Raw genomic sequence first — 72,089 nt, 5'->3', positions numbered from 1 at the left:
AAGTCATAATTTAGAGATGGCAAGGTATTACGACCTCTAAAACAAAAATTTAGTATGTATAGTAGTATGAATAATTGATTATAACTAGGAGCCTTTGTAAAAAAGGGGGTAACAAAAACCGTAACTCGAACGCACAACACTCCGATCGATAACGTAACGAGCAAAGGATAAGCTAGCGCAAGATCATAAATATATAAAGAGTATCAAAAATGGGAATATTAAGACTCAAAATCCGGCTGCGAAGATAACCGGTCCGAACATAGCAATATATACATATAATAAAATAAGGAAAACCCCAAAGGAAACCCAAAGGGACACAAATACAGAAATCTAATCTCCAAAATTCCCTCTAGAAGGAGTCATCACGGTTTGTATTATTTAATGGAGATAAAAGTATCTATGCAAAACATATAAACCAAAACAGAGCCCCGAGAACAAATATCTTCGCTAATCTGGAAGTCTCCAGCATGCCTTAACGAGAAGCCTCGCGTCCTGCATCTGAAAACCACAAAATCCGCATGGGTGAGAACCAGAGGTCCCCAGCACGGTAACAGCTTCCACATATATAATACATAATAATAGAGGAAAGCCGAAGACAATCCTAGAACTTCCTCCAGATAATATCAAAGCTTATAGACAAACTAAACCGTAAGTGGCAACTGACTAAAGATCCTTCAGTCTAACTAATACTTCCCTTTCCACTTCCTTCAGACCTCCCAACCACCAGCAGGAGTATAATATAGCAAACACAGTTATATCAGACAGAAGATTTACAAATAGGAACAAATAAGGCATTTAGACAATTAGCAAGTAATATACAGTCAAATAGGCAATCTCAAACAATTCATGTAGTATGCTTGTGATGCATGCCTGTCCCTAGTGGCTGATGATATCATCTGTCGGTTATAGAGCCAACCCGACAAGTCCTGGTAGCTAACCATTGGACTGTCCCTCTGTCGCGCATCCCCAACTCGAGTTATACTCATCATAAACTTGATCATAATCATGATCCATATCCATCACCCTCACTGGTGAATATTTACGGGGGCGAGCTCATCCGGGCCTTTCACAGTGCCCGGCCACACTTACGACATAGGGTCAAAAGAGCTTCGAGTCTCAACCTGGAGCACGTGGTGGCTAGCCACTGCTTCCTCCCAGGGAAACCCTCATCTCCGATGGTGGAAGTGCAAACATTCACAATTCATTCAACAGCATATATGCATTTATACTTAGCCATAATCATGGCTCCGCCGTAACACGGCAATAATCTAGCCATCCGGCTCACGGTTAAATCCATAACCAGCCAATTCATTAACAATTACGGCCCTTCGGCCCATGGCACAACAAGCACTTCCACCGCCATCCTCCACATCTCACATAATCATCTTTGATCCTCAATGATCATTTATTTTTCCCCTTGCTTCACTCGCAAGTTACCACATTCACTAGCCCTTTTTCTCATGCTAGGCATATCATAATGATTGAAGACATAAGTGGTGAGATCGGAGGCTTAGAAGTATGAAATTTGGCTTTTAAAACTCAAAAATCAACTTTGGGATGAAAACAAGGCCACGCGTATGCGCACTCCACGCGCACGCGTGGATGGCCTTAAAACTCATCGATGCGCAAGCGTCATACGCACGAACGTGCGGATTGAAAATTAGAAAAATGACGCGCAAGCGTCAGCCACGCGTACGCGTGGGTGCTCTTGCGCCCCAGGCACAAATCTGGCACAACTCTGGCATAACTCTCGGGAAAATGGTTGGGCATTTGGTGTAGCACACCGACGCGCCCGCGCACACCATGCGCACGCGTGGATGGTGCTTTCTCGAAGAACGGTGCGTATGCGCCAAGTGCGCCTACACGCGGGGGGTCATTCTGCTAAAAAATTTTCTAAGTTAAAAGCTGCAGAATTTACAGATTCGACCCCCAATCTTCCGACGGACATAACTTTCTCATTTTAAATTGTTTTTCACCCGTTCTTCGAACGGCATGGACATCCCGGGTCCAATTTCATTTCTAAACAGATTTGGTATAAATCAGAGATCTGTAGTCCATGTTATGTCTCGTCAAAGTATGCCCAAAAACCGTGTTTTCATACAAAACCATAAAGTGCCATTTTCAAAACAAGCCACTTTCAACTCTTTTCAAAATCAATCAAAACATGCCAATTTCATCCCTTTTCTTTGAAATCAATCAAAATGTACCAAAATCAACATCAAGCCATCCTCAACTCACACATTGACATTTTACCAAATTTTCCAAAATCACCATCCAACCCTTTTAACACTTCTCAATCAAATGGCTAAAGGACAAACACAATATCATGTCATACATCCTCCCTCACCCCAATTTCCAATGATACCATTTCCAATCAACCATCATTATACATAATCAACATGGTATCACCCATCAACTCAACCTCAATCATCCATCAAGCATATATCACAACATGCATTTCTCATATACACACAATCAAGACATCATTATTCATAATCACATATATGATCACATCATATATCTCAACCATTCAAAAACATCAAGAATTCAATGCCTATCTTAGGGCCTCTAGCCTAAGTATTTCCTACCACATTACATATTAGATACGGGAAACTGAAACCATACCTTAGCCGATTTCCCAAGCTCAACCGGAGCACTTCCAAACCACTTGTCCACAAGCTCTCAAGGTATCAACACCTCCAAGAACAGATTTTATCACACCAAACCCTCTCCCAAGCTTTCCAAAATCACCAATCAAGCTCCAATATTCACATATACACAACCTAAGCCACAATCATCATACCCATACATAACATCTCAATACCCAAACATCATAGAACAACAAATTACACTAGGGTTGAGAATCTTACCACACCCAAGGTCCAAGGAGACAAGATTAACCTTCTCCTTCAAGAGAGTTGGGTCCTATAACATCAAAGAACCCAAAATCTCAATATTTTTGCTCATGAAACTCGAAATCAAGGCTGGAAATTCGAAGAGAAAAACATGGCTTACCTCAAGATTAATTGTATGGGTTTTGTAGAGATCTCCACGGTGAACGCGTGGCCACAAATGGTGCAGCAATCGGAGCTCTAGATCAAAAGTTATGGTGGTTTGAAGATCAACCAAGGGAGAGAACTTGAGAGAGTGTTCTTCCCTCCATGGCCTCCATTTCAGCGTGTGTGTGTAACAAATGAGGAGAGAGAGTGCTGAAAACTAGGGTTTTGATTTAGTTTAGTTGGGCCAAGGGCCCACTTTGGGTCCGGTTGGACCGGTTTGGCCCGTTCGGTCCAATCTTGGTCCGATTTCTATAAAATTAGTACCGAAATTCTCGTCCCAATCTCCTCTATCATATTAAGCCATAAAAATAACATTTTTGGCTTTTCTAGAATAAATTCTCATTTATGGATTAATTAGCCATTAATTAACCGGGTTTTACAACTTCGGAGGGTAGGTGTGGGTGCAGCATGGGGGTATGTTGGGTTTAAGGGGCACCGTTGCGGCAAGCTATGCATGCATGACACGTGGCGGGGAAGGCACAACTCGGACTGTCCGTTTTGTCACCTTCAAATCGGATCGTCCAATAACGCAACATCCCTTCGCACCGTTCGATTACTTCGCCCCTGACACCAGATGCAGGTAAAGCACGCATGTTCTCCATAACGTGGTCCTACCCCATTCTTGTCTTCATATTAAAATTAAAAAGTGTTGAATGATTAGAATCTGTTTTTGGTTTTACAGATATTATGCTGCATAGAATTTATCCATTTCGGGAATTGTGCAATGCACGTACAGTGTGTTTCGTTTTGTTTTGTTTTTGTCAGCTTTTCCTTTGGCAATTATTTTGACATTAAAAAGTGTACTGTAGAGATATTAATATATTAAGCAATAATGAGTGCGGCAGAAATAAGGGATCAAGGATTTGTCAGTGTTCTGAAAACCAAACCGGACCGGTCAATTTAACTGGGTTAATTGAGAACCGATCATCAGACCGGTTCGGTTGACCATATAAACCTGCTTGCAAAAAATCATAGAAAACCGGTTGAACCGATAAATAGGTTGAACCGAACGGTTTTTTTAAAAAGTTTTTGATTTGGCTACAAATTCTGATTTGGCATTGTTTGGATGCAAAGTGGAAAATAAGAGGAAAGAAAATAGAAGGAAAGAAAATGAGAGGAAAGAAAATGGATGGAAAAGTTACTTTTTTTGTTGTTGTTTGGATGAAGAGAAAATGAATGAAAAGAAAATATAAGAAAATTTTTCTTTTGTTTGAATGAAAAGAAAAATAAAAAAAAAAACTATACCAAAATAAAATTACATTAATACCCTTACCTATATTATATATAAATTATAATTTATTAATGTATTTAAGTTATTTTTTTAATAGAAAAAAGTCATTCAAATTTGTATTTTAAAATTTTAATATATTATTTTTGTTAATAACAACACTTTTTTAAAGTTATCCTCTTTTATTGTCTTTTAAATGTGATAAATACAAAATGTATTATTATTTTTTAAATATATACAAATAAATAATTTTATAAGAAACTATTAAAAATTACTTATACATTATATCATTAATTTCATTAATTATTTTTAAAAAAAAAGTTTAATGGCGCTATAAAACTGAAAAAAACACAAAAAATAGGTTTTCAGATTTAAAAAAAGTTTTACTTGAACCGCACATTACTTTTTTCCAATGTTCTGAAAATTGGAACGGACCGGCCGGTTGAACCGGTTCAATCGGGAACCGGCAAAGAAAACGGTCTAGTCCAGTGTGCAAAATCACAAAATAAAAAACTGTTCAAGAATCGCTGAACCGGCCGGTTATCGGCAGGTCGGACCTGACCGGAACCCGGCCGGTTTATAGAAAACGACCTCGTTTCCTTCCTTGAAAGGGAAAAAGTTGCACGCATTATCCCCCATTCCCCCTTCTCCAACTCCTTCCTTCAGGAAACCCTAGCCTCCACCAAAGAAGCAAACACTAGCCTCCACCAATAGTTGTCGCCGTCTATTGGATGAGAGACTGCTGCCGCCGTCCATCGCACTCAAGAACTTCCGTCTTCGTGCTCTCGGGCCTCTCGCCGAATCCTCCACGTCGGGTGCTCGCATCTCGCCGTTCTCCTCTGTGCTCGGCTGCTCGCGTCTCCCTCCGCCAGTGAGTGCTCGAGCTATGCGTGTTGGTTACTGCTCGTCGTCCGTGGTTGTCTCTACTCGATTCTGCCTCCCAGTCTCACTCGAGTCTCGTCTCAGTCACTGGCATCTCGTGGTTCATCTGTCTCGTCGCCGGCGGCAGAAGCAACTCGTGGGGTTGTCTCTTGCTTCATCGCCTTCCGTGGGGTGGTCGCCTGTAAGACCCAGAACCTTTGAAAAGTCTTTTTATGATCAAGTCTCAAATCATATAGTTATTTATAGCCTTAATTTCAGAAATTATTTTATTAAAGATAATTAAGGCAAGTTTTGATTTATTGAATTTGAGATAAGTTATGGTTATTATCCAATTTTACAATTATTTTCTATATTTGAATTATAAAGTTGTTAGTTATGAAATAATAAGAATTTTATAGGATTTGGATTGAATGATTAATATTTTAAATATTAGTACTGCTATTTTGGAAAATGAAGAAAATTAAATATATTACTTCTAATTATTTGGTTGGGACATTTTATGGAAAATAATTTGTAAAAATTGAGGAGCAAATAGTATTTCTATACATTAATTTTGTTGATTTAGAATTTATTTCTAATTACTATATTATCCCTATTTTTAAGTGAAATTACTAAAATGTCCCTGATCCCAATTTTCAAAAAGAGAAACCCTAACCCAGTGACCCGTACCCGACCCGGTTCCCTTCACCCCCCCCACACACACACACACAGCCACAGCAGCAGACCCTTACCCCTTTCATCCCTTTTCCCCCCAAAGCAGCAGCAGCAGCACACGATTCTCCTTTTTCCCTTTCCATGGAAGAAAGGAACGAACAGAATAGAGAGAGAGAGAGAGGCTGAGTTGCAGATTAAGAGAGGGAGGAAAGCGCGCCGGCCAGAGGAAGAAGTTGCTGCCGCCACGGTCGATCACGTCTGCTGCCTCGCCTCCGTGCCACCACGCCTCGCAGTCGAACCCATTTCCGTTGCTACCACCGTCACAGAGAAGAGGCGCCGAAGAGGGGCCGAAGTCGCGCCTTGTCACTGCCGTCCCTGGGGCTTCGAGCCGCGTCGCCGTCCTTGGTGACCCACGAACCGAGAGCTGCTGTCGCCGCAGCTTCTCCCAACTCCACTGCTGCCCGTTGAAGACGACGCCATCGCGGGTCAGAACTCAGGCGAGAGAGAGGAGGTCACGAAGGAGAGAGCCGCACCCAGTCCCTGGCCGCCGCCGCGCCAAACGAGGGAGTGGCCGCCGTTGTTGCAGAGGAGCCGCGCGGCCACCTTCGCATTCTCGCGCACAGAGAGAGGGGGATGCGCGGAGGGGGACCTTCTTCCGCCATTGTCGTGCCGTGAGCGCCGATTCGGTGGTTGCCGTCGCCGCTGCCTGGGTTCCTGTGGTCCAAGCCGCCATTGATGGAGCTCGCATCGCCGTCAGCCATGGCCGTTGCACCTCTGGCCGCCAGAAAACCCCGCCGCCGTCGCCGGTAAGGGTTTTTGAATTCGGTCTTCATTCGTTTAAGATTCTGGAAGCTTTAACGTCTCTGTATGTGGGTTCCAGGCGCCATTGCCGGAGTGCGGTCGCCGCTGCTACTTGAGGTGGCTGCCGGGCTGCCGCCGAACCGGTTCAGAGATCGCCGCTATTTTGGTTCAGCTGCTCCTTCTTCGTTCGATGAGCGTTTTCGATTTGAAAGCCCTTTAGTTACTGTTCTGTTATCATATGCTGAGGTTTGTGGCATTAATCGCTATACGATTGAGTTTCGGTTGTTATATGTTGCGATTAGAGTTGCTATGGTTATTGCGAAAGTGGCTGGGAGCTGAGGTTTTGGTTGCCGTCAGTTCGGGTTGAGGCGAAAAGGACTCTGTGACGCGTTTGGGTTATGGTTATGCGTTTTGAGTTAGGGGCTTTTGTACAAACTAGTTTTATTTAAATTAGAAATTGTTATAAATAGATATGCTGTACAAAATGTATTTTTGGTGGTTATGTGAGTCTTATGAATTGTCTGGTTTTATCTTGAATGAATATGGTTGCCTGTTTGATTGTAACAATGTATGATTTTGATAAATTAGAGATTTCTGGATTGGTTGATTTGAATGATTTTTGATAATTTGAAAGTTGAGTTTTGTTTTATTGGAAACTGATTTGGTCTTGAACCTGTTAGAAAGAGTTGATGATTGGTTTTGTTGGGACCCAGAAAGGGTGGCAAAGTCCAAGTTTTAGGGGAGATGCTGCCGAAATTTCTAGAAAATCTGAGATTTTGATTGAATTGTTATTTTGGAAAAGAATAAATTATGCTTGACTTAAATGTTTGAGAAATAAATTATGTTTGAACTTGTCTTATTAGGAAAATCTCTATATTTTTTATGTAATTATTAAGAAAGGAGTTATGCCTTAAAAATCAATTTAAATATGAAATTTTTTTATGTTTTGGAATTTGATTTACATAAACAGATTTTGGAGGGGTTTTAATGGATTTAAAATAAACCTGGTTTTCAATTAATCTATTTCACTTTACGACATTTAGGAAGAGCTTGAAGTATTTTCTGGAACTTTGATTTATCAAAATTGAAACACTTCCCGAGCCCTTGGAAACATATTTAAGAATGAAACTGAAATTGGTTTTGGCTTAAGTTTGGTTGGTCTTGAAATTGGTTCGGCATAATTGGAAACACGATTTGGTTTTGGGTTTAAACCCTATTCTATTTATTCAACTCAAGAAGTTAAAGTTTCGGAGGTTTTCAAGGAATTTAAGAAATGAGTTAGGTTATTCTCCCCTGAAGTCTCGGGACTCTGCTGAGGAATCTTACAACCAAATCTTGATTTAGAAATGAATGATTGAGTCTTTCAAAGAGATTTTGAACTTGGCATGGTTTTGAGAATTTTGGAAGTGTTGGAAAGATGTGGAAAGTGGCTCTGTTTTGAAAAGTGATTCTTGGCTAGCTGTGATTTGACTACGTTTGTTATTTAAAAGTAAATGGGCCAAGAATGATTTTGAAATAAGGTATTGAGCCTGATTGATTGTGGATATCATCAAGATTGATGAGTTATTGTTTGGTAGGCATAAGGGCCGGGTTCGTCCCGCTTATGCTGAGAGATTTGATAATTGACAAGATTGTTGATAAGTCGCTTGCACCTGGCAAGGACGGTGGTTAATCCCGCTTGTCGAGGTTGCGGCGCCCGTGTAAGGACGGTGGTTAATCCCGCTTACGTGTAGATGTGAGGTCGGAGGCAAAGTATCCCGCTCACATCCTTTTGGATCACAGGAGTGTGCAGGAACTAACATCCTGGACCGTGTGGCGGGCACGTTATCCCAGAGGGTTCCCATTTATACATGACCGAAGGGCAACATTCCCATGGGAATGTGTCGGGTTGGCAATTGAACCGACAATGTGATATCACAGCCAGTAGGACAGGCATTCATCATTTGCATCTATGTGATATTGTTTGGGTGTGCATATTGTATTTGGTTTGCCTATGTGAATACTTATGTTAACTGCTAACTGTTATACTTGTTGTAATTGCTCTTGATTGTGCTTGAACCACATTAATTGTGATTGTGTTTGAATTGATTGGTTTGTGATGAGTTGGTTGCTGATTGAGCTGTTTGGGCCGGGGGCCGTGTTGGATTGGATGGGCTTGAGGCCGTGATTGGTATATTGAGTCCTAGTTCTGTATAAAGTATCTGATCGGTTCAGTATAGACTTAATGAACCTATGCTTGGAACGGGATGATCATTTATACCGCGTAGGTGACTGCTTTCATGGTTGCGGTCTAGGAAAAACTTTTCAGACATTTTCTTTAAGAAAGGAAAAAGGTTTTGTTTTAGAATATTTGAGAAATTTAGCAAGTTTTCAAAAAGGAATTTTTTGGATTTCGAATGTGAACCTATGGTTTTTGGAAGGACTCATAAGACGAGCAATGATCACTGAACTCTAAGAATGATTTTATCTTTACGTATCTTGTTATAGCAATTTCTGTAATCCTATAGTGAGAACAAGCGAGGACGACGTTCTCACTCCCCTACAGGTTATTCCTTTTCAGGATATGGAAGACGAAGCTTCAGGAGAGTTATGTTTATTTTCTGTTTATTCGGTCCTTTTGTATTACCGTAGCTATTATTTTCCCTCGCCTTTATCTTTATTATGTTTGTAAGAGGGATAGAAAATTATGATATGTATATTTGTAAATTAGTGTGTGTATATATATATATATATATCTTAAAGTTGTATCTGATTTTGCATGTACATGTATGTTTAGGTTTTCACAAAAAAAAAAGAGTTATCGAAAGGTTATGCGGTTTTAAGTTTTAAACAGGCTCATATTTTAGTCTTAAATATTATAAGAGTCATGGTAATACTCGAGCTATCAGAGGGCCGCAGCCGGAAGCGTGACATTTTGATAGTTAGGGTGTTACATTTGTGGTATCAAAGCAGTTCTTCCTGTAGAGCCTGAGGAATGGACTGACTATGCTTCAATTGCATACTCTGAATGTTTGTCATGTAATAGGTCTTGTCAAATGACGAGAATTAGAGCTTTATGCACATGACGATCTATTGATTAATGCCGTTAGTCTTGCATTGCATAATTCTTGGTATTAAGTTTGGCCGGCTTAACACTAGTGAATTATGTATATGAGAGCACTAATGGGTTATCATAGATGATCCACAAGTTTTGAGCAAAGCGAAACCGCGGGTTTTGGGAACGTTGGAAACTATTTCTCGAGGTTATTCAGTTGTGTGTCTTGATTTCCGTTCAAGTCGACCTGTTCTTTCATATCCTAATTTGAAGTTCTTGTTTGCTAATCCTTTTGAAAAGTAGTTTGATTTTTCAACTCTATCCCTCCATTCATATGCATTGTTGTTTTGATCTTAATTGCATATGCTTGTTTGGAATCCTTGTTGCGTCTATCTTCCTTTGTTTGAGTTCTTCTTGATTCAGGTGTTCTTTGATATAGCTTTGAACTTGTCTTAATGCGCTGTGCTTTTTAACTTTGGGTTCTGAGTCCATTCTTTGAGAAATTGTTGATTCAGTTTTTCTCTTATTTGACAGTGATTACAGCCAATTTTGAGATTTTATAAAAATTGCTGTTGATTAGATACATACTTATCTATATACGAACTTTGAAGATTTCTTATACAGTTTAACAACTATTTATTTTTAATACCTCGCCTGTGCTTTTACTGGTTTATGGAACTGCATTTACCTTAAATTACAATTTGACTTTCTAGTAATTTTACTATAGTTCCAATGCACATCTTCAATTGATTATATATTTGGGATATTTTTCAAAATTTTGGAAGGAAAGGATTTTTCACTTTTATCCCGGTTGAGTTTCGTTTGATAAACTTTACTTAATTTATTTTGATTTGAGTTTGATTTAGCATACCACATGGTTTGTGCAATTGTTGTTCCTTTGAAACTGTTGGACTCATAGCTTTCTTCCTATGAACGGACTAAATTCTCTATTAAACCTTCCATCTCTATGAATGTCATACGTGATTCTGTTTTTAACTAATCTTTTACATCTTGTGAACATTACCATTGATCTTGTTTTTTCTTCTCTGGTGAACATCATTCTTATATGATTCAGTTTGATTCGTTTCAAGTTAGTCATCGTTTAATCTCTCATTATCTCTACAAAGAGTTTTTAGTCAAAGATTTATCCTTGAGAAATTACTAATGATTGAGTTGTCTTTTCCTATGACTTTTGTATTCTTTTGAATCAATTTGAAAGCTTGTTTAATGACTCATGCCTAGTGAATCTTGTTTGAACTACTTTAATTTAAGATCCTTTCTTGCAAGGCTTGACTCCTTTTAATACATCTTGAACTTCTTGAATGTTCTTCTGAGATGGTAATTTCAAGAACACTTTTGGAGTCTTGTTTTGAACCTTTAAAAAAAAAGTTTTGAATTCTCTTGTAAGAAATTCTAAACGGAATCTATTTCATGTTGCTTGATTTAGATTGAAACCATTGTTCAATTTTGACGAAGTTAATTTAAAGTTGGCATGCACTATTTTAAATGAAGTTTTGAAAAGCTTCCTTGTTTAGTGGAACCCGGTTTGTTTGTAACGCACCACTTATTTCCTTTACCAAATTGTAAGCAAATTTTTATCTCGAAATTTCTTTTCTAAAAAGAGCTCAATTTTCTCTTTTGTCCTTGCTATGAATGTTATACACGCTTGTTTGAATATGGACTTTGGAAATTTTTGCACAAGCATTTGATTTCTTCCGAGTTTTATGAATTACTTTTGGTTAAGTTATGCACCTAACTATCTTTCTAAAATATTTGAGGAAATATTTTGGCTCTTGGCTCTTAGCCAAACTTGTGTGCATTTTGTTTTTAAAACTCTGCATAATCTACTTCAACATGAAGTTGAATTAGAGCGAAGCCACGTTTATGCTTTCGTTACTCTCTTAAAGAATGTTTATTACTTGACTTTCTTTTAAATTGCGAAGTGATTTTTCCGCAAGATTTTGGCTCTTTTAACGAACAGAGTATTCGGAAGTATTTTATCATGTTCGAGTTCTGTGAGTTTTGTCTTGGGTTTGAGATATTCTTTTCTGTAAATCTCATACTTCTTCGGTTTAGCTTGATTTGGTTCCAAACTATTACCTTGCTTATCCTTTTTGTGTCTCTATCAGTTATCTCTGGTTCAGGAGTCATCCTTGAGGTTGTTAAACTGAATTTCTTTCCAATACTCTTCATCGATTATACATCCTTGTTTACTTGTAGATTCAGCAGTTCTTTCAGAACTCTTGCGGAGATTATCCTTGTTGTTTGTTGGTGCACGAATTGTGAATCACACTTTTCACAACGCGTACCACTAACCAGCAAGTGCACTGGGTCGTCCAAGTAATACCTCACGTGAGTAAGGGTCGAATCCCACGGAGATTGTTGGTTTGAAGCAATCTATGATTATCTTGTAAATCTTAGTCAGGAAGTCAATTATGTTTAGCAGTTGAATTGCAAATAAACAATAGAGCATGGATTAAAGGTTACTTGTTATGCAGTAATGGAGAATATGTTGGAGTTTTGGAGATGCTTGGTCTTCTGAATCTTTGCTTTCCTCTGTCTTCTTGTTCACGCACGCACGTCCTCCTATGGCAAGCTGTGTATTGGTGGATCACCGTTGTCAATGGCTACCATCCATCCTTCCAGTGAAAACTACGCTCACGCGCTCTGTCACAGCACGGCTAATCACCGGTTGGTTCTCGATCCAGTTGGAATAGGATTTACTATCCTTTTGCATCTGTCACTAACGCCCAGCCTTCAGGAGTTTGAAGCTCATCACAGTCATTCAATCCTTGAATCCTACTCGGAATACCACGGACAAGGTTTAGACTTTCTGGATTCTCATGAATGCTGCCATCAGTTCTAGCTTATACAACGGAGATTCTGATTAAGGAATCTAAGAGATACTCATTCAATCGGATATAGAACGGAGGTGGTTGTCAGGCACACGTTCATGATTTGAGGAAGGTGATGAGTGTCACAGATCATCACCTCCATCACAGTTAAGCGCGAATGAACATCTTAGATAGGAACAAGCGTGTTTGAATGGAAAACAGAGATACTTGCATTAATTCATCGAGACACAGCAGAGCTCCTCACCCCCAACAATGGGGTTTAGAGACTCATGCCATCAGAAAATACAAAGTTTAGATCTAAAATGTCATGAGATACAAAATAAGTCTCTAAAAGTTGTTTAAATACTAAACTAGTAGCCTAGGTTTACAAAAATTGGATAAACTATGATGGATGATGCAGAGATCCACTTCTGGGGCCCACTTGGTGTGTGCTGGGGCCCACTTGGTGTGTGTTGGGGCTGAGACTTAAGCAATTCACGTGCAGAGGCCATTTGTGGAGTTGAACGCCAGTTTTTATGCCAGTTTGGGCGTTCAACTCCAGCTTTTGATCCTTTTCTGGCGCTGGACGCCAGAATTGGGCAGAGGACTGGCGTTGAACGCCAGTTTACGTCGTCTATTCTTGTGCAAAGTATGGACTATTATATATTTCTGAAAAGCCCTGGATGTCTACTTTCCAACGCAATTGGAAGCACGCCATTTCGAGTTCTGTAGCTCCAGAAAATCCACTTTGAGTGCAGGGAGGTCAGAATCCAACAGCATCAGCAGTCCTTTTTCAGCCTGAATCAGATTTTTGCTCAGCTCCTTCAATTTCAGCCAGAAAAATACCTGAAATTACAGAAAAATACACAACTCATAGTAAAGTCCAGAAATATGAATTTTTCCTAAAAACTAATAAAAATAGACTAAAACATACTCAAAACTATATGAAATTATCCCCAAAAAGCGTATAAAATATCCGCTCATCACAACACCAAACTTAAACCGTTGCTTGTCCTCAAGCAACTAGACAAATAAAATAGAAGACTAATAGGTTGAGAAGCAATAATATCTCAGAGTTTTTGATTGAAGCTCAGATCCTAATTAGATGAGCGGGACTAGTAGCTTTTTGCTTCTGAACAGTTTTGGCATCTCACTTTATCCATTGAAGCTCAGAGTGATTGGCATCTATAGGAACTCAGAATTCAGATAGTGTTATTGATTCTCTTAGTTCAGTATGATGATTCTTGAACACAGCTTCTTTATGAGTCTTGGCCGTGGCCCTAAGCACTTTGTTTTCCAGTATTACTACCAGATACATAAATGCCACAGACACATAACTGGGTGAACCTTTTCAGATTGTGACTCAGCTTTGCTAAAGTCCCCAATTAGAGGTGTCCAGAGTTCTTAAGCACACTCTTCTTTTTGCTTTGGTCCTTGACTTTAACCGCTCAGTCTCAAGTTTTTACTTGACACCTTCACGCCACAAGCACATGGTTAGGGACAGCTTGGTTTAGCCGCTTAGACCAGGATTTTATTCCTTTAGGCCCTCCAATCCACTGATGCTCAAAGCCTTGGGATCCTTTTTATTTGCCCTTGCCTTTTGGTTTTAAGGGTTATTGGCTGTTTGCTCTTGCCTCTTGGTTTTAAGAGCTTTTGGCTTTTTCTGCTTGCTTTTTCTTTCTATATTATTTTTTTTTCTGCAAGCTTTGTTCTTTGCTGCTTTTTCTTGCTTCAAGAATCATTTTTATGATTTTTCAGATTATCAATAACATGTCTCATGTTCATCATTCTTTCAAGAGCCAACATATTTAACAGTCTTAAACAACAAATTCAAAAGACATATACACTGTTCAAGCATTCATTCAGAAGACAGAAAGCATTGCCACCACATGTTACTAATTAGAATTTTTCTTATTAAAAACTCAAAATTTTATTACCTCTTATTCAAAAGATCTACTATTTTATTCATGTTTGCTGATGATGAGAAAAATAGACTATAACTTAATTGGGGATAAAATCAAACTAGACGCTAATTACTACTAATGATCATGTAATGAAGACACAAACATAGATAAGCACTTAACATAGAGAAAACGAAAAACAGAGAAAGTAAGAACAAGGAACGAGTCCACCTTAGTGATGATGGCATTTCCTTCTTGAGGCACCAATGATGTTCTTGAGCTCTTTTATGTCTCTTCCTTGCCTTTGTGGCTTGATTCCTAGTGATTTTTGGTATTTCTATCCTCAGTTGCTTCCAATAATTATGTGGAGGGAAGTGCATCCCCTGAGGTATCTCTTGATTTGCAGCCACATGTTCTACCACTGAGCTATAGATCCTTCACATAATTGTGATGTCCACACCAAACTTAGAATGTTGCTCGCCCTCGAGCAAAAGAAGAGGGAATAGATGAAGAAGAAGATGTGGAAATAAAAAACTAGGATTATGAGGAGGGAAGGTGGGGATCCTGTGGGGTCCACAGATCTTGAAATGATCCTGTGAGGTCCACAGATCTTGAGGTGTCAAGGCATTTACATCCCTGCACCAATTTGGGATGCAAAATGCCCTTGCACACAACTCTGGGCGTTCAGCGCCAGGTTGGTGCCCATTTTGGGCATTCAACGCCCATTTACTAGCCATTTCTGGCGTTGAACGCCAGAACCATGCTTGTTCTGGGCGTTCAGCGCCAGGATGTTGCCCATTTTGGGCGTTCAGCGCCAGAACCATGCTCTGTTCTGGCGTTGAACGCCAGACAAGTGCTTCCTCTAGGGTGTGATTTTTCTTCTGCTGTTTTTGATTCCGTTTTCAATTTTTAATATTTATTTTGTGACTCCACATGATCATGAACCTAATAAAACATGAAAAACCATGAAAGTAAATAAAAATTGGGTTGCCTCCCAACAAGCGCTTCTTTAATGTCCTTAGCTGGACCTTGCTGAGCTTTTAATCTAGCTTCAGCCTTGAGCATTCTTGCTCAATGTTGCCTTCTAGATAATGCTTGATTCTCTGTCCATTGACAATGAACTTCTTATCAGAATCAATATCTTGAAGCTCCACGTAACCATATGGTGATACACTTGTAATCACGTATGGTCCCCTCCACCGGGATTTCAGTTTCCCGGGGAATAGCCTGAGTCTAGAGTTAAACAACAGAACCTTCTGTCCTGGTTCAAAGATTCTAGATGACAGCTTTCTGTCATGCCACTTTTTTTTATTTTTCTTTATATAGCTTGGCATTTTCGAAAGCTGTGAATCTGAACTCCTCTAGCTCATTTAGCTGGAGCAATCTTTTTTCTCCTGCTAATTTGGCATCAAAGTTTAGGAATCTGGTTGCCCAGTAGGCCTTATGTTCCAGTTCCACGGGCAGGTGACATGCCTTACCATACACCAGTTGGTATGGAGAGGTCCCTATAGGGGTCTTGAATGCTGTTCTGTAAGCCCACAGAGCATCATCCAAGCTCCTTGCCCAATCCTTTCTACGGGTATTTACTGTCCGTTCCAAGATTCTCTTTAATTCTCTGTTAGAGACTTCAGCCTGCCCATTGGTTTGTGGATGATATGGAGTGGCCACCTTGTGGCGAATTCCATACCGAACCATGGCAGAGTAAAGCTGTTTATTGCAGAAGTGAGTGCCCCCATCACTGATTAGTACTCTAGGGACACCAAACCTGCTAAAAATATGTTTCTGGAGGAACTTCAGCACTGTTTTAGTATCATTGGTGGGTGTGGCAATAGCCTCAACCCATTTTGATACATAGTCAACTGCCACCAGAATATAAGTGTTTGAGTATGATGATGGGAAAGGTCCCATGAAGTCAATTCCCCATACGTCAAACAACTCAATTTCCGAGATTCCTTGTTGAGGCATGGCGTAACCATGAGGTAGATTACCAGCTCTTTGGCAACTGTCACAATTACGTACAAACTCTCGGGAATCTTTATAGAGTGTGGGCCAATAGAAGCCACATTGGAGGACCTTGGTGGCTGTTCGCTCACCTCCGAAATGGCCTCCATATTGAGATCCGTGGCAATGCCACAGGATCCTCTGTGCTTCTTCTCTAGGCACACACCTACGGATAATTCCGTCTGCACATCTCTTAAAGAGATAAGGTTCATCCCACAAGTAGTACTTTGCATCAGTAATTAATTTCTTCTTTTGTATCCTGTTGTACTCCTTGGGTATGAACCTTGCAGCTTTATAGTTTGCAATATCGGCAAACCATGGTGCTTCCTGAATGGCGAATAAATGCTCATCAGGAAACGTCTCAGAGATCTCAAGAGAAGGGAGGGACGTCCCTTCCACTGGCTCTATCCGGGACAGATGATCAGCCACTTGGTTCTCTGTCCCTTTTCTGTCTCTTATTTCTATATCAAACTCTTGCAGAAGCAATACCCATCTGATGAGCCTGGGTTTTGAATCCTGCTTTGTGAGTAGATATTTAAGAGCAGCATGGTCAGTATACACAATCACTTTTGATCCTACTAAGTATGATCTGAACTTGTCAATGGCGTAAACCACTGCAAGTAGTTCTTTTTCTGTGGTTGTGTAATTTTTCTGGGCATCATTTAGAACGCGACTGGCATAATAAATGACATGCAGAAGCTTGTCATGCCTCTGTCCCAATACTGCACCAATGGCATGATCACTGGCATCACACATTAGCTCAAATGGTAATGTCCAGTCTGGTGCAGAAATGACTGGTGCTGTGACCAGCTTAGCTTTCAGCGTTTCAAACGCCTGCAGGCACTCTGTGTCAAACACAAATGGCGTGTCAGCAGCTAGCAGATTGCTTAGAGGTTTTGCGATTTTTGAAAAATCCTTTATAAACCTCCTATAGAATCCTGCATGCCCCAGAAAGCTTCTGATTGCCTTAACATTGGCAGGTGGTGGTAATTTTTCAATTACCTCTATTTTTGCTTGATCCACCTCTATTCCCTTGTTTGAGATTTTATGCCCAAGAACAATTCCTTCAGTCACCATGAAGTGACACTTTTCCCAGTTTAAAACTAGGTTGGTTTCTTGGCATCTTTTCAGAACAAGTTTCAGGTGATCAAGACAAGAGCTGAATGAGTCTCCATATACTGAGAAGTCATCCATGAAGACTTCCAGAAATTTTTCCACCATGTCAGAGAAAATAGAGAGCATGCATCTCTGGAAGGTTGCAGGCGCATTACATAGCCCAAATGGCATCCTTCTATAAGCAAACACTCCAGATGGACATGTGAATGCTGTTTTCTCTTGATCCTGGGGATCCACTGCAATCTGGTTGTAGCCTGAGTAGCCATCCAGAAAGCAGTAATAATCATGACCTGCTAGTCTTTCTAGCATCTGGTCTATGAATGGTAAAGGAAAATGATCCTTTCTGGTGGCTGTATTGAGCCTTCTGTAGTCAATACACATGCGCCACCCTGTAACTGTTCTTGTAGGAACCAGTTCATTTTTTTCATTATGAATCACTATCATGCCTCCCTTTTTTGGGACGACTTGAACAGGGCTCACCCAGGGGCTATCAGAAATGGGATAAATAATCCCAGCCTCTAGTAATTTGGTGACCTCTTTCTGCACCACTTCCTTCATGGCTGGATTTAGCCGCCTCTGTGGTTGAACCACTGGTTTGGCATTATCTTCCAATAGGATTTTGTGCATACATCTAGCTGGGCTTATGCCCTTAAGGTCACCTATGGACCACCCAAGAGCTGTCTTGTGTGTCCTTAGCACTTGAATAAGTGCTTCCTCTTCCTGTGAATTTAAAGCAGAGCTTATGATCACTGGAAAAGTGTCACCTTCTCCCAGAAATGCATATTTCAAGGATGGTGGTAGTGGCTTGAGCTCGGGTTTAGGAGGTTTTTCCTCTTTCAGAAGAAAGTTCAGAGGCTCTCTCATGTCCTCTGGATCCTCCAAATCAGGCTGAACATCTTTAAAGATGTCTTCCAACTCTGATTCGAGACTCTCAGCCATGTTGATCTCTTCTACCAAAGAGTCAATGAGATCAACTTTCATGCAGTCTGTTGATGTGTCTGGATGCTGCATGGCTTTGACAGCGTTCAACTTAAACTCATCATCATTGACTCTCAGGGTTATTTCCCCCTGTTGGACGTCAATGAGGGATCGTCCAGTTGCTAGGAAGGGTCTTCCTAGAATGAGAGTAGCACTCTTGTGCTCCTCCAATTCCAGCACAACAAAGTCAATGGGAAAGGCGAATGGCCCAACTCTGACAATCATGTCTTCAATCACGCCTGATGGGTATTTAGTGGAACCATCAGCAAGTTGGAGACATATCCGGGTTGGTTTAACTTCTTCAGTTAAGCCAAGCTTCCTGATAGTGGATGCAGGTATCAGGTTGATGCTTGCCCCAAGATCGCATAAAGCTGTCTTGGTGCAATCACCTTCTAATATGCATGGTATCAGAAAACTCCCGGGGTCTTTAAGCTTTTCAGGAAAGCTTTTCAGAATGACTGCACTGCATTCTTCAGTGAGGAGAACTCTTTCTGTTTCTCTCCACTCCTTTTTATGACTCAAGATCTCTTTCATGAACTTGGCATAAGAAGGTATTTGCTCAAGTGCCTCTGCAAATGGAATCTTTATTTCAAGAGTCCTTAGATAATCTGCAAAGCGAGCAAATTGCTTATCCTGCTCCTCTTTCCGGAGTTTTTGAGGATAAGGTATCTTGGCTTTATATTCCTCAACCTTAGTGGTTAAAGAAGCCTTTTTAGAGGGGTTGTTATCAGCACTTGTGTGTGTCTGATCCCTCACTGGCAATTGAGTGCCAGAGTCAGAAGCTGGAGTGACGTTAAATGCCAGCTCACTGTCTGTTCCTGGCGCCTGAACGCCAGAAATGTGCCCATTTTGGGCGTTCAACGCTGGATTCTGCCCCATTTGGGCGTTCAACGCCAGATTCTTGCCCATTTCTGGCGTTGAACGCCAATCCTGCCTTGTTTCTGGCGCTGAACGCCAGTTTTGGGCATGGTCTGGGCGTTCAGCGCCAGCCTTCCCCCCATTTTCTGGCGTTTTAGTGCCAGAATTATTTTTCCCTGGGCTCTTACTGTCCTCAGGTGAATCTTTGGTGGGTTGCTCATTTCTTGAATTTTTGATGCCTTGAGGTAGGGTATTTAATGTTTTCCCACTTCTTAATTGAACTGCTTGGCATTCTTCTGCTATTTGCCTTGATAGCTGCTGCTTTGTTTGCTTAAACTGTTCGTCCATATGTATATTAGCCATCCTTGTCTCCTGTAGCCTGTCCTTGAATTCAGCTAGCTGCTTTGTTAGAAAATCCAATTGCTGATTGAATTCAGCAGCTTGTTTTACAGTACTGAATTCAGCAGTTACTGTTTTAACCTCTTCATTCATGGAAGGGTTGCTGCTTAGATACAGATGCTGATTCCTGGCAACTGTATCAATGAGCTCTTGAGCCTCTTCAATTGTCTTTCTCATATGGATAGATCCACCAGCTGAGTAATCTAGAGACATCTGAGCTCCTTCTGCAAGCCCATAGTAGAAGATGTCTAACTGAACCCACTCTGAAAACATTTCAGAGGGGCATTTTCGTAGCATCTCTCTGTATCTCTCCCAGGCATCATAAAGAGATTCATTATCTCCTTGTTTAAAGCCTTGGATGTCCAGCCTTAGCTGTGTCATCCTTTTTGGAGGAAAATACTGATTCAGGAATTTTTCTGTCAGCTGTTTCCATGTTCTTATGCTGGCCTTAGGTTGGTTATTTAACCACCTCTTAGCTTGATCTTTTACAACAAATGGAAACAGTAATAGTCTGTAGACATCATGATCTATTTCCTTATCATGCACTGTGTCAGCAATTTGTAAAAATTGTGCCAGAAACTCTGTAGGTTCTTCCTGTGGAAGACCGGAATACTGACAACTTTGCTGCACCATGATAATGAGCTGAGGATTCAACTCAAAGCTACTAACTCCAATGGAAGGTATGCAGATGCTACTCCCATATGAAGCAGTAGAGGGGTTAGAATATGACCCCAGAGTCCTCCTGGACTGTTCACTTCCACTTATGTCCATGATGGATAAAGGGATATAACTTGGATTGATTTACCTTTTTATTTATTTTATTTTATTTATTTATTTATTATTTTTTTTAATTATTTCGAAAATAAAATAAATTAAAATAAAATAAATAAAAATAGGTGAAGATTTTTGAAAAAATGAGGAGAGAGAAAGTGGTTAGGAAGTTTTGAAAAAGATATGATTTGGAAAAGATTTTAAATTTTAAAAAAATCTGAAAAAATTTTTTTTTTAATTTAATTTTCAAAAATTTGTTTTGAAAGTAGAGAGAAAAGATATTTTTGAATTTAGTGAGGAAAGAGAAAAACAATAGGATAGCACAAGATTTAAAATTTTTAGATCTAGTGCTCCTTGTTTTCGAAAAATTTGGAGAGAAAACACCAAGGAACACCAAACTTAAAAATTTTAAGATCAAGACCAAACCAAAATTTTCGAAAATCAAAGGAAATCAACAGGAAAACACCAAACTTAAAGTTTGGCACAAAATTTAATAGAGAAAATATTATTTATGAAAAAGAAGGTTTTGAAAAGAATATAAAAGACTCTAACCCAATTACCAAGAACACAGATTAACGCTCTAGCCAAATGAGTTATGGAAATTTTCAAAAATTTTAAGAAAAATCAACAAGAAAACACCAAACTTAAAGTTTGGCACAGGATTTAATAGAAAAATGATTTTTGAAGAGGGTTTTAAAAATATGATAGCCAATTACCATGAACATAAACACCACGTTCTAACTAACTGAGCTATAAATTTAAAGTGTTTTAACAAGGGATAAATAATAAAAGACTCTAAACCAAAAAAAGAGAATTTTTTCCTAATCTAAGCAACAAAATAATCCGTCAGTTGTTCAAACACGAACAATCCCCGGCAACGGCGCCAAAAACTTGGTGCACGAATTGTGAATCACACTTTTCACAACGCGTACCACTAACCAGCAAGTGCACTGGGTCGTCCAAGTAATACCTCACGTGAGTAAGGGTCGAATCCCACGGAGATTGTTGGTTTGAAGCAATCTATGATTATCTTGTAAATCTTAGTCAGGAAGTCAATTATGTTTAGCAGTTGAATTGCAAATAAACAATAGAGCATGGATTAAAGGTTACTTGTTATGCAGTAATGGAGAATATGTTGGAGTTTTGGAGATGCTTGGTCTTCTGAATCTCTGCTTTCCTCTGTCTTCTTGTTCACGCACGCACGTCCTCCTATGGCAAGCTGTGTATTGGTGGATCATCGTTGTCAATGGCTACCATCCATCCTTCCAGTGAAAACTACGCTCACGCGCTCTGTCACAGCACGGCTAATCACCGGTTGGTTCTCGATCCGGTTGGAATAGGATTTACTATCCTTTTGCATCTGTCACTAACGCCCAGCCTTCAGGAGTTTGAAGCTCATCACAGTCATTCAATCCTTGAATCCTACTCGGAATACCACGGACAAGGTTTAGACTTTCCGGATTCTCATGAATGCTGCCATCAGTTCTAGCTTATACCACGGAGATTCTGATTAAGGAATCTAAGAGATACTCATTCAATCGGATATAGAACGGAGGTGGTTGTCAGGCACACGTTCATGATTTGAGGAAGGTGATGAGTGTCACAGATCATCACCTCCATCACAGTTAAGCGCGAATGAACATCTTAGATAGGAACAAGCGTGTTTGAATGGAAAACAGAGATACTTGCATTAATTCATCGAGACACAGCAGAGCTCCTCACCCCCAACAATGGGGTTTAGAGACTCATGCCGTCAAAAAATACAAAGTTTAGATCTGAAATGTCATGAGATACAAAATAAGTCTCTAAAAGTTGTTTAAATACTAAACTAGTAGCCTAGGTTTACAAAAATTGGATAAACTATGATGGATGATGCAGAGATCCACTTCTGGGGCCCACTTGGTGTGTGCTGGGGCTGAGACTTAAGCAATTCACGTGCAGAGGCCATTTGTGGAGTTGAACGCCAGTTTTTATGCCAGTTTGGGCGTTCAACTCCAGCTTTTGATCCTTTTCTGGCGCTGGACGCCAGAATTGGGCAGAGGACTGGCGTTGAACGCCAGTTTACGTCGTCTATTCTTGTGCAAAGTATGGACTATTATATATTGCTGGAAAGCCCTGGATGTCTACTTTCCAACGCAATTGGAAGCACGCCATTTCGAGTTCTGTAGCTCCAGAAAATCCACTTTGAGTGCAGGGAGGTCAGAATCCAACAGCATCAGCAGTCCTTTTTCAGCCTGAATCAGATTTTTGTTCAGCTCCTTCAATTTCAGCCAGAAAAATACCTGAAATTATAGAAAAACACACAACTCATAGTAAAGTCCAGAAATATAAATTTTTCCTAAAAACTAATAAAAATAGACCAAAAACTAACTAAAACATACTCAAAACTATATGAAATTATCCCCAAAAAGCGTATAAAATATCTGCTTATCACTTGTCCTTCTTTTTCAAAGTCTTTTATCTTTCTGAGTAAACTCGAGAATTATTTTGATATCACGTGCGACTTGTAGACGTAGTAACGCGATGCGTTAGTTCTTTAAGACGTGATATGTGTATATGGGAGGTGAAGCGGTAAGTGTACAACGTTATGAGTTGTGGGTCTTTTGTTCCTTGCGAACGGGTTGCGGTTGTCAAGCTTGTGATCGGATATGGGGATTGTAAAGTGCTTAATGGAGTTAGAAGGTTGAAGCTTTGAGGTTGAGATGAGATTAGTGTGAGGATGTTGAGCACGTCGTTGTAAACTCATCCTGTTTTATAACCTTCAATGCCTTGCCTTACTATCACATGTTTGACCCATGTCACCTTTTGCATTGAGCCTACCTCGTAATGTTTGCTTTGCACTCACACTTCTACCTTTGCATCCTTATACATATGACAATCAAAGTATTTGAAAATCGTATATATGTTTATATTTTGAGATATTTTTGCTTCTTCCTTAAATGTGTTCAAGGGTGAACTGATATGAAATTTCTTTTGTTTTGTATCAATTTTCGAGGGCGAAAATTTTTATAAGGTGGGTAGAATGTAAGACCCAGAACCTTTGAAAAGTCTTTTTATGATCAAGTCTCAAATCATATAGTTATTTATAGCCTTAATTTCAAAAATTATTTTATTAAAGATAATTAAGGCAAGTTTTGATTTATTGAATTTGAGATAAGTTATGGTTATTATCCAATTTTACAATTATTTTCTATATTTGAATTATAAAGTTGTTAGTTATGAAATAATAAGAATTTTATATGATTTGAATTGAATGATTAATATTTTAAATATTAGTACTGCTATTTTGGAAAATGAAGAAAATTAAATATATTACTTCTAATTATTTGGTTGGGACATTTTATGGAAAATAATTTGTAAAAATTGAGGAGCAAATAGTATTTCTATACATTAATTTTGTTGATTTAGAATTTATTTCTAATTACTATATTATCCCTATTTTTAAGTGAAATTACTAAAATGTCCCTGATCCCAATTTTCAAAAAGAGAAACCCTAACCCAGTGACCCGTACCCGACCCGGTTCCCTTCACCCCCCCCACACACACACACAGCCACAGCAGCAGACCCTTACCCCTTTCATCCCTTTTCCCCCCAAAGCAGCAGCAGCAGCACACGATTCTCCTTTTTCCCTTTCCATGGAAGAAAGGAACGAACAGAATAGAGAGAGAGAGAGAGAGAGAGAGAGAGGCTGAGTTGCAGATTAAGAGAGGGAGGAAAGCGCGCCGGCCAGAGGAAGGAGTTGCTGCCGCCACGGTCGATCACGTCTGCTGCCTCGCCTCCGTGCCACCACGCCTCGCAGTCGAACCCATTTCCGCTGCTACCACCGTCACAAAGAAGAGGCGCCGAAGAGGGGCCGAAGTCGCGCCTTGTCGCTGCCGTCCCTGGGGCTTCGAGCCGCGTCGCCGTCCTTGGTGACCCACGAACCGAGAGCTGCTGTCGCCGCAGCTTCTCCCAACTCCGCTGCTGCCCGTTGAAGACGACGCCGTTGCGGGTCAGAACTCAGGCGAGAGAGAGGAGGTCACGAAGGAGAGAGCCGCACCCAGTCCCTGGCCGCCGCCGCGCCAAACAAGGGAGTGGCCGCCGTTGTTGCAGAGGAGCCGCGCGGCCACCTTCGCATTCTCGCGCACAGAGAGAGGGGGATGCGCGGAGGGAGACCTTCTTCCGCCGTTGTCGTGCCGTGAGTGCCGATTCGGTGGTTGCCGTCGCCGCTGCCTGGGTTCCTGTGGTCCAAGCCGCCATTGATGGAGCTCGCATCGCCGTCAGCCATGGCCGTTGCACCTCTGGCCGCCGGAAAACCCCGCTGCCGTCGCCGGTAAGGGTTTTTGAATTTGGTCTTCATTCGTTTAAGATTCTGGAAGCTTTAACGTCTCTGTATGTGGGTTCCAGGCGCCATTGCCGGAGTGCGGTCGCCGCTGCTACTTGAGGTGGCTGCCGGGCTGCCGCCGAACCGGTTCAGAGATCGCCGCTATTTTGGTTCAGCTGCTCCTTCTTCGTTCGGTGAGCGTTTTCGATTTGAAAGCCCTTTAGTTACTGTTCTGTTATCATATGCTGAGGTTTGTGGCATTAATCGCTATACGATTGAGTTTCGGTTGTTATATGTTGCGATTAGAGTTGCTATGGTTATTGCGAAAGTGGCTGGGAGCTGAGGTTTTGGTTGCCGTCAGTTCGGGTTGAGGCGAAAAGGACTCTGTGACGCGTTTGGGTTATGGTTATGCGTTTTGAGGTAGGGGCTTTTGTACAAACTAGTTTTATTTAAATTAGAAATTGTTATAAATAGATATGCTGTACAAAATGTATTTTTGGTGGTTATGTGAGTCTTATGAATTGTCTGGTTTTATCTTGAATGAATATGGTTGCCTGTTTGATTGTAACAATGTATGATTTTGATAAATTAGAGATTTCTGGATTGGTTGATTTGAATGATTTTTGATAATTTGAAAGTTGAGTTTTGTTTTATTGGAAACTGATTTGGTCTTGAACCTGTTAGAAAGAGTTGATGATTGGTTTTGTTGGGACCCGGAAAGGGTGGCAAAGTCCAAGTTTTAGGGGAGATGCTGCCGAAATTTCTAGAAAATCTGAGATTTTGATTGAATTGTTATTTTGGAAAAGAATAAATTATGCTTGACTTAAATGTTTGAGAAATAAATTATGTTTGAACTTGTCTTATTAGGAAAATCTCTATATTTTTGATGTAATTATTAAGAAAGGAGTTATGCCTTAAAAATCAATTTAAATATGAAATTTTTTTATGTTTTGGAATTTGATTTACATAAACAGATTTTGGAGGGGTTTTAATGGATTTAAAATAAACCTGGTTTTCAATTAATCTATTTCACTTTACGACATTTAGGAAGAGCTTGAAGTATTTTCTGGAACTTTGATTTATCAAAATTGAAACACTTCCCGAGCCCTTGGAAACAGATTTAAGAATGAAACTGAAATTGGTTTTGGCTTAAGTTTGGTTGGTCTTGAAATTGGTTCGACATAATTGGAAATACGATTTGGTTTTGGGTTTAAACCCTATTCTATTTATTCAACTCAAGAAGTTAAAGTTTCGGAGGTTTTCAAGGAATTTAAGAAATGAGTTAGGTTATTCTCCCCTGAAGTCTCGGGACTCTGCTGAGGAATCTTACGACCAAATCTTGATTTAGAAATGAATGATTGAGTCTTTCAAAGAGATTTTGAACTTGGCATGGTTTTGAGAATTTTGGAAGTGTTGGAAAGATGTGGAAAGTGGCTCTGTTTTGAAAAGTGATTCTTGGCTAGATGTGATTTGACTACGTTTGTTATTTAAAAGTAAATGGGCCAAGAATGATTTTGAAATAAGGTATTGAGCCTGATTGATTGTGGATATCATCAAGATTGATGAGTTATTGTTTGGTAGGCGTAAGGGCCGGGTTCGTCCCGCTTATGCTGAGAGATTTGATAATTGACGAGATTGTTGATAAGTCGCTTGCACCTGGCAAGGACGGTGGTTAATCCCGCTTGTCGAGGTTGCGGCGCTCGCGTAAGGACGGTGGTTAATCCCGCTTACGTGTAGATGTGAGGTCGGAGGCAAAGTATCCCGCTCACATCCTTTTGGATCACAGGAGTGTGCAGGCACTAACATCCTGGACCGTGTGGCGGGCACGTTATCCCAGAGGGTTCCCATTTATACGTGACCGAAGGGCAACATTCCCATGGGAATGTGTCGGGTTGGCAATTGAACCGACAATGTGATATCACAGCCAGTAGGACAGGCATTCATCATTTGCATCTATGTGATATTGTTTGGGTGTGCATATTGTATTTGGTTTGCCTATGTGAATACTTATGTTAACTGCTAACTGTTATACTTGTTGTAATTGCTCTTGATTGTGCTTGAACCACATTAATTGTGATTGTGTTTGAATTGATTGGTTTGTGATGAGTTAGTTGCTGATTGAGCTGTTTGGGCCGGGGGCCGTGTTGGATTGGATGGGCTTGAGGCCGTGATTGGTATATTGAGTCCTAGTTCTGTATAAAGTATCTGATCGGTTCAGTATAGACTTAATAAACCTATGCTTGGAACGGGATGATCATTTATACCGCGTTGGTAACTGCTTTCATGGTTGCGGTCTAGGAAAAACTTTTCAGACATTTTCTTTAAGAAAGGAAAAAGGTTTTGTTTTAGAATATTTGAGAAATTTAGCAAGTTTTCAAAAAGGAATTTTTTGGATTACGAATGTGAACCTATGGTTTTTGGAAGGACTCATAAGACGAGCAATGATCACTGAACTCTAAGAATGATTTTATCTTTACGTATCTTGTTATAGCAATTTCTGTAATCCTATAGTGAGAACAAGCGAGGACGACGTTCTCACTCCCCTACAGGTTATTCCTTTTCAGGATATGGAAGACGAAGCTTCAGGAGAGTTATGTTTATTTTCTGTTTATTCGGTCCTTTTGTATTACCGTAGCTATTATTTTCCCTCGCCTTTATCTTTATTATGTTTGTAAGAGGGATAGAAAATTATGATATGTATATTTGTAAATTAGTGTGTGTATATATATATATATATATCTTAAAGTTGTATCTGATTTTGCATGTACATGTATGTTTAGGTTTTCACAAAAAAAAAAAAAGAGTTATCGAAATGTTATGCGGTTTTAAGTTTTAAACAGGCTCATATTTTAATCTTAAATATTATAAGAGTCGTGGTAATACTCGAGCTATCAGAGGGCCGCAGCCGGAAGCGTGACATTTTGATAGTTAGGGTGTTACATCGCCGACTCGCCGTCGACCGTTGGTGAGTCCCTGCACCATCGCTTCCCTGTTTTCTCTTTTAAGATTTCCTTTCTCCCTGTATTTTTGCATGTTGCTGAATTGCTAATCAAATTTGCCTTGTTGCTAATCTAAATGTTGCTGTAAATCGATACTTTACTTGGATTTGTTAAATTTGTTGCTGTAACTTGAGTTTGTTGATGAATTTGTTGCTTCCCAGTCACAGAAACAGAACAGAATACTCAGTCAGTGCTTGGTTGATTGGTTTTGCTCACTGATTGTATTTGATGATAAATTTTAAATTGATAACTTAAATTTTAAATTTGCACTGCGTGTTACTGATTCACTGTTCCTTCAGTCCTTTTTGTTGTTGTTAATCATTGTGATGAGCTTTATTAAAATTGGGTTGAAAACTTTTGAATCTTTTTTCATTTTTAATTGTTCTTAACTTCTGTTCTTATTAAAAAATTTGCAATTGGTGATCTTTTGATTTATTATATGCTTCATGTTTTTAATTTCACTCTGCTTCTAGGCTTTGAAATCAGTTTATGATAACTGTGATGCAATTATTTAGTTAGATAACTGATGTAATTATTGAGTTCAAGAGATTGAGTTTTTGATTTGCAAGGTGATTTTTGGTTGATTTTTTATTTAATTTGGTAATGGTGTTTATGATTGGGGTTATCTGGTTTTCATTCTTTTTGAATTTGGTAATAGTGTGATTACTTGTTGCTGTTTGTAATGTTTGTTGCTGAATGATGATTGTTCTTTCTTGCCTCTGTTTAGTAATGTTTATTGAAATTTTGTACTTTTTCAATGCATATTTTTATGTGTTATTAGTCAAAGTCATGTCAAGGCCATGCAAATTTATTCAATTCCTCCTACTTCAAACTGCTTATGCTGCTTCTCACTATTTCTGGTGTGTAACTTGTATACTTCTGCATGATTCTCTTTTGATTCCACACAAAGTTGATGAAAAAAACTGATTTTGTTATCTGGGGTAATCTTATTCTGTTTCTGTCTATGTTTTCTTGCTAATGGAACATTCTAGTCTAGTTGTTTAGTGATCAGAATGTTATTCCTTCTTAGCTTCATGGAATGAAAGAGAAACTACATTGCATCCTCAGAGGAATCAAAAACCATTAATTAATTTATATATTATTCATTTTAGTTTTATGATTCTATCAATTTGGTTGTGTACTTATTCTTCTTATTCAGCATAGGAATTTAAGCATTTTATTTTTCTGATATTTCAAAACTATATTTTTCTCAAGAGACATTTATAGTTTTATACAGACAAGTGGTTCTGATTTTAGAATCAACTATGGACAAATAGCCAACAATCTTCCCTTTCCATCATACATTGCTGTTCTAAAACAATTTTTTCGGTTGAACCACCGGTTAGACTGGTTGGACCAGTAAACCTGTGAACCAGTGATTAAAACGGTTTGATGACCGGTCCAGTTTTCAGAACCTTGCTTTTTTCTTTTCCTCTCCATTTTCTCTAGTGATCCAAACAATGGAAAAGTTGATTTTCCATCCATTTTCTTTCTCTCCATATTCCTTCGAAACAAACAGAGTGTAAATCAACTACCCATTACCCCAAGTCCCCAATGCCCCGCAGCCCCATTCCTCTCTGAAATTGGAAGAAAAAATCAAGTCCTCAATCCCTAGCCACCCATTGTCCCAGCACCGCCGCCCACAGCCACCGCAGCCCCACAACCACGTCAACCACCGCAACCACCTCAACCCCGAAGCCCCGTCTCATGTATAGGCATCGTGCATGAGCTCGGCGCCGTCGCAGGAGCTTGACGTCGTCTCCTCTGTTCGAGAGCGCTCTCTCCGTGTTCGCCGTGCCTCCGTCACTGTCAAGCACTTCTGATTTGTTCATGATTTTTTGTTCTGAATATCTTATCCTCTGTGACTAGGAAGTAGGAATCATTTAGTTTGGTTAATTACTTAATTTTGTTCATGATTGTTGTTAGTTGGATTTTAAATTTTGTTTGCTGTGACTTAGAATCATTTTATTTGCTGAGTTAATTTTGTTCATGATTCGGTCAAATTTGTTTGCCGAGTTAATTTTGTTTATGGTTGTTTTTGTTGTATATTAAAGATGGAACAATCATAAAGTGATCAACCGCCACAAGACAATGCTATCAATGCTGTCTAAGAATCCCAAACTGGTTCTTCTCGAGAAAAATCTGATCCAGCTTCGCAATATTTTACTATGATCAGGAAAATTTGATGAGTTGTGTCTTTGATTAGTCGAAAACTTGTTTGTTAATGTTTCTTTTAAAAGTAGAACATTGTGTTTGTCACTACGTGTGTTTTGGTTGTTTTTAGTTACAAACTTTGATGTTTTAAGTTGTATGTGAGCTTCTAATATTAAATTATGAATAATTTATGATGTGAAATTATGAAATTTTGAATTTTATTAAGTTAGAAATTATTAAATTTATATATTTTAAATTATATATAGGTTTATAATAATTTTATTTTATGTTTCAGTAAACTGGTTGAACCTCAGTTGAACCTCGGTCGAACCAATGAACCATTAAACCAGTAACTTCACCGGTTTATTGACCGGTATGGTTCTCGCAACCTTGGAATTTGTACGTCTTTCCATAAATCTTTGTGATCTTCATTTATTTCATAATTTAATAATTTTTATATTCTGTATATAAATGACTCAAATAATGTATATGAAATGAAGAGATTTGCGTGAGTTTCCTGTATTGGTGGTAATCGTGATTTGGTCTGGCATCCTTTTTGTGTATAGAAATTGGTAAATGTTTTCACTAAAAGGAAAATAGGGATGGCTGCTTTATTTAACCATGGACTTTGTTGCTCAATTCACTCCTGGACTCCATCTTTTACAGGTAATCTTGTGTTGCAAGCATCAAAATGGTTGGAAGTGGCCATTTGGGCACCAACGGAATAGTTGAACCATTGCCCGAGGATTTCGATGCGTCAGCTGTGATCAAAGAACCTGTGCCACCCACAGTTGCAGAAAGTGAGAACGTGAAAAGAGCTATAGTACTGGGAAAAAATGTTCACACACAGTGTCTAGAAGTTACAGAACCTGATGCAGATGATGAGATTACAGGGGAAAGGGATGCTTACATGGCAAGTGTATTGTCCAAATACAAAAAATCATTGACTGAAAGGACAAAACATCATTTAGGTTTGATAGCATTTGCTCTTTTAATCTTACTGCTTTCTTGATTGCATTTTCCTTGTTGCATTTAGCACAAAAGCAAATGCTTCATGATAGGATATCATCGTTGCTTTTGTTTGTTCCAACTAGTATTTTTGTAATTCTGTTCATTTCTATGCAACGTTCGGCCCTGTGATTTCTGACTTGACATACAAGAAAGTTTGTTAACTTGATGGTAATACCAACCAAGCATCAGCACCCACACAATACTTGGCACCAACTTATACTACATGTTTAACCTCACCTGCTTCCCAGTTATCCTCTGTTTGCCTAGTATTCCAGCTGCTGAGTTTTTATTGATATGTTTTTATAATTATCCGGGTGGTTTCATTTGAAGGCAACAAATATAATGTAACATTTTTTAATTTTTTCTTTAAAAAAACAAAGTGAGTAAAAATCATAATTGAGATTTGATAGTGGTGGTGCATACAAACTTGTTCGTTGTCCAACCCACAATGTGCGTTTTAGCTATCCTTCATTTGTAGTTGAGATTGTTTTATGTTTAATGTTTTGGCGAAGAATGAGATGCATTTAAGGCTGCTGTGCCTGTGTGAGGAAGTAGATGAAGCATTCAATCACGTATGACAAAAGAAGTCTTCATGTCTATTACATGAAGAGTGCTTTTTTCACTAGTTAGAGGGAAACGAAAAATGTTTATGATCCATTACAATTCATTAACGCATCTATATTATTCTGGCTTCCATTTTGTGCAAAAATTACCTAGAAGATGTGTAGCATTTCAAGGCCTATATTCATTCTTTTAACCTATGGAGTTTATAGGCTATCTCATATAGTCATATACTCGTATGTAATTTGTGAACAATCTATGCCAGGTTACCCTTATAATTTGGATTTCGACTACGGTGCACTTTCTCAACTTCAGCACTTCTCCATAAACAACCTGGGAGATCCATTCATTGAAAGCAATTATGGAGTCCACTCCCGACAGTTTGAAGTTGGGGTTTTGGACTGGTTTGCTCAGTTATGGGAAATAGAGAAAGATGAGTACTGGGGCTATATGACAAACTGTGGTACTGAGGGCAATCTCCATGGCATCCTAGCTGGGTTAGTTTTAGTTTGACTTTGTTCAACATTTTGCAAATTTGGAAAGAACACGATTATATTGTTAAATATGACATTTGCAGGAGAGAGGTCCTTCCGGATGGAATTTTGTACGCCTCACAAGAATCACATTATTCTGTATTTAAAGCTGCACATATATACAAAATGGATTGTATGAAGATTCTAACTCTTCATACCGGAGAGATTGATTGTAATGATTTCAAGGCCAAGCTGCTTCTTCACAAAGATAAGCCAACTATTGTAAATGTGAACATAGGCAAGTTTCTTTATCTCTATTGCCCCTCCTCTCCCGCCTTTTTTTTTACTTTGATGATGTTGACTCATATAGACGGAACTTTGCAGGTACAACTGTCAAAGGAGCAGTGGATGATCTTGATCTGGTGATAAAGACACTTGAAGATACTGGATTTTCACGTGACAAATTCTACATCCATTGTGATGGGGCCTTGTTTGGTCTCATGATGCCTTTTGTGAAACTTGTAAGTTTCTCTTGTTCACGGTACCAAAAATCTTTAAACTTCAGACATGTGCTGTTGAAGTCATATTTGCTATCCCTCTGTTATCTAATTGGAACTCCTATGTATTATTCTACTTTTGTTGTAATTCGTTGTTTTCCATGTCAGCAACTAGCATTTTAGTTCTTGCACATAACCTTGTCTATGCTATTATAGCTCATTGTTGTTTGTCTTGCATTTAACAATTTACAAGTTTAATTGCTTGCCAAAACAAGATTTGAGACCAATTCCTTTAGTGATGTACATCTTACCATCTTATTTTTGAGTTTTTTTTATGTAAGCAATGATGTTGATTATTTTGTATTTTTCAATATCAGGCACCAAAAGTCTCTTTTAAGAAGCCCATTGGTAGTGTTAGTGTTTCTGGCCACAAATTTGTGGGGTGCCCAATGCGTTGTGGTGTTCAGATAACAACATTAGAGCATATCAATGTTCTTTCCAATAATGTAGAATACCTTGCTTCTAGGGATGCCACAATCATGGGTAGCCGGAATGGCCATGCTCCCATATTCCTTTGGTATACCCTTAACCGGAAAGGATACAGAGGTTTCCAGAAAGAAGTGTAGAAATGCTTGAGGAATGCACACTACTTCAAGGACCGCCTTAGGAAGGCCGGAGTTGGTGCAATGCTTAATGAGCTGAGCATCACAGTTGTGTTTGAAAGGCCACATGATGAGGAGTTTGTACGGAAGTGGCAGTTGGCATGCCAGAGAAACATAGCACATGTGGTGGTGATGCCAAACGTCACTAAGGGCAAGCTTGATGGTTTTCTGAACGAGCTTGTGGAGGAGCGTGCTCAATGTTTCAAGGATGGCAAGTTTCAACAATATTGCATTGCCTCAGAAGTGGGTGAAATCTGTTGTCTTTGCCCTTTGCATAAGGGCAAGTGAAAGTTGTAACGGTTCCCAATCTTGGGTTCAAGGTTTTATTTGGTTTATGGTTGGGCATATATGTATCAATGTTTTATCGAGATTTTGATGCACTTGATAACCTATCAGTTTTCCCTATTATTGACATTTTTATTTGCACTTGATAGCAACTAGTTCTTAGAGAATTTTTAGATATTAGCTTGTTATCAACATTCATTCAGAGAATTTATTCTTTAGCTATCTATATATTAACTATTTAGCTGAAATAAAACAAACTATCGATAGTGGATTAAATTATCATATTTTAAAAATTTTGTAAACATAAAATATTATAAAAATCACTTGAGAATTAAAATGTTAAAATGCATTCTTAAGAAACTAATTATTGTAATTTTATAGAACATTATTTGAGAATCAAAATTTCAAAATGCACGTCTGCTAAAATAGGGATAAGTACTTTTTTTGTCCCCAAGGTCTGGGGTCGAAATCAAAATCGTCCCCGACCTTTTTTTTTTTATTAAAATCATCCTCAACATTCAAAAACGCTTTAAAATCATCCTTTTTCGAATTTTTGGACCAAAATACCCTCATCATCATCATTCTCCTCTTCACCTTCCTCACTCCATCACCTCCACTGTCACCAACATTACCACCACAACCACCATCAACACCAACACCACCACCAACACCAACCACCACCACCACTACTACCACCACCAAGACCACCAAACAACAACAACACCATACCACCACAACCACCATCAACAACAACAACACCATATCACCACAACCACCATCAACACCAACATTACCACCACCACCACCAGCATCAAGCCCCTCACTATAACCCCCCCACCCCTCACCCCACTCCCTCACCCCCTCACCGTACCCCCCCACCCCTCACTCCCTCACCGTAACCCCCCACCCCCTCACCCCACTCCCTCACCGTAACCCTCCACCCGCTTCTTCATGCCCCTCTCTTCATGGTCATCATTATCATCATCAACAGATTTTATCAACAACAACAAATTTCATCAAAAATCCAGAAATTCAAATTTCAGCAAGAACAAATTTTATCAACAACAAATTTCATCAAAAATCCAGTTCACAGAAGAAGAAGAAGAAGAAGAAGAAGAAGAAGCGGTGGTGCGGTGCGGTGCGGTGCGCCAGGACGGCAGGGCGGCGGTACGGTGGTATGGAGAAGGAGAAGGTCGTGCGGTGGTGCGGTGCGGTGCGACAGGACGGCAGTGCGGCGGTGCAGTGCGTTGCGGCAGGACGGCAGGGCGGCGGTGCGGTGCGGTGCGGTGCGGTGCGGCAGGACGGCAAAGCAGCAGGGCAGGGCGGCGGTCTCCCTTCTCTCTCCCCTCCTCCCCCCCTTTTCTTTCTCTCCCCAGTCCCCACTCCCTTTTCTTCTTTATTTATTTATTTATTTATATTTATTTTATTTTATAATTTTTTAATAATGAAGGGTAATTTAGTAAAAAAAATAAAATTGAAGTAAAAAAGGACGATTTTATAACGTTTTGTAATGTTGAGGATGATTTTAATAAAAAAAAAAAGGTCGAGGACGATTTTGATTTCGACCCCAGACCTTGGAGACGAAAAAAGTACTTATCCCGCTAAAATACTAGCATGGAATAACACTCAATTCAAGTTTATCAACATAATAAAACAGGTTATTTTTCTTTGGAAAAATCGTATTAGTATAAAAAAAATGAAGATATACAACTGATATGGATCTAGTGTTAAAGCACTTGTGATTTTTTGCTTCTTTCCTTTTAACTTTGGAGCTAGCCTTTTATATTTCATCCTCTTTTTTAAATAAAGTGTGTAGTTTATTTCAATGAATTCTTCACACGTTAACAACAATTTTTTTTTGACTGAATATCTATTGTATAACATGTATATAATATGTCCCATCCAATGCAGCAAATAAACTTTGATCTTTACTCATTAAGTAATTACAAGATAGTAACATAACTACTCTCCGCTCAAATTATTATCCATCTATAAGTAACTACCTATACTCATCAGCAAGGGAAGAATACTTAACCTAATCTCATCTAATTTCATCTCACATGATCCTTAACCTAATATCTCTTACAATCCATAATTGACTTTATCGTCAAAGTAGCTAGAACTAGAAGTACGCCTTACACTATTCAAGACTACAAACTTGGAACTAAAAAAGTAACAACAAATTCCATTTTAGTTAATATTTGATTATAAAAGATTCTATTATATTATCATCATCCAATTCCCATGCATACGGGTTATTAGCTTAGCATCCTCATCATATACATATAATAAAGGAAATAATAATTATTACTTGAACTTAATTAATTACCAAAATGGATGTTGTTTTCATCAAGAAAAGGTTCATTATGATTGCCTTATTGTGTATTGGCAAGGTACCGTTCTATGTGACTACATGTCCAAAAGCCGAGTCCATTGTCAAGTCCATGGTTCAATCCCATCTTAACTCCGACCCTGCTCTAGCTGCTGGCTTACTCAGTATGCACTTCCATGATTGCTTTGTCCAAGGTTGTGACGCTTCTGTCCTCGTTACCGGCTCTGCCACCGAGAAAACAGCATTTGCAAACCTCGGACTTAGAAGATTCGAGGTCATTGATGACCCAAAGACACAACTCGAGGCTGCATGTCCTGGCGTTGTGTCTTGCGCCGATATTGTTGCCCTTGCTGCTCGCGACTCCGTCCTCCTGGTATATATACACAACAATAATAAAATAAAATTTTAAAGCAAAGATAAAAATTTACGTACAGTTAATTTTAAGTGAAGTTGATAGTTGAGAGTTATTAGATGATAATTTAGTTAAACCTGTCAAATCATCTGCTAATTCTTAGCTATCAACTTTACATAAAGACATCTGTACGTGAGTTTTTAGCTATTTAAAACGAACAAGTAACAATATTGACAATATTTTTGTTTGTAGAGCGGTGGATTGAGTTGGCAAGTGCCTACCGGACGTAAAGATGGTCGTGTGTCACAAGTTTCGGATGTTAACAACTTGCCTGCACCTACGGACTCTGTTGATGTTCAAAAACAGAAGTTTGCAGCAAAGGGCCTCAACACAAAGACCTCATTACCTTTGTAGGTAATCATACTAAGATTATATTATATTTGTTAGAGATATAATTATATATATAATTTTTTTGTTAGTTTAAATTTTTGAACCTTTGAAAGAAATCATTTTGTGGGATATATAGTATTTGTTACAGATTAAATTTATTGATTTAAAAAAAAATATTAAACAAATAAAAAATTTCTATCCAAATTTAACGCAAATTTAAAAAACATGTTTGTACAAAAAGTTTGATATGGTTAACTGAAAAAGTTTGATGAGTATGTGGACAGGAGGACATATGATAAGTATCGCAGCATGCCAATTCTTCAGCAACAGATTGTACAACTTCATCGGAAATGGACTTGATCCTTCCATTAACCCTTCATTTGTTCCGCAACTACAAGCACTCTGCCCTCAAAACAGTGGAGGTAGCAACCGTGTTTCCTTAGATACCGGAAGCCAACTGAAATTTGATACTTCTTACTATGCTAATTTGAGGAATGGACGTGGAATTCTTGAGTCAGATGAGGCACTATGGAATGATGCTTCCACGAAGATGTTTGTGCAGAGATACTTAAGCCTAAGAGAGATGCTTGGCTTTTCTTTCAGCCTTGAGTTTGGAAATTCTATGGTTAAGATGGGCAACATTGGAATCAAGACTGGTGCTGATGGTGAAATTCGCAATATTTGCATTGTTCTGCTTTTAACTGACTACTTCAATCAAATAAATGTGTAGCTTAATAGTATATGTGTTTTCATTTGCAAATCATCAAAAGTGTATGTATAATATCTTTTTATTTTTTTAAAGAAAAAAAAAGAAAGTTTTCGCTGGTCATTGATGATCAAATATTTCTCGTGTGAAATGTTACAGCCAAATGTAATTGATGAATGGAGTGAACAATGGATGCTTTTTATTTGCTTATTTTCAGGTACTCTTATGTATCTTTTTCCCTGTAGATTTGTTTAGAGTATTATTACACATTATTATTATGCCTATTATTATATTAGTATGTTTTAATTTGCACATGTAAATGATTAGAAAAATTATATGACGAGATGAATCTACATATACTGAACCAAATGATATGAATATTTACTATTAAATATTAAGTATTAAGTTAATAAATAACGCCTAACATTTCATTTTCAAAATATTTATTCTTTTTGGTTTTTTGTTCGTCGGTAGCTCTGATGGTTCATGGATATATATATATATATATATATCATGGATTGTTCTGGGGATAAACGTAAATGGTTCAATTATTTTAAATAACTTTAAGTAATTTATATATCAATTCCGCTACGTTACTAACAACATTTTTGCTAACTTCTCTCAACTCTGATTTATAACGGTATTTAATGAAAGTGTTTTTGTAGATGTGTCTAATAAAAATATTTTTTTATGGCTGTGTCTAATAAAAATGTCTTTATAGATATATTTCTTAAATGTGTCTCTTTATACATGTGTTTAAAATATAATAATTAATTATTGTTGATAATAAGTTGACAGATAGTATATTAGTACCCTATATTTTTCCTTTATATATATATATATATATATATATATATATATATATATAAAAAACTTGAGCATCGAAAATGACTTAACAATATAGTATATCTTACTTTGTCTCATTTAAATTAGGCTGATAAAAAAATCTAAATTTATTTTATTTAATTTTTATTAATTATATTAATAATTAATAATGATAAATAAGATAAATTTAAATTATTTTGACTGATTTTTTTTGTTTTTTAAATATTATTAAATTTAAAACAATTTAGTAGGAACTAAATAGTGATTTCACAATAATAAAAATATTTAATAATTAAACAAAATTAGTAAAAAATAATTTAAATTTATTTTATTTAATATTTATTATTATTAATATAATTGGGTACTCCCATGAAGATATTATAATTGTCTTCATGTGATGATTTTTTTTTTGACCCTTAGATGATGGATTGTAGGGTTAGATTTTGATATGTTATAAAAGTGTTGTTTTTATTTGAAGTGTGGCCAAATTAATAAATTACACTTTTATACAAAGCATCTTCATAAAAAAATGTTTTTTGCATCTTCGTTTGAGTAGCTCCCATTAATATATACTAAATGAATAAGTTTATGTTTTTTTAATCATTCTAATATTACATATAATAGTTATCCAATGCCATGCAGCTGCAGGTTACAGCTAGCCCTTTAATGAATTTATTGATGAGTTTATGAATTGCTGATGTAGATCAGAATTTTGATCTGCAATGGTTCAATAGGCCTAATTCCCGGCCAGTTTTTAATTTATAGAAGTTACGCGTAAATAATAATGATATAAGTCTTTCCGATGGAGTAGTTTAGCATTATTGAGTCTTTTTCCTTTGTCACTTGTTTTGTATACAGTAATAAGTTTAATGGGAAGTGATAACAATAACAGATAATAAATAGTGACGACAACGACCCACCATTATTCCCCAAATTCATAAAACTTCTAAAACTTGAATTTGAATTTCACTTCTTTCTGATCGTATCTATGAAGTGGACATGGCTAGAGCAAGGTTAATATATATGTATGGTAGTATAACGATAAATAATGTCTGAGAGATAATAAAAAATTAGTATAAATAATTTAAAATTATTTATTTAATATTTATTAATTATCGTTAGTATAATTATATAATTTTAGATATAATAAATATATAATAATTATAATTATAAATATATATTATGTGTGCGTGTGGAAGCGTGTGACTTAGTCTCTAACGAAAGCAACTAGCTAATAACTATAAATGGCAGCATTCACCTCGTTGCTCTGTCTCTGGCGTCCCCCAATTTTCTCGTATCATCATTTTTCTTTGTCCCTTCTTTCACGAATCTCACACTCCGGTCTGTGATTCTTCTTCTCTTAGATCTATTTCCTCATTCTCTTCTCAACTCACTCTTTTTTTCATGTTACGACATTTTTCTCTATCTCGTTCTTCATTTTTCCCTGTCGCTATTTCGTTTCTATGAATTTTGTGGATTTAGCTGTACTTTGAAGATTCCCTCTTCAAATTTGCATCGTACTTACCTGAGTTAGTAAGTTTAGATATTTAAATCTTGCTTTCTAAATTTGATTACTTTAATCATACACTTTTGTGCTGCGTAGAATTTATCCATTTCGGAAATTGTGCAATGCATGTACAGTGTGTTTTGTTTTGTTTTGTTTTGTTTTGGTCATCTTCTTTTGGCAATTATTTTGACATTAAAAAGTGTACTGTAGAAATATTAATATATTGAGCAATAATGAGTGCTACAGAAATAAGGGATCAAAGATTTGTACGTCTTTCCATAAATCTCTGTGATCTTCATTTATGTCATAATTTTTATATTTTGTATATAAATGACTCAAGTAATGTATATGAAAATTTTGTGTGAGTTTCCTGTATTGGTAGTAATCGTGATTTGGTCTGGCATCCTTTTTGTGTATAGAAATTGGAAAATGCTTTCACTAGAAGAAAAATATGGATGGCTGCTTTATTTAACCATGGACTTTGTTGCTCAATTCACTCCTGGACTCCATCTTTTACAGTTAATCTTGTGTTGCGAGCAGCAAAATGGTTGGAAGTGGCCATTTGGACGTCAACAGAACAGTTGAACCATTTTCCGAGGATTTTGATGCGTCAGCTGTGATCAAAGAACCAGTGCCATCCACAGTTGCAGAAAGTGAGAAAGTGAAAAGAGCTATAGTACTGGGAAAAAATGTTCACACACTGTGTCTAGAAGTTACAGAACCTGATGCAGATGATGAGATTACTGGAGAAAGGGATGCTTATATGGCAAGTGTATTGTCCAAATACAAAAAATCATTGACTGAAAGGACAAAACATCATTTAGGTTTGACAGCATTTGCTCTTTTAATCTTACTGCTTTCTTGATTGCATTTACCTTGTTGCATTTAGCACAAAGCAAATGCTTCATGATAGGATATCATCGTTGCTTTTGTTTGTTCCAACTAGTATTTCTGTAATTCTATTCATTTCTATGCAACGTTCAGCCCTGTGATTTCTGATTTGACATACAAGAAAATTTGTTAACTTGATGGTAATACCAACCAAGCATCAGTGCACACACAATACTTGGCACCAACTTATACTACATGTTTAATCTCACCTGCTTTCCTGTTATCCTATGTTTGCCTAGTATTCCAACTGCTGAGTTTTTATTGCTACATTTTCTAATTATCCAGGTGGTTTCATTTGAACGCAACAAATATAATGTAATATTTTTTAATTTTTTCTTAAAAAAAAACAAAGTGCGTAAAAATCATAATTGAGATTTGATAGTTTCGGTGCATACAAACTTGTTCGTTGTCCAACCCACAATATACGTTTTAGTTATCCTTCATTTGTAGTTGAAATTGTTTAATGTTTAATGTTTTGGTGAAGAATGAGATGCATTTGAGGTTGTGCCTGTGTGAGGAAGTACATCAAGATTCAATCATGTATAACAGAAGAAGTCTTTCTATCTATTACATGAAGAGTGCTTTTTTCACTAGTTAGAGGGAAACAAAAAATGTTTAGGATCCATTACGGTTCATTAATGCATCTATATTATTTTGGCTTCCATTTTGTGCAAAAATTATCTAGAAGATGTGTAGCTTTTCAAGGCCCATATTCATTCTTTTAACCTATAGAGTTTATAGGCTATCTCATATAGTCATATACTCATATGTAATATGTGAACAATCTATGCCAGGTTACCCCTATAATTTGGATTTCGACTACGGTGCACTCTCTCAACTTCAGCACTTCTCCATAAACAACCTGGGAGATCCATTCATTGAAAGCAATTATGGAGTCCACTCCCGGCAGTTTGAAGTTGGTGTTTTGGACTGGTTTGCCCGGTTATGGGAAATAGAAAAAGATGAGTACTGGGGCTATATGACAAACTGTGGTACTGAAGGCAATCTCCATGGCATCCTAGTTGGGTTAGTTTTAGTTTGACTTTGTTCAATATTTTGTAAATTTGGAAAGAACACGATTATATTGTTAAATATGACATTTGCAGGAGAGAGGTCCTTCCGGATGGAATTTTGTACGCTTCACAAGAATCACATTATTCTGTATTTAAAGCTGCACGCATGTACAGAATGGATTGTGTGAAGATTGCAACTCTTCATGCCGGAGAGATTGATTGTAACGATTTCAAGGCCAAGCTGCTTCTTCACAAAGATAAGCCAGCTATTGTAAATGTGAACATAGGCATGTTTCTTTATATCTATTGCCCTTCCTCTCCCGCCCTTTTTTTACTTTGCTGATTTGACTCATACATACGGAACTTTGTAGGTACAACTGTCAAAGGAGCAGTGGATGATCTTGATCTGGTGATAAAGACACTTGAAGATACTGGATTTTCACGTGACAAATTCTACATCCATTGTGATGGGGCCTTGTTTGGTCTCATGATGCCTTTTGTGAAACTTGTAAGTTTCTCTGTTCACAGTACCAGAAATCTTTAAACCTCAGACATGTGCTGTTGAAGTCATATTTGCTATCCCTCTGTTATCTAATTGGAACTCCTATGTATTATTCTACTTTTGTTGTAATTCATTGTTTTTCATGTCAGCAAATAGCATTTTGGTTCTTGCACATAACCTTGTCTATGCTATTATAGCTCATTGTTGTTTGTCTTGCATTTAATAATTTACAAGTTTAATTGCTTGCCAAAACAAGATTTGAGACCAATTCCTTTAGTGATGTACATCTTACCATCTTATTTTTTAGTTTTTTTTATGTAAGCAATGATGTTGATTATTCTGTATTTTGCAATATCAGGCACCAAAAGTCTCTTTTAAGAAGCCCATTGGTAGTGTTAGTGTTTCTGGCCACAAATTTGTGGGGTGCCCAATGCCTTGTGGTGTTCAGATAACAAGGTTGGAGCATATCAATGTTCTTTCCAATAATGTAGAATACCTTGCTTCTAGGGATGCCACAATCATGGGTAGCCGGAATGGCCATGCTCCCATATTCCTTTGGTATACCCTTAACCGGAAAGGATACAGAGGTTTCCAGAAAGAAGTACAGAAATGCTTGAGGAATGCACACTACTTCAAGGACCGCCTTAGGGAGGCCGGAGTTGGTGCAATGCTTAATGAGCTGAGCAGCACAGTTGTGTTTGAGAGGCCACATGATGAGGAGTTTGTACGGAAGTGGCAGTTGGCATGCCAGGGAAACATAGCACATGTGGTGGTGATGCCAAACGTCACTAAGGGCAGGCTTGATGATTTCCTGAACGAGCTTGTGGAGAAGCGTGCTCAATGGTTTAAAGATGGCAAGTTTCAACAATATTGCATTGCCTCAGAAGTGGGTGAAATCTGTTGTCTTTGCCCTTTGCATAAGAGCAAGTAAAAGTTGTAACAGGTTCCAATCTTAGGTTCAAGGTTTTAGTTGGTTTATGGTGGGGAATATATATATCCATGTTTTATCGAGATTTTGATGTACTTGATAACCTATCGGTTTTCCTTTTTATTGACATTTTTATTTGCACTTGATAGCAACTAGTTCTTAGAGAATTTTAGATTTGTCTTGTTATCAACATTCATTCAGAAAACTTATTCTTTAGCTATCTTATATATTAACTATTTAGCAGAAATAAAACAAACTATTGATAGTGGATTAAATTAAATTATCATACTTTAAACATTTTGTAAGCATAAAATATTATAAAAATCACTTGAGAATTAAAATGTTAAAATTTATTCTTAAGAAACTAATTATTATAATTTTATAGAACATCATTTGAGAATCAAAATTTCAAAATGCGCATCTGTTAAAATACTAGCATGGAATAACACTCAATTCAAGTTCATCAACATAATAAAACAGGTTATTTTTCTTTGGAAAAATCGTATTAGTACAAAAGAAAAATGAAGATATACAACTACATGGATCCAGTGTTCATCAATTACACAGCCTTGTTTTGCGTCAAATCTAAATTGTGGACACTACAGTGTAGCAGTGAAAAACTTGCTTCCAAATTCTAATAGTGTGTATAATTCATAAGTCTCAGATTGCACATGAAAGCAAATCACCTCTGATTTTTTGCTTCTGTCCTTTTAACTTTGGAGCTACTCATTTATATTTCATCATCTTTTTTAAAGAATAAAGTGTGTAGTTTATTTCAATGAATTCTTCATACATTAACAACATTTTTCTTTTTTTGACTGAATATCTATTGTATAACATGTATATAATATATTAATATGTCCGATCCAACACAGCAAATAAACTCTGATCTTTACTCGTCAAGTAATTACAAGATAGTAACATAACTACTTTCCACTCAGATTATTAGCCATCTATAAGTCACTACCTATACTCATCAGCAATGGAAGGATACTTAGTCTAATCTCATCTAATTTCATCTCACATGATCCTTAACCTAATATCTCTTACAATCTATAATTGACTTTAACAGGAGTATCTAGAAGTACGCCTTCCACTGTTGAAGACTACAAACTTGGAACTAAAAAAGTAAAGACAAATTTCGTTTCAATAATGCCAGGGAACCAAGATGGTTCCAGCAAAATACCAGCAAAATGCCTCTGGATGAATACAAAATCTCTACGTGGATGTTGCTTATGCTAGGCATTAGGATGTTTCTTTCCTTTGTAAATTGGATGGTTCTGAATCTTTTTTCTGATTTATCATGTTTTAGGCATTTGGAGAGGGAAGGATGGTGAAGGGACGGAAGCTAATTGAATCAGTTTCTGTGATTCACGTTGAAATGATACTGAACGTATCTCCTCCTAATTTGAATGTGGTAAAACATTTAATAACCAATCTTTTAAATCATAAATAAATAAAACTAATTACTATATTTATAATTAATTAAATTGTTCTATTTTTGGCTAATTTAAAATTGGTTCCATATACTTTTTCATTTCGTTTTAGTTAATATTTGATTATAAAAGATTCCATTATATTATTAATTTACTAATTCGACCAAAATTTATGCACGTAAAAAAGATGTGACATTTTATTTCTCTAGTCACAATTGCTGCTGATTATATATTGTGTCACAATCTAATTGTAATGAGATTGACTTTGGTGATCCTTTTCTTCTAATAAAAAAACAAAGGAAAAGTATAGGTAACTAACGATATTTTTAAACAATGTGTGAATAATGTGAATTAATAGGGTTAAAAGAGTAAATTAATCTTAAATTTAATTAGTAGCATTAAATTAGGATGTAGTGTATTTTTATTTGATTGGTAGTTATTTATATTATTCAAATTAGTCATTCTTTATCTAGCACTTCCAAAAACAAATGGCCTGTGGATTCCGTGTGGAGAACACGTACCAAGGTTTTTTATTTTTTACTTTCAAAATGCTCAATTAATGAATGCATGATGCAAGACTAAACGATGGGTATTTGGCATATTGGATATGTTTAATGGACGGTCATGGTTAGAGAACATAACGTGTTGCTTAATGAGTAAACACTCAACCCGGTCCCTGTCCATTTCTAATTAGGACAACGCGATTCCTCACAAAAAAACTAACCCACGCCGGTCCCTATCTATGCAAAAAATCACTCATCGCGCCCCCTCCCGTTTATCCCCCGTCCATAGTTGACGGAAAAAGCTGATGTGTCACTTACCGGCGCTGATCTAGCAGTTAGGCCAAAGTTAAGTGCCAAGTTGGATAAGTGGGAATGGACAGGGGTCGATTTGTCCCCCTGTCACATTAAAAAATGACGTCGTTGCTAGGTTAATAAGAAGCAAACGTTTCTTTCATCATTTCATTCCCCAACCTCTGCACAAAATATTCATAGTCTAAACAAGAAACCCTAGGAGACCATGGTTGGAAATGGAGAACGTTGTGCATCCTCCAACCTGCGAGCTGGTGATAGTTGGAGTTATAGCATGAACTCTAATGAGAGTATTGTAGGTAGAAGGAAGAAGAGATGGGTCTCCCCAAAATGCTGTTGCGGGTCTGATGCTGTTCTGTTCATATCTGGGACCAAAAGTAATCCGAATAGGTTATTCTTACGGTGCCCTAAATTCAAGGTATGTTCATGTAAAATTTTGTGTTGAATGTACAAAAATTCTATATTTAGTTCCAGGTCTGTTCATGGTTTTAACCTTTTTGTATCTGTCTATATGTAGACTGTAGAAGGATGTTGCTCATTTTTTGTATGGCTAGATGATTATGTCTCTTCCTTTAATGAGCATTTTTCGAAGACAACATCAAAAGGGGTATTGCAGAAGAACCAGCAGCAATTTGAAGGCCTTAGTGATGCGGTGGATGACAAAGTGGAAGAGTTAGAAATGAGGTTGATTGGATTAGAAAATCAATTAGAAAAGAGCAGGAAAAAAATGGGTGAAAGTAGATGCTTGGGGTTAGGTTGTAGTATTTTTGCATTTTTGATTGGGGTTATGGTTGCCTGTTTATTTAGGACAACTATGTATGCAACCTAATGAATAACTTTAGGGTATCTAAGAACTGTGTGGCAAGATAAGATTGGAAATGTAAACATTTTGGATGTAAGTTATATGAAGATGAATTATTATGATGAGTGTTTAAAGTTTGTTACCTGAACTTAATGCAAATTAGAGCAGCAAATATTTGTGCATGTAACATAGATTGAAGTAAACCTTGTAAAGCATAGCAAAAAGTACTATTATATTCATATTGTCAAGAAAGATGTAACTCATATGTTCACAGTGATAATATCATTGCAGAGGCAACATGGACCTAATCAAAACTTAGACATTTGTAAATACCAACATACCAAAATAACAGCAAAACATTTACTGACATAATTGTATCCTTCAAACTAAAGTCTCAAAATACCAAAATAACAGTATCACATATCTCAGTATCACATATCTAAATTCCTATTATAAGTGTCACCCCTGCTTAGGAGGCCTAACTCCTAGAGGCTGGTAGCCGGGTGTTGGCACAAATTTCAGAAGTCGTGATGCTGTAGTTGAATTTGCAGCTGCCATCGTCTCTTCAGAAATCGCATCATGACTGGTTCCTGGAGTAGTCTTCCCAGCTATTGAACCATTTGAATGGAGCTGTGAGCTGTGAGGTATCAGGTTTGGGGCTTGGGAAGGTTGAGATTTGAACCATAAGGTTGGCCTTGGTGCTGGTATGGGTGGAGGCATGAAAGATGGAGCTGGAGGCCTAACAATCTGGTGCTTCTCCCTAACTGTTGGAGGGTTGTCATTGGAGTTTTTTCCTGCAGCCTGTAACAATGTAGGTTTAGCAGCTATATGAATGAAAACTTTAAGGGATTGAGATGTAATAATTTGTTGGATGAAACAGGTTTTGTTTTTTTAAACAATAGAAAAAAAAGTACCTCCTCAGCTGGTGGCGCAGATTGCGAAACTGAAATTTCTTCTCTCTGATTTTTGGGTAGTTTCTTCTTAGCTTTTCTGGCTTTGCTCTGTGACAAAATTCAATATATTATAGAAAGCAAGCAACAAAAGACAATTCTCAAACACAACCATTGTACATAATACAACCATTCCCAATCAAGCAACATATAAACCTAATCAGTACATAACACAGCCTTTCTCAAGCAAGCAACATATAAACCTAATCAGTACATAACATAGCCATACTCAATCAAGCAACATATAAACCTAATCAGTACATAACACAACCATACTCAACCAAGCAACACATAAACCTAATCAGTACATAACACAGCCATTGTACCTCAATTCTCAAACATAGAGTAAAGAAGTTATTGTTTATGACAAGTCAATTCTTAAAGCTAACACATTGTACCTGATCAGTGTTTGGGACTGGAGCAGTGTTTGGAGCTGGATCAGTGCTTGTTGCTGGATCAGTTGATGATTTGTGAGTTGTTGTCTTCTTCTGTGCTCGTCTCTCCTTTTTAGTCATAGGCTTCCAGTTGGGATCTTGTGCTGCATTCGGACATGTCTTGTAGTAATGGCCCTTTTGGCCACACTTAGAGCAAGTAACAACGAATGTCTTCTTCGCCTTGGTGGTTGAAAGAGCGAAACTCTCGCGTGATCTAGAATTTTTACAAATAAGTTCTCGTTGTAAGTATAGCTTCTAGACCGACAAGAATTCCTTTCTTATAAAAGTTTTGTTTGTCATTTAAGCAAATCCAATAAAATTGATAACCGAGTATTTAGCCTCAGGTCGTCTTCTCAAGGAATTGCAGGGAGGTATGACTTATTATTAGCTATGGAAAAAGGTAGAATTTTGGGTTTTGAAAGGTTTGAACAAGGAAAATAAATCGCAGGAATTAATAAATTAATATCTAATAAAACTCTTGGCAAGGTATGAAAATTCGGAAGCCCTATCCTAGTTATCTTTATCGATGGTGATGAGAATTGAGTTTTAATCCCACTTAGTTAACCTTTACTAAAGCAAAGGAAAGCCAAGTGGACTAATTAGTTAGATCCTCAAGTCCTAGCCAACTCCTAAGAAAGAACTAGAGTTAGGGGAATTCAATTCAATTAGCAAAAATAACAATTAACAACCACGATAAGTTTGATAACGCAAGAGTCTCCAATTAATCAATTAAAGCCAAGAATATAAAAAGCTAAATAAGAATCATAAATCTGAAATACCTCAATTTATATTAAATAAAACATTCAAATCTAAATACGAAGAATTCATAAGCCAAATTAGTAACATGAGTCAGATACGAATAAAAGTATTAGAATAAATAAAAATATAAAAAGAATATTGAACCTGAGAAGAAGTTGAAATAATAAGTTGAAATAATAAGAAATCCTAATTTCTTTAAGAGGAATCCTAATCCTAAATCCTAAGAGAGAGGAGAGAACCTCTCTCTCTAAAAACTACATCTAAATTATGAAAAGTGAATTATGAGCTATTTTATAAATGGATGTATTCTCCCACTTTATAGCCTCTAATTTGTGTTTTTTGGGCCGAGAACTGGGTCAGAAACAGCCCAGAATTCGCTAGTTTCGAATTCAAACACAGTGGTTTTTCGCCACTGCGACGCATCCGCGTAGATCACGCGTTCGCGTCACTTATCGTCAAAGAAAATATGGCAAATTATATATTAAATCAAAGCTCCGGATGTTAGCTTTCCAACGCAACTAGAACCGCATCATTTGGACCTCTGTAGCTCAAGTTATGGTCGATTTAGTACCAAGAGGTCAGGCTGGACAGCTTTAGCAGTTCCTTCAGATTCTTGTATTCCTTCCACTTTTGCATGCTTCCTTTCCATCCTCTAAGTCATTCCTACCCTATAAACTCTAAAATTACTTAATACACATATCAAGGCATCTAATGATAATGAGAGAGGATTAATATTAGCAAATATAAGGCCAAAGAAGCATGTTTTCAATCATAGCACAAAAATCAGGAAGGAGAATGTAAAACCATGCAAATAGTATGAATAAGTGTATGAAAGATTGATAAAATCCACTCAATTGAGCACAAGATAAACCATAAAATAGTGGTTTATCAGTGATGCTCATCTCTCTCTCAACTGGATCGGCTCTTCTCTTCATCTTAGGTCTATGAGCAGCTCTCTTGATAGTGGGAGGCAGTGGCCTTGGTGCATTAGTAGGTGTCCAGTACTCTTCACTGTTGACTGATTTAATGCAATGTGAATAAGTTGCTCTGATGGCTTCCATAGTTAGCCACTTATGCACGAAATCCTCAGCCTTAAGACCCATTTTAGCTAGTGCTGCAACGGCATGTCTACAAGGCATTCCTATGTACAATAACAAATTGATGTAGAATCAAAAAAAGACAATGGACATATAGTGATAAACCAAAAATTATAACTAAATAATTATCCAATAACTATATAGCCAGACTTACCAGTCAATTGCCATACATTGCATGTACATGTCCTCTTGTGTAGATTCACACCCACTTTATGGTTTTGAGAATGAACCTCAAAGAGGACTCTTTCCGAATCACCAGCCCATATAGCTCTCCATTTATGACTCTTAGGCTTGATAAATTAATCCAACTTCTTATGTTGGACTGGTGCAAGTGATCCAATGTGAGCCTCCAACTTCTTCTTGTGCGTTCCCATTTTTCTCATTATGTAGCACTGCAACCCTTCACACATGGTTAGAATAGGCTTTTCCCTATGCTCCACAATCTTTGCATTCCATACTTCACACATATTATTAGTTATGTTGTCCACTTTCGGCCCATGACTAAAGTACGCCTTACACCACACAGCCGGATCAAATTTTTGAATATACTCCCATGCTGGTGCACTTACTCGCTTTAACTTCTCCATCGCAGCAGCTAATTCAGTGTGTGTGGTGTACCTTGCACATTCCCAAACCAATTGCTTCGTCTCTTCATCTTTGAAGTGCTTGATGAAGCTCTTCCAGATATGTAGTACATAATTCCTGTGGTGAGTGATGAGCGGATATTTTATACGCTTTTTGGGGATAATTTCATATAGTTTTGAGTATGTTTTAGTTAGTTTTTAGTTTATTTCCAGTAGTTTTTAGGAAAAATTCATGTTTCTGGACTTTACTATGAGTTGTGTGTTTTTCTGTAATTTCAGGTATTTTTCTGGCTGAAATTGAAGGAGCTGAGCAAAAATCTGATTTAGGCTGAAAAAGGACTACTGATGCTGTTGGATTCTGACCTCCCTGCACTCAAAGTGGATTTTCTAGAGCTACAGAACTCGAAATGGCGTGCTTCCAATTGCGTTGGAAAGTAGACATCCAGGGATTTCCAGCAATATATAATAGTCCATACTTTGCATAAGAATTGATGACGTAAACTGGCGTTCAACGCCAGCCTTCTGCCCAAATCTGGCGTCCAGCGCCAGAAAAGGATCAAAAACTGGAGTTGAACGCCCAAACTGGCACAAAAACTGGCGTTCAACTCCACAAATGGCCTCTGCACGTGAATTGCTTAAAGTCTCAGCCCCAGCACACACCAAGTGGGCCCCAGCACACCAAGTGGGCCCCAGAAGTGGATCTCTGCATCATCCATCATAGTCCACTCATATTTTGTAACCCTAGGCTACTGGTTTAGTATTTAAACAACTTTTAGAGACTTATTTTGTATCTCATGACATTTCAGATCTAAACTTTGTATTCTCTGACGGCATGAGTCTCTAAACCCCATTGTTGGGGGTGAGGAGCTCTGCTGTGTCTCGATGAATTAATGCAAGTATTTCTGTTTTCCATTCAATTACGCTTGTTCCTATCTAAGATGTTCATTCACGCTTAACTGTGATGAAGGTGATGATCTGTGACATTCATCACCTTCCTCAACCCATGAACGTGTGCCTGACAACCACCTTCGTTCTATATCCGATTGAATGAGTGTCTCTTAGATTCCTTAATCAGAATCTCCGTGGTATAAGCTAGAACTGAAGGCGGCATTCATGAGAATCCAGAAAGTCTAAACCTTGTCTGTGGTATTCCGAGTAGGATTCAAGGATTGAATGACTGTGACGAGCTTCAAACTCCTGAAGGCTGGGCGTTAGTGACAGACGCAAAAGGATAGTAAATCCTATTCCAACCAGATCGAGAACCAACCGGTGATTAGCCGTGCTGTGACAGAGCGCGTGAGCGTAGTTTTCACTGGAAGGATGGAAGGTAGCCATTGACAACGGTGATCCACCAACACACAGCTTGCCATAGGAGGACGTGCGTGCGTGAATCAGAAGACAGAGGAAAGCAGAGATTCAGAGGACAAAGCGTCTCCAAAACTCCAACATATTCTCCATTACTGCACAACAAGTAACTTTTAATTTATGCTCTACTGGTTATTCACAATTCAACTGATAAACATAATTGACTTCCTGACTAAGATTTACAAAATAACCATAGATTGCTTCAAACCAACAATCTCCGTGAGATTCGACCCTTACTCACGTAAGGTATTACTTGGACGACCCAGTGCACTTGCTGGTTAGTGGTACGCATTGTGAAAAGTGTGATTCACAATTCGTGCTACCAAGTTTTTGGCGCCGTTGCCGGGGATTGTTCGTGTTTGAACAACTGACGGATTATTTTGTTGCTTAGATTAGGAAAAATCTTCTCTTTTTTTTGGTTTAGAGTCTTTTATTATTTATCCCTTGTTAAAACACTTTAAAATTTATGGCTCAGTTAATTAGAACGTGGTGTTTATGTTCATGGTAATTAGCTATCATATTTTAAAAAAAAAAAAACCTTTTTCAAAAATAATTTTTCTATTAATAAGGTCCCATAACTCATCTAGCTAGAACATTAATTTGATTGGGTTAGAATCTTTTATACTCTTTTTAAAACCTTCTTTTTCAAAAATAATTTTTCTATTAAATCCTGTGCCAAACTTTAATAAGGTCCCATAACTCATTTGGCTAGAACATTAATTTGATTGGGTTAGAATCTTTTATACTCTTTTTAAAACCTTCTTTTTCAAAAATAATTTTTCTATTAAATCCTGTGCCAAACTTTAAGTTTGGTGTTTTCTTGTTGATTCCCCTTTGATTTTCGAAAATTTTGGTTTGGTTTTCTAAAAATTTTAAGTTTGGTGTTCTTCCTTCATGTTCTTGTGTTCTTGTGAGTCTTCAAAGTGTTCTTGAGTTTTTCTTGTGTCTTGATCTTAAAATTTTTAAGTTTGGTGTTCCTTGGTGTTTTCCCTCCAAAATTTTCAAAAACAAGGAGCATTAGATCTAAAAATTTTAAATCTTGTACTATCTTATTGTTTCTCTCTCTCCTCACTAAATTCAAAAATATCTTTTCAAAATATCTTTTCTAGCTTCCTATCTTTTCAAAATTTGTTTCAACTAGCTAACCAACTTTTTGTTTGTTTCTTAACTTTTTCAAAACTACCTAACTAACTCTCTCTCTCTCAAAATTTTCGAAAATATCTCCCCTCTTTTTCAAAAATTTCTGTTTTTTTTAACTAATTATTTTTAATTTTTTTTACGAAAAAAAAAATTTCAATTTTCAAATTCTTTTTAGTTATTTTATTTTATTTAAGTATTTACTTCTTATAAAATAAAATAAATAAAAAGATAAATCAGTCCAAGTTATATCCATAGATCCATCATGGACATAAGTGGAGATGGACAGTCCAGGAGGACTTTGGGGTCATATTCTAACCCCTCTACTGCTTCATATGGGAGTAGCATCTGCATACCCTCCATTGGAGTTAGTAACTTTGAGTTGAATCCTCAGCTCATTATCATGGTGCAGCAAAGTTGCCAGTATTCCGGTCTTCCACAGGAAGAACCTACAGAGTTTCTGGCACAATTTTTACAAATTGCTGACACAGTACATGATAAGGAAATAGATCAGGATGTCTACAGACTATTACTGTTTCCATTTGCTGTAAAAGATCAAGCCAAAAGGTGGTTAAATAACCAACCTAAGGCCAGCATAAGAACATGGAATCAGCTGACAGAAAAATTCCTGAATCAATATTTCCCTCCAAAAAGGATGACACAGCTAAGGCTGGACATCCAAGGCTTTAAACAAGGAGATAATGAATCTCTTTATGATGCCTGGGAGAGATACAGAGAGATGCTACGAAAATGCCCCTCTGAAATGTTTTCAGAGTGGGTTCAGTTAGACATCTTCTACTATGGGCTTGCAGAAGGAGCTCAGATGTCTTTAGATTACTCAGCTGGTGGATCTATCCATATGAGAAAGACAATTGAAGAAGCTCAAGAGCTCATTGATACAGTTGCCAGGAATCAGCATCTGTATCTAAGCAGCAAGCCTTCCATGAATGAAGAGGTTAAAACAGTAACTGCTGAATTCAGTACTGTAAAACAAGCTGCTGAATTCAATCAGCAATTAGATTTTCTAACAAAGCAGCTAGCTGAATTCAAAGACAGGTTACAGGAGACAAGGATAGCTAATATGCATATGGAAGAACAGTTTAAGCAAACAAAGCAGCAGCTATCAAAGCAAATAGCAGAAGAATGCCAAGCAGTTCAATTAAGAAGTGGGAAAACATTAAATACCCCACCTCAAGGCATCAAAAATTCAAGAAATGGGCAACCCACCAAAGATTCCCCTGAGGACAGTAAGAGCCCAGGGAAAAATAATTCTGGCACTAAAACGCCAGAAAATAGGTGGAAGGCTGGCGCTGAACGCCCAGACCATGCCCAAAACTGGCGTTCAGCGCCAGAAACAAGGCAGGATTGGCGTTCAACGCCAGAAATGGGCAAGAATCTGGCGTTGAACGCCCAAATGGGGCAGAATCCAGCGCTGAACGCCCAAAATGGGCACATTTCTGGCGTTCAGGCGCCAGGAACAGACAGTGAGTTGGCGTCTAACGTCACTCCAGCTTCTGACTCTGGTACTCAATTGCCAGTGAGGGATCAGACACACACAAGTGCTGATAACAACCCCTCTAAAAAGGCTTCTTTAACCACTAAGGTTGAGGAATATAAAGCCAAGATACCTTATCCTCAAAAACTCCGGAAAGAGGAGCAGGATAAGCAATTTGCTCGCTTTGCAGATTATCTAAGGACTCTTGAAATAAAGATTCCTTTTGCAGAGGCACTTGAGCAAATACCTTCTTATGCCAAGTTCATGAAAGAGATCTTGAGTCATAAAAAGGAGTGGAGAGAAACAGAAAGAGTTCTCCTCACTGAAGAATGTAGTGCAGTCATTCTGAAAAGCTTTCCTGAAAAGCTTAAAGACCTTGGGAGTTTTCTGATACTCTGTATATTGGAAGGTGATTGCACCAAGACAGCCTTATGCGATCTTGGGGCAAGCATCAACCTAATACCTGCATCCACTATCAGGAAGCTTGGCTTAACTGAAGAAGTTAAACCAACCCGGATATGTCTCCAACTTGCTGATGGTTCCACTAAATACCCATCAGGCGTGATTGAGGACATGATTGTCAGAGTTGGGCCATTCGCCTTTCCCACTGACTTTGTTGTGCTGGAAATGGAGGAGCACAAGAGTGCCACTCTCATTCTAGGAAGACCCTTCCTAGCGACTGGACGATCCCTCATTGACGTCCAACAGGGGGAAATAACCCTGAGAGTCAACGATGACGAGTTCAAGTTGAACGCTGTCAAAGCCATGCAGCATCCAGACACATCAACAGACTGCATGAAAGTTGACCTTATTGACTCTTTGGTAGAAGAGAACAACATGGCTGAGAGTCTCGAATCAGAGTTGGAAGACATCTTTAAAGATGTTCAGCCTGATTTGGAGGATTCAGGGGACATGAAAGAACCTCTGAACTTTCTTCTAAAAGAGGAAAAACCTCCTAAACCAGAGCTCAAGCCACTGCCACCATCCTTGAAATATGCATTTCTAGGAGAAGGTGACACCTTTCCAATGATCATAAGCTCTGCTTTAAATTCACAGGAAGAGGAAGCACTTATTCAAGTGCTAAGGACACACAAGACAGCTCTTGGGTGGTCCATAGGTGACCTTAAGGGCATAAGCCCAGCTAGATGCATGCACAAAATTCTATTGGAGGATAACGCCAAACCAGTGGTTCAACCACAGAGGCGGCTAAATCCAGCCATGAAGGAAGTGGTGCAGAAAGAGGTCACCAAATTACTGGAGGCTGGGATTATTTATCCTATTTCTGACAGCCCCTGGGTGAGCCCTGTTCAAGTCGTCCCAAAAAAGGGAGGCATGACAGTGATTCATAATGAAAAAAATGAACTGGTTCCTACAAGAACAGTTACAGGGTGGCGCATGTGTATTGACTACAGAAGGCTCAATACAGCCACCAGAAAGGATCATTTTCCTTTACCATTCATAGACCAGATGCTAGAAAGACTAGCAGGTCATGATTATTACTGCTTTTTGGATGGCTACTCAGGCTATAACCAGATTGCAGTAGATCCCCAGAATCAAGAGAAAATAGCATTCACATGTCCATCCGGAGTGTTTGCTTATAGAAGGATGCCCTTTGGGCTATGCAATGCACCTGCAACCTTCCAGAGATGCATGCTCTCTATTTTCTCTGACATGGTGGAAAAATTTCTGGAAGTCTTCATGGATGACTTCTCAGTATATGGAGACTCATTCAGCTCCTGTCTTGATCACCTGAAATTTGTTCTGAAAAGATGCCAAGAAACCAACCTAGTGTTAAACTGGGAAAAGTGTCACTTCATGGTGACTGAAGGAATTGTTCTTGGGCATAAAATCTCAAACAAGGGAATAGAGGTGGATCAAGCAAAAATAGAGGTAATTGAAAAATTACCACCACCTGCCAATGTTAAGGCAATCAGAAGCTTTCTGGGGCATGCAGGATTCTATAGGAGGTTTATAAAGGATTTTTCAAAAATCGCAAAACCTCTAAGCAATCTGCTAGCTGCTGACACACCATTTGTGTTTGACACAGCATGCCTACAGGCGTTTGAAACGCTGAAAGCTAAGCTGGCCACAGCACCAGTCATTTCTGCACCAGACTGGACATTGCCATTTGAGTTAATGTGTGATGCCAGTGATCATGCCATTGGTGCAGTATTGGGACAGAGGCATGACAAGCTTCTGCATGTCATTTATTATGCCAGTCGCGTTCTAAATGATGCCCAGAAAAATTACACAACCACAGAAAAAGAACTACTTGCAGTGGTTTACGCCATTGACAAGTTCAGATCATACTTAGTAGGATCAAAAGTGATTGTGTATACTGACCATGCTGCTCTTAAATATCTACTCACAAAACAGGATTCAAAACCCAGGCTCATCAGATGGGTATTGCTTCTGCAAGAGTTTGATATAGAAATAAGAGACAGAAAAGGGACAGAGAACCAAGTGGCTGATCATCTGTCCCGGATAGAGCCAGTGAAAGGGACGTCCCTCCCCTTTCTTGAGATCTCTGAGACGTTCCCTGATGAGCATCTATTTGCCATTCAGGAAGCACCATGGTTTGCCGATATTGCAAACTATAAAGCTGCAAGGTTCATACCCAAGGAGTACAATAGAATACAAAAGAAGAAATTAGTTACTGATGCAAAGTACTACTTGTGGGATGAACCTTATCTCTTTAAGAGATGTGCAGACGGAATTATCCGTAGGTGTGTCCCCAGAGAGGAAGCACAGAGAATCCTATGGCATTGCCACGGATCTCAATATGGAGGCCATTTCGGAGGTGAGCGAACAGCCACCAAGGTCCTCTAATGTGGCTTCTATTGGCCCACACTCTATAAAGATTTCCGAGAGTTTGTACGTAATTGTGATAGTTGCCAAAGAGCTGGTAATCTGCCTCATGGTTACGCCATGCCTCAACAAGGAATCTTGGAAATAGAGTTATTTGATGTATGGGGAATTGACTTCATGGGACCTTTCCCACCATCATACTCAAACACTTATATTCTGGTGGCAGTTGACTATGTATCAAAATGGGTTGAGGCTATTGCCACACCCACCAATGATACTAAAACAGTGCTGAAGTTCCTCCAGAAACATATCTTTAGCAGGTTTGGTGTCCCTAGAGTGTTAATCAGTGATGGGGGCACTCACTTCTGCAATAAACAACTTTACTCTGCCATGGTTCGGTATGGAATTCGCCACAAAGTGGCCACACCATATCATCCACAAACCAATGGGCAAGCTGAAGTCTCTAATAGAGAATTAAAGAGAATCCTGGAACGGACAGTAAGTACCCGTAGAAAGGATTGGGCAAGGAGCTTGGATGATGCTCTGTGGGCTTACAGAACAGCATTCAAGACCCCTATAGGGACCTCTCCATACCAACTCGTGTATGGTAAGGCATGCCACTTGCCCGTGGAACTGGAACATAAGGCCTACTGGGCAACCAGATTCCTAAACTTAGATGCCAAATTAGCAGGAGAAAAATGATTGCTCCAGCTAAATGAGCTAGAGGAATTCAGATTCACAGCTTTCGAAAATGCCAAGCTTTATAAAGAAAAATAAAAAAAGTGGCATGACAGAAAGCTGTCATCTAGAATCTTTGAACCAGGACAGAAGGTTCTGTTGTTTAACTCTAGACTCAGGCTATTCCCCGGGAAAGTGAAATCCCGGTGGAGGGGACCATACGTGATTACAAGTGTATCACCATATGGTTATGTGGAGCTTCAAGATATTGATTCTGATAAGAAGTTCATTGTCAATGGACAGAGAATCAAGCATTATCTTGAGGGCAACATTGAGCAAGAATGCTCAAGGCTGAAGCTAGATTAAAAGCTCAGCAAGGTCCAGCTAAAGACAATAAAGAAGCGCTTGCTGGGAGGCAACCCAGCCATGGGGCAACAATCCTCTAAGCATTTTGCCCTATTTTTATTTTTTTATTTGTTTATATAAAGTTCACTAACACTAAGGTAAAGAATCATTTGCATAAGTTTACAGGGTTACAGAAGGAATCTACACACAAAACAGAGATAGAGAGCTTACTGGCAAGAAAACGCCAGTGAAGGCCATTTTGGGCGTTTAGCGCCCAAAATGGGCATCCAGTGGGCGCTGAACGCCAGTAAGGATAGCTATCTGGCGTTCAACGCCAGAAAAGGGCAACAACTGGGCGTTGAACGCCCAGGATAGCAGCATTTGGGCATTGAACGCCCAAAACAGGCAGTGTTTGGGCGTTCAAACGCCAGGATGGGGGGGAGGAGCTCTCCTTCTACCCATCTCCTTCTTTTTCTTTTGCTTGAGGACAAGCAAAGCTCTAAGTTTGGTGTGCTTATCCGTGATCACTAAGATCATGGCCCCTAAAGGAAAACAACCCACTCCAAGAGGAGCAAGGGCGTGATTTAAAGGAACTGAAGCGCCAGAAATTCTCTCTTGAAGGACCAAGCACCTCACAGACTAGAGGAACATCCACTTCCCAAACCTCAAGGTTGTTGAGTTCTAATCTTAGCCTTAACTCTGTGATAACTGTTCTTATTTTAATTTTACCTTAGGAGTCATATAGTAGTAATTAGTCTATTTTGATTTTATCTCCAATTAAGCTATAGTTTATTTTTCTCATCATCAGCAAACATGAATAAAATAGTAGATCTTTTAAATAAGAAGCAATAAAATTTCGAGTTTTAATAAGAGAAATTCTAATTAGTTAAATGTGGTGGCAATGCTTTCTGTCTTCTGAATGAATGCTTGAACAGTGCATATATCTTTTGAATTTGTTGTTTAAGACTGTTAAATATGTTGGCTCTTGAAAGAATGATGAACATGAGACATGTTATTGAGAATCTGAAAAATCATAAAAATAATTCTTGAAGCAAGAAAAAGCAGCAAAGAACAAAGCTTGCAGAAAAAAAAAAAAAGAGAAAAAGAGAGAAAGAAAAAAGAGAAAGCAAGCAGAAAAAACCAAAGCCCTTAAAACCAAAAGGCAAGGGTAATAAAAAGGATCCCAAGGCTTTGAGCATCAGTGGATAGGAGGGCCAAAAAGGAATAAAATCCTGGCCTAAGCGGCTAAATCAAGCTGTCCCTAACCATGTGCTTGTGGCGTGAAGGTGTCAAGTGAAAACTTGAGACTGAGCGGTTAAAGTCAAGGTCCAAAGCAAAAAGAAGAGTGTGCTTAAGAACTCTGGACACCTCTAATTGGGGACTTTAGTAAAGTTGAGTCACAATCTGAAAAGGTTCACCCAGTTATGTGTCTGTGGCATTTATGTATCCGGTAGTAATACTGGAAAACAAAGTGCTTAGGGCCACGGCCAAGACTCATAAAGAAGCTGTGTTCAAGAATCATCACACTGAACTAAGAGAATCAATAACACTATCTGAATTCTGAGTTCCTATAGATGCCAATCACTCTGAGCTTCAATGGATAAAGTGAGATGCCAAAACTGTTCAGAAGCAAAAAGCTACTAGTCCCGCTCATCTAATTAGGATCTGAGCTTCAATCAAAAACTCTGAGATATTATTGCTTCTCAACCTATTAGTCTTCTATTTTATTTGTCTAGTTGCTTGAGGACAAGCAACAGTTTAAGTTTGGTGTTGTGATGAGCGGATATTTTATACGCTTTTTGGGGATAATTTCATATAGTTTTGAGTATGTTTTAGTTAGTTTTTAGTTTATTTCCAGTAGTTTTTAGGAAAAATTCATGTTTCTGGACTTTACTATGAGTTGTGTGTTTTTCTGTAGTTTCAGGTATTTTTCTGGCTGAAATTGAAGGAGCTGAGCAAAAATCTGATTCAGGCTGAAAAAGGACTGCTGATGCTGTTGGATTCTGACCTCCCTGCACTCAAAGTGGATTTTCTGGAGCTACAGAACTCGAAATGGCGTGCTTTCAATTGCGTTGGAAAGTAGACATCCAGGGCTTTCCAGCAATATATAATAGTCCATACTTTTCACAAGAATTGACGATGTAAACTGGCGTTCAACGCCAGCCTTCTGCCCAAATCTGGCGTCCAGCGCCAGAAAAGGATAAAAAACTGGAGTTGAACGCCCAAACTGGCACAAAAACTGGCGTTCAACTCCACAAATAACCTCTGCACGTGAATTGCTTAAAGTCTCAGCCCAGCACATACCAAGTGGGCCCCAGCACACCAAGTGGGCCCCAGAAGTGGATCTCTGCATCATCCATCATAGTCCACTCATATTTTGTAACCCTAGGCTACTGGTTTAGTATTTAAACAACTTTTAGAGACTTATTTTGTATCTCATGACATTTCAGATCTAAACTTTGTATTCTCTGATGGCATGAGTCTCTAAACCCCATTGTTGGGGGTGAGGAGCTCTGCTGTGTCTCGATGAATTAATGCAAGTATTTCTGTTTTCCATTCAATTACGCTTGTTCCTATCTAAGATGTTCATTCGCGCTTAACTGTGATGAAGGTGATGATCTGTGACATTCATCACCTTCCTCAACCCATGAACGTGTGCCTGACAACCACCTTCGTTCTATATCCGATTGAATGAGTGTCTCTTAGATTCCTTAATCAGAATCTCCGTGGTATAAGCTAGAACTGAAGGCGGCATTCATGAGAATCCGGAAAGTCTAAACCTTGTCTGTGGTATTCCGAGTAGGATTCAAGGATTGAATGACTGTGACGAGCTTCAAACTCCTGAAGGCTGGGTGTTAGTGACAGACGCAAAAGGATAGTAAATCCTATTCCAACCAGATCGAGAACCAACCGGTGATTAGCCGTGCTGTGACAGAGCGCGTGAGCGTAGTTTTCACTGGAAGGATGGAAGGTAGCCATTGACAACGGTGATCCACCAACACACAGCTTGCCATAGGAGGACGTGCGTGCGTGAATCAGAAGACAGAGGAAAGCAGAGATTCAGAGGACAAAGCATCTCCAAAACTCCAACATATTCTCCATTACTGCACAACAAGTAACTTTTAATTTATGCTCTACTGGTTATTCACAATTCAACTGATAAACATAATTGACTTCCTGACTAAGATTTACAAAATAACCATAGATTGCTTCAAACCAACAATCTCCGTGGGATTCGACCCTTACTCACGTAAGGTATTACTTGGACGACCCAGTGCACTTGCTGGTTAGTGGTACGCGTTGTGAAAAGTGTGATTCACAATTCGTGCTACCAGTGAGCTCTCGGAAATATCTCCTTCAAGGCCAATGCTAACCCCTGTATCAGTCCAAGGACATGATATGATTAGAAAATTCTAATTAGCAATGATGGAAAATATTAAATGCTGAGATTCAAATTAAAGTAACTCAATTTATATACAATATCTAATCAGGGAGCTGCAATACAACATATTTAATTAAAACTCCTATGGTAACTCCTTTTTTATTTTTAATGCTATGAAAAAATATAAGAAAGACTTAAAAAAATTGTAACTCTTTTTTGGCATAGTCACTAATGCTTCATTCATTTCATAAGAAATCTAAAAATTGTCATATCAATTTGTTTCATAAAATGATATATATATATATATATATATATATATATATATATATCATTTTGTATTTCTTAAGCGCTAAAAATGTTTTTAGATCATTTTTTCTTTTACTTATTTGAAGCCACTCAAAAGGCAATGGTGTATGCTACTTAATGAGTTATGACTCTACTTTGAAAGAGACCAACTAAAGTGGCTTCAAAGTACATAAGAATCAAGTCATCAACTAATCAATTAAAGTGGCTTCAAATGCTAAGACTCAAGTTAAAGTAACTCAAATTAAATACAATAATTAATCAGGGAGATGCAACACAACAAATTTAATTATCAATTGATGGTGAATGAACCAGATTCTTCTCCCTAACATAAGAATTAATTCATCAACTAATAAACTAAAAAATAAAAGAGTTTTATGTCAATGGAACAGAGATTACCAACCAAATCAGAGCGTAGAATTATATATATTTATGATCAAATCCATAGCAGAGTAGTACAAGTCTATGATCAAATCCAAAACAGAGTATATCATACACAAGTTGTCAACACAAGTAACTAAGTAGCAGGGTTTAGAGTTGACCTTTTGTTGATCGGACATAAAATTCAGCCCCAACTCAGTGCAATCCCCCAGATCCTGCTTTAGTATTAACAAAAACCAACCCCAAGTGTCTTTACAATTGTTCGGAACCACAGCATACGCAATGACAAAAAGGTGGTTGTTGGCATCTTGCCCCATTGCAGATAATAGCTGTCCACCATAGTAACCTTTGAGGAAGCACTCGTCCAACCCGATTAGAGGCCTGCACCCATCTCTAAAACCCCTTTTACATGCATCCAAACTTATATACAACTTGTCAAACAGTGGCAGCGACTCTGGCTGAGGTATGAGGTATGACATCAGTCATAGTTGTGCTCCCTGAATTACTCCTGTGAAGTTCCATCAGATAGTCACAGAGCTTTCCATACTGAGCTTGTTCGTTGCCTATGACTATTTCTCTGGCAACCTTCAGTCCTCTGTTTATCATTTTCTCACTAAGATGTACATTGTACTCCTCAATTATATACTCTCTTGCCTGTTTAGGCTTTAACTCAGGCTGAGTCAGTAGCCTCTTGACCAACTTTGATGTCACCCATTCTCTGCTAGCTAGATTACTGCCAAAATCTCTAGCACAGTTGTGCTCATTAACCAGTGTCTTCACCTGATAACACCCCCCAGCACTGTTCCAAGAGGTCAAAATCAACCAAGGACAGTTCTCTCCTGCACATGCAGCCCTCACCCTCTTCTTTTCATTCTTTAGATACATCACATCCTTCCCTTCATACACAAAGTAATCCTTTAGTGCATTCTTAAAACTTTTCATTGTGATGAATGTTTGCCCCACCTTAAATTCAACTTCTCCATATTCTGTCTCCTCATTGAAAGCATCAAATGCAGTCCTGTTTTCATCATCATCAGACACCAGACTGTTAAATGCTTCACTCTCATATTCATAAGGCTTGTCATAATCTGAGTCTAGTTCTTCCCCAACAATATCAGAACTTGATGCCATTGTATTCCCAGCCAATCCATGTCTAGCATCCACACCACCACCTACTTCAGGCCCATCAACTACTGCACCTTCTGCCACAGTTTTTCCATCCCTCAGAATATGTTTTCTCCTCCTACCTGAATACCTCTTGAAAACCCATTTTTTGGCTGTCTTTGGAGAATAAGATGGACCACCTTTACTTGGTCCAGGCTTATTCCTATTTTTTGGGCCGTCCTTGCTTAAATCCCTATTTGGGCCAAACTTCACCCCACCATCTGGTCCATCCTTCACCTCACCAGCTAGACCACTCTTTCCCTCCCCAGCTGGACCCTGACTAGCTCTCTTCCTTGGTGACACCATTTTCTTCTTCTTTTTCTTTAATCTCTTCTTCCTTTTCTGTACCTCACTATCATCACTGCTATGAGTCTCTTCATATTTCGGAGGAGGTGGCTTATATGGCTCGTCCTCAATTATTTCATACCCATCACCTGAGGAAGATGAGGCACTCATAATAACCTCCTCAGCTTGCATCTCCTCATCCACAACTTCTGGCACACTAACCGGGTGATCAAAGTAGATATAAATCTCGTTTGTGCCCTTGTTTTTGTTTTTAATCTTGTTATTCCTCATGTCATTTATCTCAGTATCACCCTTCATTACATGTAAGCCAGATTCCAAGTCAGGTGCCATGCTATCAAACCAAAACATCGTCTTGTACTCCCTATAACCCAGCTCCTTCAACAACGTTTCAAAATCAAAGAAGTTCACCAAATCAATGTCTAAAGCTGGCCACTTCTTGACTTTTCCATCAACATATTCTAATTTGCCCTGTGCATTCCTCTTAAAAATTCCTCCATGATGGAAAACAGGAACTACTTCAAACTCATCCATCTGAAAATTATTTTTACTAATCAAAATCCATTTCATGACAGTTTAACATCACTGTGCTAATCATCTAAACTACTGACAATTAACATGAATAATTTAACAAATTAACTAAAAAACTTCAAAATCCATTCAGTATCACAACATTTATAATAATAAACAACCAGGCAACCCATTTCAACTTACTGAACACTAAGACACCAACATGCAATTTAGGAACAGATATTGGATTAGAATGATATTTTTGATGTCCAGATTCATTACTAACCTGAATGCCGACTCAAGCTGCCTCCACTGCACGACGTCAGTTACTCCGTCAACTGCGGTGTTAGAGGAGTAATCCGAGTCCTTCCTGGCGGCCTTGTCAGCACCCTTGTCAGCACCAACAATTGCTACTTCCACCACTCTCTGTCCTATCGCGCGAAGAAGGTTGAGGGGTTTTGGTTATTCTGTAAATTTGAGTTAGGGCTTGGGGAGTTATGAAATGATGAAGGAAACGTTTGCTTCTTATTAACCTAGCAACGACGTCGTTTTTTAATGTGACAGGGGGACAAATCGACCCCTGTCCATTCCCACTTATCCACCTTGGCACTTAACTTTGGCCTAACTACCAGATCAGCGTCGGTAAGTGACACATCAGCTTTTTCCGTCAACTATAGACGGGGGATAAATGGGAGGGGGCGCGATGAGTGATTTTTTGCATAGATAGGGACCGGCGTGGGTTAGTTTTTTGGTGAGGGATCGCGTTGTCCTAATTAGAAATGGACAGGGACCGGGTTGGGTGTTTACTCGTTGCTTAATCTATGCTTATTAATTAGCCTCTGGATTTATGCCAAAACAGATTTTACTTTTTAGTACAACTTTAGTAGCTAAATTAATGAAGCTGCGGGTGATATAATTGAAGTTTGGGGTAAAGTATTAAATTGGTCTTTTACGTTTGGGCGTAATTCTATTTTGATTTTTAAGATTTAAAGTGTCTTATTTGAATCCAAAAAAATTTTATTTTGCTTAAATTTAGTCCTATCATAATTTCAAAGTTAAATAATTAACGAAATGTCCTAATGATAGCAGTACAAGAACAAGGTCGATCATCTGGAAAACAAGTACAAACTCTAAAGGCAAAAAATCAACTATGGATGTATCAATACATTTATTTATCATTTTCTTTAATTCTATAGAAAATATTTCATTTAAATTGTAAGAAAAATGATAAATAAATGTATTGATACATCCTCGGTTGATTTTGTGTCTCTGCTTGTACTTGTTCTCTAGATTATCGATCTTGTTCTTATACTGCTGTTATGTAGGACATTCCGTTAATTATTTAATTTTGACCACACGGTGGGACTATATTAAAACTAAATGAATTTTTTTGAATAAAAATAGAATATTTTAAATTTTAAGAACCAAAAAAAATTATGCCCAACGTAAAATACCAATTTAATACTTTACTCTTAAATTTTGTATATACTCACTTACGTTCTGAATTATTCACTTTATATCGTTGCAACTTTGGAATCAACTGCGCAAAAGCTTCAACTAATATTCCTTGAGATTGAATCGAAACATAATTCATTAATAAATGTGCAAAAATATTATTATAGATCAAAATCAACCATTAAAATTAGTCATAATATATTTATGTATAAATATATATGTAATTTAATTTATTTTTAATATATATTTTATATTGGTGACTTAATTTAATGGTTAATTTTGCTTTACATGTAACATAGGAATTTTTTTCTAATATAAATTATGAAAATTGTTTATTTTCCCAAAACTCATTTTTGAGTTTTATTTACCGAAATGTACGTTTTTTTTTTTTGTATTTGGGCAAGTTTGCCGCACCCCACGGCGAACTCTATAAAAACTAGCAAGTTCGTCATACACCCGGTGAACTCTATAAAAATTATAGAGTTCGCCGTACCCTCTCCCGAACTCCCTTTTAAAATTTTTAACAATGTGTATTTTAAAAATTTTAAAGGAGAGTTTAGGAGAGAGTACTGTTTGCAGAATGTACAGCGAACTTGTCCAAATAAAGCTTCTAATAATGAAGCAAATTAGGATTCCTCAGCAATAAGAAGCATGTAGCAAATAGACGTTACTTTTGGGCTGCGCATGCATGCTATAATACAGGGGATCTTTATTTATGTATTTATCTTGGTTTAACTGGGGATGTTTAATTTATATTATCACTATTATTATTGGATAGAGGAGTGCTAGGAGGCTAGTAACTTTTGTGATTTGTAGCCATTAAATAACCATCAATAATAATTTTAATGGTGTGAGATTAGTGTGAGATTTCATCTAATGGCTCATTTTTTTTACTGGTTATATACTGGCCAAAATTTAAAAAAGTTGTTGGTCCCTAGACTTTTCCTTTATTACTAAGGACAGATTTTGGTAGAAGCTAAGGGGTTGGATCACCATTAATGTTTACTTGAATAATGCCACCAGCTATATTACTATTACAAACGTTTTGAATGAAAGATAGATTGATCAAACTTAACAATGAGTTACATTTTAGAATTTATTAATCATATATGATGAGTAGTCTTTTAATTTATTTTTAAAAGACTAAAGTTACAGCTACACATATACTACTCGAATTGTGACAATATCTAAGATATAGAATAAAATTTATTGATAATAACACCTTAACCTTATGAGTAAAACTAAGTTGATGCTAAAATTCTTGATCATGTGATTCAAATAATTATTTATTTATTGACTGAAATTAGTCACAACAACATGCAATAAAAAAAATAGTGTCAGTAATAGTAACTTAAATTTTAATAGTACTAATGTACTTCTAATAATTTAAGATTCGAAGAATTTTATGACATATAGAAACTAAAGAACCACATGCTGTTGTAGCAATAAAATTTTGCATGATAATTTAATCCACCAATTTTTGCGAATTTCACAGTTAGAACTGGTCTTAACAGCATTGCTGCTCATCTTAACCATGAAGTTGGCAAAATCCACATAGAAAGGAGGAGGCGCAGCCAAGTATCTCTGAACGAAGCCGTTGGTTGAAGGGTCGGTCCAAAGAACCTGATCGGAGCGAAGGACTCCATGGCCCCTAAGGAGATTGAACAAGTATGATGTGTCGAATTTGAATTGGCTTCCAGTGTCCACTACCCACCTACGTGCATGTTGATGTTTATATATAATAATCACAGTAAAAGATAAATTTAATTTTATCGAATTTACTGAAAATCTAAAGTATTTTACATAATCATATCAACTTTACGTAAAGTTGATAATCAAAGGCCGTTAGATAAAAATTTAGTCAAATCATTTAAATCATTTAACGGCTCTCAGCTATTAACTTCTTTAACGGCTCTCAGCTATTAACTTCTTTAATGGCTCTCAGCTATTAACTTCACGTAAAATGGACTACACCTGAATTTTCACCTCATATTTATCTTTGTTGCTATGAAAATATATAATGAAATATTAAAAAAAACAATTTTTTTTAATTTAAAGTTTTTAATTACTTGTTAACTATAATACCCGGTCTAACCAAAATTTAGTAAATAATAAGTTAAATAGGAGCGAATATGGTTGGAAGATTTGGCAATTGGAATTTGATAATTTAAATATGATATTTGGATTCAATGAATTTTTCCGAGTCGGAAAATATAGTTTTCTGCGTAAAAGTGCGCAGTAGAATTTTGACCGGCAGTACCGGCTGAGATCTGTCTGGTACTACAACTGAGGAAATTGATTATGGGTAAATAAGATTAAGAAATGAGGAATTATAATTAAGGAAGGTAGAAATATTTAAAGTGCGATTTAGAGCGCTAATCTTAAAGGTTTTGGCCCAAAATTGGGCCAATGGGCAAAAATAAGTGAACCGGGCCTAAGTGGGCCCAAGACCCAACATATATAAACATTAGTTGTGACTTGTGAGCATTTCAGCTCATTTTACCCTAAAAAGAAGGGTTGGGGCGCTGATTTGAGAAGAGAGAAGAGAAGAGAGAAAACCTAACTCTCTTTGATCTTCAAACCACCATAACTTGAGCTACGGAGCTCCGATTAACGAGCCGTTTGCGGCCACGCGTTGCTCTTCTCATCGTCTACAATTCTATCTAAGTTTGGTGGTGAGTATTTTATTCATCTCTACCCAGTTTTCGAAATTCCCCACTGTTACACGTTTTTGGGTAGTTAGTGTTGAAATCTTGTGATTTTGGGTATTTAGGGATACTCCAACATGGATTCTAAGTGGGTTCTATCCCTACTTCATATGGACTGAGGTAAAAAGTGCTCAAACCCTTGTGATTTGTCATTTTTATGAGCCCTAGGTTGATGTATGTATGTGACATTGGTTATGTTAGTGTATTTGGTGATGTTGGTGTACAATTGGGAGATTGGTATTGCTTGAGGAGCTTTGGTAAGGCTTGGAGCTAAGGTTGGTGAAGAATTCCAAAGAAGAGGCTCAATTGGTTTGGCTACAAGAGGTACGGTTTAAGTTTCATTTAAGTACTGTGTGTTGTGATGAGAATTCCTAGGCTAGATGCCCCTAGGATTAAGTTTGGATTGTGTAAATGGTTGGTGCTAATATGCATAGTTGATATGTAATGTGAATTAATGATTGGGTTGAGAATTGTGTGACCTTGTATGCTTGGTGTATTGAGAATTTGATGTACTGGGTAATGAGTATTGATTTGTGGTTTATGCATTTAAATTGTGAAAATTGGGCCGGAGGCCGTGAATTTTGGGCCGGAGGCCGGAAAGAGGTAAGAAAGGTAAGTCGATGTGTGCATTGTATGATGGCACAAGTGATTGGATGAAGTTCAGATAATGAATATATGAATGATTAGGTTGGTTATTGAATAATAAGGTTTTAGAAGTTGAAGTGTGGAATTTGGTAATTTTGGGTGAAATTATGTAGACGAGGTATGTTTGGTTCGGTTGAGATATATTATGTGATCATATATGTGATTATGATTAGTGATGCCTTGATGGTATGATGATGCATTAGAGATATGTATGTTGTGATATATGCTTGGGGAATGATTAAGGTTAATTTGTGGGTGAAATCACGTGATAGTGAGTATGATATTGATTACGTATAATGATGGTTGATTGAAAATGGTATTATTGGAAATTGGGATGAGAAAGGATGTATGACATGATATTGTGTTTGTCCTTTAGCCATTTGATTGAGAAGTGTTAAAATGGTTAGATGTTGTTTTGGCAATTTTTGGTAAAGTGTCAATGTGTGAGTTGAGGATGGCTTGATGTGGATTTTGGTACATTTTGATTGATTTCAAAAAGGGTTGAAATTGGCATGTTTTGGTTGATTTTGAAAAGAGTTGAAAATGGCTTGTTTTGAAAATGGCACCGAGTGGTTTTGTGTGAAAACATGGTTTTTGGGCATACTTTGACGGGACATAACTTGGACTACGGATCTCTGTTTTGTGCCAAATCTATTTAGAAATGAAATTGGATCCGGGATGTCCATGCCGTTTGAAGAACGGGTGAAAAAATGATTTAAAATGAGAAAGTTATGTCCGTCGGAAGATTGGGGGTTGAATTTGTAAATTTTGCAGCTTTTAACTTAGAAAATTTTTAGCAGAATGACCCTCCACGCGTAGGCGCACTTGGCGCGTACGCGTCGTTCTTCAAGAAGGCACTATCCACGCGTGCGCGTGGTGTGCGCGGGCGCGTCGATGCGTTGCACCAAATGCCCAGCTATTTTCCCGAGAGTTGTGCCAGAGTTGTGCCAGTTTTGTGCCTGGGGCGCAAGAGTACCCACGCGTACGCGTGGCTGACGCTTGCGCGTCGTTTGGCTATTTTTCAACCCGCGCGTCCGCGCGTATGACGCTTGCGCGTCGATAAGTTTTGTGGCCATCCACGCGTGCGCGTGGAGTGCGCGTACGCGTGGCCCTATTTTCATGCCAAAGTTGATTTTTGAGTTTTAAAAGCCAAATCTCATACTTCTAAGCCTCCGATCTCACCTCTTATATATTAAATCATTCTGATATGCCTAGCAATGAGCTAGGGGATATGGTAACTTGCGAGTGAAGCAAGGGAAAAAGTTATGATCAATGATGATCAAAGATGATTATATGAGATATAGAGGATGACGGTGGAAGTACCGTGTATGCCATGAGCCGGAGGGCTATATTTATTGATAAATGGCCCGTTCTTGATTGGACCATGAGCCGGATGGCTGAGTTATTGCCGGGTTACAGCAAAGCCATTATTGTTTATGGCTGAGTATAAATGCATATATGATTAATGAATGAATATGTTAAATGGATAATAATGAAAAAATATTGAAATGTGATGTGCGACCCCGGGTAGTAGGCAGTGGCATTGTCCACTTGCTCCGGGTATGAGACGGGAAAGGAGGATTATGATAAACGAGTTTAATCGTGGGGTTTTGAATAAATGTGTATTTGTGATACCTGGGTAGTAGCAAGGGTCGTGGTTCGTCCCGCTTGCTCCGGGTCATTGTCTGAGGATTGATAATAATGAAGGGTGATTATGAATAAATGTTTATTTGTGATACTTGGGTAGTAGGAAGGGTCGTGGTTCGTCCCACTTGCTCCAAGTTAATGTTTGAGATTTGGTAACAATGAATGTTGATAATATGAATTGAGATTGAATGAATATATGTTTGAGATGCCTGGGCAGTAGCAAGGGTTGTGGTTCGTCCCACTTGCTCCAGGTCAGAGATTGCGATGCCTGGGTAGTAGCGGCAGTAGTGGTGAATCCACTCGCTCCAGGTTGAGCTTTTAGACACCCGCCTGGGTAGTAGCCGCAGTAGTGATTATTTCACTGGCTCTGGGTTGAGCGGGCAGTAGCAAGGGGGTTGTAGCTCAAACCTACTTGCTCCGCAAGGGGTGTTTCTGTCCAATGGTTAGCTACCAGGACATGTCGAGTTGGCTATATAACCGACAGATGATATCATCAGCCATAGGGCAGGCATTCATCATTTGCATATGTTTGAATTGTTTGGGTTTGCCATTTGTCTTGGATTTCTACATCATATATGCCATGTTACCTGACTATATGCTACTTGTTCTACTTGTATCATGTTTGTGTATTACTTGCCTGTATTGCTTGTGTTTGTACAAATGAGAGGCCCCTCATGCTGGTGTCGGTGGGTGTGAGGGCTGTTCTTGATGGGATGAATTGATGATGTGATTGCATGATGATGTATTGATATAGAACTGCTGAGGCAGAACAACTGGTGATGGTTTTGCTTATGATTCTGAGTCTGATTCGTGGAAGAGTCAGCAAGTTGGGAAACATGTGAAACATGAATTGAATTTAGCACTCCCTTATGACAGTTGCCTATTCATGGATTAGCGAGAACCTAGGATGAATAATTGGTGAAGAAGTTTAGGATGCTTAGTGAGTTTTTGTTGCAGTACATTGAATTTATTTGGCACTTTTACCGTACTGGGAACCCATGGGCCCGGGGTTCTCATTCCGTATATATCTCTTATTTTTCAGATACAGGTCCAGGTGCTCAGAAGTGAGTTGTGGGTCGTCTGAGAGACGGCGAAGATCTTTATTTCCTCTACTTTGTGTTTTGATTAGAATCTCTCCACCTTTGTTTTGGAAAGTTTATATTATGTATTGAACTCTTTGAATTTGCCTATAGAGGCTCTCATGTTTCCTTCGGGAGAGATTAGGATATACTGTTGTCAACTAATTTCATAATGTACTCTAGCCGACCTAAACTTCGCGGGTCGCGACTAGTAGCTATTTACTTATGTTATATATATCTATCTGTTATCTATCTCTTAATCTCCTCTACGCCTTGTCCGTATATCGTTTTCGGCTTCACGGTTTATCTTTTGTTGTCGAAACGTGAGAGATACGTCTTCGCGATTTTATTTCTACTCTTTTCAGGCTTCTCGATTAATACTCCTTTCGAAATTACCTATATTTATTTATTAAAAATCCACCTGAGAATCGTACCACCGTAATATCATTGACTTATGACTCGAGCATAAGGATTTGAATATTAGGGTGTTACATTAACAATTTAGATAATTAATTTAATCAAACTCTAATTATTTAAATAATTAAATTAAGAAGCGGTGATCTACTAATATATCAAGGAATTAAAAACTATTTATACCAATTATTTAAATAGTTAAAAATAAAATAGAAATTTTCTCTTAGAGTCAAGGCCATCAATGAGAATTGAAACAACTTAGCTACTAGATTAGAGTTTGACCTAATATAAGACTCAACGATTGGTCTAACTATGAACTCAGCTTCAGGACATGATGTCAGAAAGAACCCTACACTCATGCCTTGCGCGTGCACTGTCTTAGCAACATAGCATAGAGCAATAAGAAGAAACACAAACCCGAGATGGAAGCTTTTGTTCCATAAATAATTACAACTCTCCATTTTATAAGGAATTGGGTACACTTCAAA

General features: G+C 38.1%; 1 protein-coding gene and 2 pseudogenes across 1 annotated transcript; all 3 read left to right on the top strand.

Annotated features, from left to right (window-relative positions):
- Positions 1–30,664: 30,664 nt before the first annotated feature.
- On the top strand, positions 30,665–33,465 carry LOC107615852 (serine decarboxylase-like; annotated as a pseudogene).
- Positions 33,466–35,827: 2,362 nt separating this feature from the next.
- LOC107615853 (cationic peroxidase 2-like) lies at positions 35,828–37,266 on the top strand (annotated as a pseudogene).
- Positions 37,267–40,098: 2,832 nt separating this feature from the next.
- On the top strand, positions 40,099–43,183 carry LOC107617635 (serine decarboxylase). The gene is made up of 5 exons (XM_016319446.3): positions 40,099–40,398; positions 41,260–41,491; positions 41,572–41,765; positions 41,850–41,986; positions 42,339–43,183. Exons 1-5 carry the CDS (start codon positions 40,119–40,121, stop codon positions 42,909–42,911), a joined length of 1,416 nt encoding a protein of 471 aa, XP_016174932.1. The 5' UTR covers positions 40,099–40,118; the 3' UTR covers positions 42,912–43,183.
- Positions 43,184–72,089: the final 28,906 nt, after the last annotated feature.

Source organism: Arachis ipaensis, chromosome B9 (genome assembly GCF_059453495.1).
Source record: "Arachis ipaensis isolate K30076 ecotype BB chromosome B9, ASM5945349v1, whole genome shotgun sequence".
In the NCBI taxonomy this organism is placed as follows: domain Eukaryota; kingdom Viridiplantae; phylum Streptophyta; class Magnoliopsida; order Fabales; family Fabaceae; genus Arachis; species Arachis ipaensis.
Note: the sequence above shows the minus strand (reverse complement) of the source record. Positions and strands in the feature narration are given on the sequence as shown.

Bases quoted from the DNA above. Each gene is read 5' to 3' on its own strand.
- LOC107617635 (XM_016319446.3), top strand. From the start codon at position 40,119: ATGGTTGGAAGTGGCCATTTGGACGTCAACAGAACAGTTGAACCATTT. The intron at 40,399-41,259 runs GTTTGACAGCAT...AATCTATGCCAG, and splicing joins AAGGACAAAACATCATTTAG to GTTACCCCTATAATTTGGAT. The intron at 41,766-41,849 runs GCATGTTTCTTT...GGAACTTTGTAG, and splicing joins TATTGTAAATGTGAACATAG to GTACAACTGTCAAAGGAGCA.